This window comes from Cyprinus carpio, chromosome B7 (assembly GCF_018340385.1).
Source record: "Cyprinus carpio isolate SPL01 chromosome B7, ASM1834038v1, whole genome shotgun sequence".
Classification (NCBI taxonomy): domain Eukaryota; kingdom Metazoa; phylum Chordata; class Actinopteri; order Cypriniformes; family Cyprinidae; genus Cyprinus; species Cyprinus carpio.
The window spans coordinates 930,493-1,002,581 of NC_056603.1; the positions used below are offsets into that span (position 1 = coordinate 930,493).

A 72,089-nucleotide genomic window follows, 5' to 3' on the forward strand; every position below is an offset into this window, starting at 1 on the left:
CTGAGATCCGAACATCTGTTTACCTTTTCAGACCAATGCAGAAGATATCTCGCTGTCCAGAGTGTTATTCACCAGTGTAGCGCACCAAACATCCACGGGCAGAAAAAAGAAGTAGCTAAATGTTCTATGATGAGCGTTGACGTTTTGATGGCATTTTTCGGGGGCATCTACATGTCCTTACCTGGCTGAGTCTGACCTCAGATCAGTATTTAACATGGGAACAAGCGCTAGCAATAATGAGGTGAAACAGGAGAATCTTTACCTCTCTCTTACTTTTTATATAGATTATACAATCCAAGAGAATATTTGTTTTCAATTTGAATTGGTTTTTTAAAAATTAGACATTTTAGGCTTTCTACACATAGATGGCCTGGCCCATGCGTATGTGAGGCACATATTTACTGAGATTCAGGTTGTTTTTATTCAAGCAAGAAAAAGTTCCCAGAGGCTGAGACGGCAGAAGGCGCGCCCTGTGTGTTTCTTTATTTTACAAAGTACATTGTTTTGTTGACTACACACAACAAACCCTGACCCCTTGGTGCAGTTTCAACCGATGCCATTCTCGACATCTGTATTTTCATTTATTTTTGTGGTGCATCAACAAAACAGGACAAAACACACCAGCACGGTCTTCGACCCCAAAGATTAGTTTCTAATCATTACATTATTCTTCTGAAATACTGGTAAACCACTATTTATTAAAAATGCTGAATTTAGTATTATATCCAGCGTGAACTTTGTCTTTCTCTTTCCCAAATTCACACAGGACAAAAGAGGTGACACCAGAAGATAAATATTCATCATGTTGCTTATCTAAAAAATACATACACTATTTTAGACACAAATATGATTGCACAGTGTTAAAACATTTAAAAAAGTTTTAGATATTGTACTAAATAAGGTGATTTGCTTCAAAAATTTTATTAATAGTGTAATGACCTCTTTGGGTGATATAATCTGAGACGTAAATTAAATTGTCTAAGCTTTCATTTCGGGTACCCCAGATTTTTTGTTATACATTGAACAATTTTAATCAACATGTAATATATTCTATATCCCGTGATCCTACAGAGGATAAGGGGTATGGAGAATGGATCAGTTTTTATAGGGGAAAGACCGCCTAGTTAAATGTTTTCGCCATGTCACGACTGATTTTTAGAACTAGGGGGATCAAGTCATGTTACCAACTTTAGCAGCCCTTATTGTGAATTTCACTGACACTAGTAGGGTCGCTTTGTGAAAACATCTAAATGGTTAATTATATAGTAAGACAGAACCTCACCTGTTCCCCACTCATGTTGGTCTGCTGTTATTTCCTGAAAAGGTAAACAGGGTGTTTCAGGTCTCAGGGGGACTAGCATAAATTTGACGGACAAGTGCCATCATTCTGTTTTTGGAAAAGATAGTTGCTCAAATTGCATTTGTGAGAAAATCTGCTTTCCGCATGTGGGGAACTCTGCCTGCATGCATTGTGAGAAAATCGAGCCTCCAAGTTTCCCTTCACAAATGAGTCTCTACCGGTATTTACCGCACAGTACAATATAGTTGTCCATACCTCTACATTTTCTCTCAAACAGAGTTTTGCATTGCAAATCGCTGGCGTTTGTTTGAAAGTGAGGAGTTTTTACTTGCAAAGCAGATTTTGTTTATTTACAATACGCTGGATTTGTTTGATGAATATTGGCACAAAATTCGCTCCATACATCTGTGCATTGTTTGCCGGCACTCATGCATGTGTGTGTTTGTGTGTTCTTCAGAAAACCTCATCATCATAACTGCGTGTGCTGTTCTCATCGTTCTTGGCCTAGTAGTATTTTTTCTGTTCTGGAGAAAGTTTGCATCATCTGAACATCCGCTGCCCAGATCTTTGGTATTGAACTAACATGAGCACGATACCAAGTGTGGTTTTTTTTTATAAGTTCATATTGAGTAATTTACATTTGAATTAAACAACAAAAAAGGAGTATTTTTTATTTAAAAAGATGAAAATGGTTCCCAATAAAAGCTCTATAGCAGTGGTCCCAGCACTGGGGTACAGGGTGACACAGATGTATTTTAATTAATACATTATTATTAATATACTAAAGTATATAGAGATTTTACAATGTTATTTAACTCAGAATGTGTCATCACAGCCTGATTAGGGTCCATATAAGCACTCTTGGAACAACAGTCATTCAATCAAATTGTACTTTTACTTTTTGTATGATATACAGTTAAGGAAGCTTCACTGTATATTGCACAGCATTTTAACTCATCATAATACCAATAAAAAAACAGCACTCTAAAGAGTCTCTCCATCACCTCTAATGCAGAAGCATTTTATTGTTTGTTTAATCTGTCACAAACCATTTTATCTGCATTTCAGTAGCATCTATGAACTAAGTATAGTTTTTATTGACCATCTTAGGTGTTTTACATTAAAATAAACCATATTGTGTGCTTTCAGGCACACTTCGAGACCTGGAACTTCAGAATGAGATTCTCTATTGACTCCAGTAACGCGGCACCACATAACGCAGCACTCTGAGGGTGAGACCACGCTTTCTGTTGTATCCTTCTCTGACTTCACACTCATGGACAAGCAGTCATCTTACCACAACACCTCCAAAGCTCTGGGCAAAGGCTGTTACACAAGCCCCATCCTGCACAATCCAGACTGCACTGGAGGAATCTGTGGGGGTCTGGAAGAGTTGAGCGCAGAAGTCCAACACGACGACGAGTCTTCTCTGTTATCATCACATCCAATTCCTAGAGGCAGAGCTGCATGTCCAAAACAGTAACCAGTGCGAGAGAGACTCTAGACATCCCTCTGAGCTCAGTGAGTGAAACATACTCAACAGGGCGAGATGATCAGCTGAACACCCAGAGCAGTGTGAAGATGTCAGGTATGGGGAAAACTGAGACCAATAGAAGACATCCTAAGCCCATTGAAACTTTCTGATGCTTTATTTTTTTCAAAAAGGTTGAATACACTTCGGGCTAGGAATGCAATGTTTTTAGACTCGAGGTATGGATTTGCTGGTATAATTTTAACACCTGTTTTTGGTGCTGTTAATTTGCAGTGATAGGTGTGTGGATTCCTGCCTCTCTTTCCACTAACTATTGTCATTGCTAAAGTTGCAAATGAATAGAAGTAGCTTACAGATCTTTTCACTGTAATAGGATCCGAGTGTAAATGCTTTATTGAAAAGTAAAGACATGCACTCCTGATCTCTCTGTTTATCGGTTGTTGTTTGGAATGAACATGAGTTTTGCAGAAATCCAACATACATCACCAGAGAGTTGCTTTTGCTTTCACCTGAAGATCCTGTTAAGACATTTTAAATCAAAATAATTTTTATTTTCTTTAAGAAGGGAAAGCAATATATGGATGAATCATCCACAAGAAGACCTATACATGCCTTTAGAAAAATAGGGTGATTTTAAATTTTATATTAAATATTATATATCCTCCATCTTAGTTTTTTGGGTGGTTTAGGTCGGTTAGATTGAGTTCCAGCATGTATTCCCCTTTACTGTATAAGAATAAAGGACACGCCATGCACGCTCTCATGCATGTGTACATCATTTGTCAAATGTCACTGACCTGAATCTAGTTAGTCATTATTATTATTGTTCCCTTTGTGGTTTATATTTGGGATCCCCCTACAGTCTGGGGAATTTAGACTCAGGAGCACTATAAATCCTTATTGCTGTCCCAATGAGTGAGCAGTGTTATTTTTTGGGTAACTGTGAGTATAAGATATGTTTCTTTCTGTAGCGGTTTGGACCATTGTTTCTTTTAAAAAATTTTATTTTTTGGATCACTATTTTTTACTTCTGACCTAGAGTTGCCCCATTTTTGAGACTCATTTTCTGTGATCCCAGTTCGACAGTTAACCACACCAAGGTGCCCACTTCCCTCAGGGAACAGTTGGAAAAGTCTCCCAGGAAAAACAAGTGAGACTCTAGGTTCTTGAAAAATGCATTGTAGCATTTTGTATAGCTGCTTTTTGTATTTAATTATGCACACTTCTTCTCTTTCTTATTTACTCCCTTTGTGAGAAAAAGTGTATGTGGACTGGCTTAAATTCCTGTGGAGGCTCTAATTGGTTGTTGAATTTTTGCTACCGTAACAGTGTGTGAAGGGAAATTTTGTTATGGAAATACAGTAAATACAGTAAGTTGGGATTTTTTTTTTTTTTTTACTTCTTTTAGAAGCTATAACCATGTAAGGCAAATATGCCACCTCCAAATTAATTTCTAAAATGCAGATATTCACTGAAATTCCATTCTTTAACAGATGACTCAAGTTTTAAATGTCGTTTGTTGACCAAATGTAGCAGAATGAAAGAAGTCTGCATAAGTTAAGTTCAGTTTTTAATAAACCACAGCCCACAAGCATTGAAAAAACAATATGCATAAACATATACCTAGGCCTTCAAAAGAAAAGAAAAACGCAGTTTAAACCCTCTACTGGAAATGTCTTACCAAATATCATATATATTCTTTCATCACTATATATTTCTTTTGCTATCTTCATAACTACAATAGTGGTTAATTAATTGAATTACTTTCTAATTGGATTTTTGTTTTTTAAACACTTACTGATAGTAAATATATCTGTTCAGGCTTGTAATTAAAAAAAAAAAAAAGAGACAAACTTGCATTAGAGTTGCTCAGTGGATTTATGTTTAGACAGTGATGGTGGGTGCAAGATTTAATCCATAGAACCTGAAGAGTCCAAGAAAAGTATAATAAATGTTGAACTTCAAAGAACTATAGTTTCAATCTAAACCATTGGCAGATTTCTATACATAAGCTGTGCAATAGAGAATACTTTTCACTGGATGTTGTGACTCAATAACTGACTCACACTGCACAAAAGGAACCGTGCATTCTCACCCAGAGAAACCTTTAAAATTACCATATGTATCAGAATCACTCATTGTCATAGGACACAACCAAAACAAATAATTGAGCCTACTCAAGGGTTTCATTTACGTATTTAACGGATTATTAATTTTCTTTAACTATTATTGTAAAACACCAAACTGAATTCTACCAACACAGACAATAAATGTTTTATATGAGTGTTTGAACTTTAAAGTGAATATGATAAAAATTGAATATTAAACAGTAAACACAAATGCTAAAGTTGGAATCTTTATTTGGCTGTTTTTTTTTTTTTTTTTTTACATGTACAGTTAATTTTATTACAATTTTATATAAACAAAGATATTTAGCAGAGTCAAGACCTAGTGCATTAATGGTGAAAACATGATGTCGCTAGTGTGGCACGTGTCCATTTCTCTTCTGTGTCATTCATTTGTTGCTGCAGCCCATCTATCTGTTGCTCACTGATAATGTGAGAATCAGCCTCCATGACATTACCTCATCTGCGCCAATACTGTCGATTTCAAACATGGAACATTAGTAAAAGAAGACAATTAATGCTCTGCCATGTTGGGTTTTCTGTACTGGTAAATAATAATAGCCGATAAACAGAAGTGTGAACTTTAAGTCTGGAATACACTACACTACTTTGAAAATCTGAGCAGAAAAGTGTGCCTCATTGCTAGAAGATATGTGACAAATTAAATATGTATTCTTAAATCAGCTCAAAATATCCTGTGACTCAATGGAACCACAGAATGAAGCTTAAAAAAATAAAAAACAGTCTGTCCATCACATACAATACAATGTGTAAACTCTGACTGACCAAAATCTGAAGACTGACTCTCAATTACAGCAACTAGCATCAAAACTGCAAACTGGGGCAAAAAATCTGTGCAAAAGTTGTGTAATGTAATCCAGAATTTAGCAGCTTTGGCCAAAAACCCCTTCACTGCTGCCAACCATAAAAATGCAAACAGCAACAGAGCTTATTTTAATTAACATCCTGAAATTTATCATTAAAGACAACAGGCTTTGCCATTTTCCATGCTGATTTTTCAAAAAGGGCAAAAAGCGTTGTGTTAAAGAAAATACACACACCTGTGCAAATTTGTGTATCTGTTCAACCACTGCAGCAAACAAAGCACCTACGCTCTCATCAATCAGACTCTGCATATAATGCACCGCCTCTTCATCTGAGAGGTCCAATCGAAACTTGTCCTGGACCTGCAGTGGGCGGGCAAAGAATGAACAGGTTATTTTACTGCCCAGATGATTTTACCTCTGAAGTTTTGGAGACAAAATGTGAGGACCACACATACTTTTTTCACAGTTTTGTCAGGCTCCAGCGCAATGTCTGGAATATTTGCGTCCACCATCAGAGAGAACAGATTCAGAATGAGATTTGAGTATCTGCATATGAGGGGAGAGAACATTGTTTTTAATTTCTATGATTTAGTCTACTGATATACTACATGGAGTACACTATCTTTCAAAAGTTTGGGGTCAGTAGGACATTTTACTGTTTTTGAAAAAAAGTCTGTTATTCTCACCGAGGCTGTATTTATTTGAATAAAAATACAGTAAAGAGTAATATTGTGAAATATTATTACAACTTAATATATATATTAATAAATATATTAATTTCTTTCAAAAAGTTCATCTTTTGAATGTTAGTGCAGGTCTTCCATTTGTAACTCACCTGCGCAGGTGCAGGAAGGCAGTGTAGCACTGTTTCCTGAACTCCTGGTATTGTTCACTCTGCATGCCCCCCATCCCCTCCACCATCTCCTTGCTCAGCTTCATGGGGGGTGGCAGGGGTTTAGGGTCCCGACCCAAAATATATCCAAAATCAATATGAAACAGCTTCCCTACAAGCAAGAGAGACAAATCAGCATATCCAATCAGTTTTTTTTTTCCTTTTCTGGGCTTACAAGTCATTCAAAATTGTGGTGCGCTTATGAAGTGTACCAGTCTTTGTGAGAAGCAAGTTGTCTAGATGTCTGTCTCCAACCCCTAGGATGTATGTGATGACACAATAGCCCGCTAAAAAAGTATACATTCATTTAGTACAAGTAAACAAAGATTTTTAAAGTACTGAATAAATAATAAGCTAAATAAAGTATTAATGGATTCACAAACTGAAGCTCACCACAGCTTTTAACATATGTGTCCATGACTTCAGAGCTGATGCCGTATGGCCCCTTATCATTCGGAGCGTGCTTTCGGAAGAAACTCTACATGGAGACAGATTAACCAAGAGAAATACAAAGACATGAGACTTTTTTCTTATATTACAAACAAACATAGAAAAATGTGTTTAACAGATCCAAAACAATTTGTTATGTGCCATACCTAACAGTGCCATTAATTAGAATTTAATTATATGAAATTAATTTATTATAGAATAACATTTGCAGCACATGCACACTTTATATTTATTTATTTAAATAAATAAGGCTTATTGGGCAGTCATTATGACCATGCAATACAGGGTGTCCGATTCTGCTTAGTTCCAATCTGTGCTAACACACCTGCTAAGAAGTTTCTAGTGATCCTGAAAACCTTGAACAGTGTCTAATTAAAGTTGGAACTAAACTTTGCAGGATGGTGGCTTTCCAGAAGCAGGATTGGACAACTCTTGATGTATTGCATTACCTGAATGTTGCCTTCAGTTGCCAGAACCTCAGCCACAGGTACTGACTGCACAAACTGCATAAAACCTGCAGACAAATCATACGCATCCAGTGTGAAATGAAACTCCCCCATGTGACTTGACTGGCTCATGGGTTTGTTCTGCACACAAGAGGTGAAGCAGTACTGACCATGTTTGGTGCTGGTAGCCAGAACTTTGTATGGAGTCAACTTCAGGTCCAAATTCTCTTTCCTCAGCAACTGTTAAAGACAGTGAGAAAGTACTGATAACAACTGACTAAAAATCTAAATACTACAAATACTTATTTTATTTTATTTTCGTGGTAGCTTTATATAAAACCAACACACATCTATGAAGAAATTTGGACTTCTGTGTGGCATTAATGAATACTGATTTAAACTTTGTGACCTTTTGGTACTGTGTGATGAGATGTAATGACTTCAGACCTTGTCCATGAGTGAAATAATCTGCAGGATGAGCTGATCCTGTCTCAGGTCATCTCCATGTTTAAAAATGACAGGATATTGCTCCCCATCCTCTGTCTTAAAGATGAGCTTTGCTGGCATCAGGGCACTCTGGCGAGAACAAATAAACGCGGTCTAGGGGTGGACGAGCATGTGTTCACAATGCAAATGGATGTGAATGATGCACAAAAACCTTAAAGAGTGTTGCCGGTCGTCAGGTATGATGCCCTTTTATGCGATCTGCGTTCGAAGAGGAAGAGGGATGGGCCTCGATCTCTGACAGATTCCCTTCTCATTAGGCCCACAAGCCAGTATCGCTCCGTCCTGTTCAGAGACAAAATAAATCATACAACTACTTCATAACTTTACCAAGATAACTGATAAATGATTCCATCAATTACTGCAGCTATTAAAACTGACCCATGCTACTACCTTTTATCCTCTTGCGGTTTTCCGCTCTCGCTCTGAACGGGCTTTCATGAGCATGCACTAATCTGTCTACAAACTCTGCTGGGCGGCCAGAAGGGAGCGCATCACGCTCACACTCTTATCACCCCTGGACACAGACACATCATACACATCACAATTATTTACCATTTCTTTTATGCAAACTTAAAATTTATTTACATTTATACAACTGATATGCATAATAAGTGGCATTAAATAATTATACAATCAAATAGAAACAATAAAGCAGCAATAACCCCAGAAGTCGCGGGTTTACTGCGCATTTAATAACAGCTATACGGCTTGTACCATCTTTAACATGTTTTTTTTTTTTTTTTTTTTTTTACTTTTTTGTTTTTTTTTTTTCAAAGAAAAGATAACATTACTCCACTCTTCAGTTGTCACAGGAGCCTTCAGAAATCATTCTATGCAGCTATTTTCACACATTTATATATATGATAACAATGTTTTCTTGTAGCAACAGATCAGAATATTAGAATAATTTCTGAAGGAGCAATGTGACAGTGAAAAACTCTCAGAGTAAAAAGCTGCTCTGAAAATTAAGATTCTGAACCAATAGTGGAATAATCTAACAGTTTAAAATAGAAAACATGTATTACACTTTTATTTTAAGGTGTCCTTGTTACAGTGTATTATACATATAAGTACTGAAGTAATATTAATTACACTACATGTACCTATATATATAGTTAAGGTTAGATTTGGTTTTGGCTTAGGGTTACTTGCATGTAATTATGAATAATTAATTGTTATTATAATAGTAAGTAAATGTAGCGTGTAACCACGGACACTTTAAAAATAAAGTGTTACCTGAAAACATTTTATTATATTGTAGTAATATTTCAAAAATATTTTCTGATCAAATAGTACAATAATGGTAAAAAAATTTACTTTTCTTACCATTTTAAGAATCATTTACATTAGTTTGTTATAATCCCACGTGGGCTGTGAATGTGAATGTACCTTGAGCAGAGCCTGACTGAACTGGCCAAGATTACATTTGATGTACATGTCAATGGGTTTTAAATCTCTCTCTGCTGTGTGTCCTGATCCTCCTCACACGCCACAATTACATATCATGTAGAAAAAAAAAAATATCCAAATGTTTTCTTTCACTTACAAAATCTTTAATATGGATTAGTAAGCACTGGCACATTGTTAGCATTAATCGTAAGAACAGAACTTATACAACACCTCAATCCATTACTCACCAGTATAAATAATAGTTGGGCCATTGTAGAGTTTTGTGCAGGCACGCGGATATAAGGAAAGGTGCAAAAGATCTTTGCTGTGGAACACAGGTTTATATGCACTGCCACATAATCTTCTACCTCCACTATCCAGCTAAAAATAATTTCTCTTTGTTTTTTTTTTTTGGCGACCCTACTTCGAGATTCTCCATGTCTGCTCCTTCGTTGCCTTTCTGCCGTGCAGGGAATCCAGTGACGGTCGATGCTATCTTGGACTGCAAAATAATCACTTTAAACCCTCATATTTTTTCATTTTTTCATTTTTTATTTTTTTGAAGGTACAACTGTTCATATGACCCAACTATCTTTTAGGATCGTGCATTCAATTTTGAAATGCTAGTGGAATTCTGGGCAAAGTCATGTATAAATGCTTGGGGAAAAACAGTGCATGTTCTGTGCGGTTAAAGCTGACCTGTCAGATCTCCTATTGATGAGATCTCTGCCAGAAAACCCTGACTGACCACACGGAAGTGACCCTTGACTGTCCCTCTCTACGTCAGTCTCCAAAACCACCCTGAATATCATTGAAGTTCTCAGATTTCCAATGCCTGCGGCACCAGCTGGGAGCAGAGACATTAGCAGATACTACAAGGATAAACAGAATTACATGTATTTACACGGCATCAGGTTCCGGTAAAATGCAATCAATCTTTAATTTGTTTCTGAAAGATTACCATTGGTAATGGTAATGTGTGCTTAAGTATTGTTAATACGGCTTATGAAGGCAATAACATAATTTGACAAACACAGAATTTGTTACAAATGTAATGCATCTAAACCACTGACAATTCTGAACTAACACACACTGTACCTCATCAGCAGCCTGCTGTAGCCTCGCGACGGCCGTATCGTCTGAACTGTGGGGTTTGGTGAACATGAGAGGAACAAGCCAGCATCCAGGGAATCCTCCACATCCATCGGCCGCCACTTTTCTAGCAGTTCCAGGCCTGTTTTGGCCTCACTGGTGGAAAAAAACCAAGTCAGTTCACAACACTTGCAGGAACCTTAGTCAAAGCCTAAAAAAACACAGCACAATGAGATCTTGTCTTGGACACAGACTACACTGAGATCCCATCCTGGTACCAATGGTAACCCTGTAACGTATCTGCAATGCGAATAGTTTCAAAGTATGGGTGTTGGTTACATGAAACTTTTTTTTTTGTTTCTTCTTGTCTTTCTTCGTCTGCTTCACGCAGGCTTTACCATATTTAAAAATCAAAATATACAGTAAAGAGAATAATATTGTGAAATATTATTAAAAAAAAATATTTTCTCTATTTCCACATTTTAAAATGTTATTATTCTTGTGATAGCAAAGATGAATTTTCAGCCGCCATTACGCCATCTCTTCGTTGGCACAACGATCCTCCTATACTACTAAGGTAAAGTGGATTTGGTGCGCAAAATCATTTCTTATTAGTAGCAAAGTTTGAAAGTGGAAATCATAAATGTGATTTTTGACATGAACCAAATCAACCATAACAATCTTTTCTAATCATTCAAAATGTTGGTTACTGTCACTTCTGTTCAATGTTATGTGCCCCTTGCTGAATAAAAGTATAATTTACCTAAACCTTCTGAATGGTTTTCAGTGTGCTCATTCACTCACCTTTTTCCTGTGTGGTGAGGTAGTATCTAAACTTGCCACACAAGGTCCTGTTCCTCTGTTCCTCAGGAGCTCAGCTGTTTAGTGGGTTGGGTAGCTCACTATGATCTATAACAGATAAATATATATATATGATAAATATGTATGTATTATTCAAGGACATCAGAGGAGATTTCTTTCTTGTGTACATCTTTTTTCTCTTTATCACTAACATTGGAGTTGATCACCGCGTGGCTGCATTAGGTTTGAGATCATGGTCGGATGGTCCACGTGCGCAAACTACGAGCCAGTTTATGATGCTTACTCTCCACAACGGTTCTCCTGCAACAGATGCCAACACCATTTTACATGAAATTATCTCTTTACGAATTATCAAGTGCCAACAATATCCTCCACCATTTGAGCATAAGACAGACATAAACACTGAGTTTCAGCGCCCATAAACCCAAGATATACTACTTTTTTTAGCGTTTGTTTTCGAACTCACACCATGCACATCTGAGGGTCATGGACTTTCACACTCTATCTGAACTGGTTGGCAAAGGGGAGGATTCATCTGCATCCTGTAAAGAGAGAGAGAGAGGCATAAAACCTACTGAAATGTGACAAACCCATTTGAAAAGGATACCTCCACCCCAAAATTAAAATTTGGTCATTATATCACTTACCCCCATTGGTCGTTCCAAAACTGTAAAACGCCGTTTCGTCGTCGGAACACATATTAAGATATTTTTGGATGAAAACCTGGAGGCTTGAACTGGTACATAGACTAGCCAAATAAATAACAGTGGCAAGGTCTCATACAAGGTATGAACGTCGCCGTCAAGACTACTCCATCTGCCATAACAATGTGTCAATCGGGTTATATGAAGCGACATGAACACTTTTTGAGAAACAAAATTAACAACTTTATTCAACTGCATCAACTTTATTATTCAACCTTTAATTTTATTTCTATTTAGGCTCTCTCGTTGTCTCCTCCATTATCCCTTTAATGCTGCGTATGCTCTTCTGTAGTCATCATCCGCGCCAACAAAGGATGCACTGTTTTCTTTCCCAATCAAAGCGACTAAATACACATAGAAACAGCAACATGCTTGGGGTGTCGATGACCACAGAAGAGCAGACGCAGACGACAGTTGATATGGAGAGACACAGAGTAGACGTTGACAAACAAAATTATTGAATAACGTTGTTATTTTTGTTTTCTTACAAAAAGTGTTTCCCGGTCACTTCCATATAACCCAGATCTGCAACGTCTGATGTCAGATTGGAGTAATCGGACGACGACTTTCATACCTTTTATGAACCTTGACACTGGTATTTACTTGGCAGTCTATTGGGACAGTGACGTGCCTCCCGTTGTCCATCCAAAAGATCTTAAAATTCTAGTTTCCGAAGACGAACGGAGCTTTTAACAGGGTTTTGGAACGACATGGGGGTAAATTGATTAATGGACAAAATTTTTCATTTTGGGGTGAAGTATCCCTTTAAGTACTAGATACAGTAGGTGAACTATTACATTAAACAGTTTAACTAGTGCAACTACACTGCTTTGGCAAATTTTGTTTATCACAATTTAGAGTCAACAAATGGCAGCTACAACCTAGTTTGCTTCTGTACAAATAAGGATATATTCAATAAGAACACAAAAAACAGTTATGGTGTGGGCTTGTTTTTACCCATCTGAAACTGATTGGATTGTGAACGTCGGCCATTTCCCACTGTCCCATTTTCAGTTAATTGTGGGGCCCCTCTGCTTATTTTTTCTTAGGGCTAATTTGGTGATTAAATATTTTCATTACCCAGCATTCACATATGCTCTGTTAAAAATTGTGCAAGCATTTCTGAAAAGCTGCTTTGCTCTACAACAGTATCCATAATACAATCACCTTAATAGTTATTTAGCCGGTTAACATTAACCCCACAGCTTAGTCAACTAAAAAATATGTTATTTAGAAGCAAAGCGAAGGCTAACACATTTTGGATGAATCATGCAAATTAACAGGTGAAGTAAGCAAGATTCTTCTGATTCATTAGTGATTAACAGCAAAATATGTAGATACAAGTGGATTTACACCTTTTCCGTAATAAACAATGCTGTATTCTCGTTCACCACTTTGACGCGGGGGAACTCCACCATGAGGTACAATGAAATTAGAGCTACGTTTCTCACCTCTGTAGATAAAACAACACAAGCTTTACAAATAATTTGGACTTTACACACAGAGGTAGCAAAAATTACAGTGGCTTCATATTCGTGACACTTTTTCCCCAACCACTCACCTCATTGATCATTTCAATCTCTCTGAAGGTCAAGCGATCCAGCCAGTCTTACTTTAAACATGTGACCCTGACGATGAGCTTTTGTTAACTGAGAGGACACAGAGGCAAAAGAGAGAGAGAGGAAACTTAAAGAACAAAAAAAGACTGTCTGCAAGATCAGTAAACTCCCAGACACAACTAAGATGTTTGTGTGCACAATCCTTATCATATGACTGTGGCGTGTCAGCCAGCTTAAGCACACTAAAATGCTCCTTAGCCAAGGACATTCAGGGGGTGCCAGTCCGGATTTAAGTAGCACTCAAGTCCTTTCTAAACAACAGTTAGTAATAGTTAGTACAATAACCATCTCATCTAAAGGCCACCAAAAGTCTGAGAGGACTTTAATTAACAGCCATTACACCATTTTTAGTGGCTAAAAATCATGCACATGACATTAATGATTATTTTCACGGGATGTTCCCTTTTCAAAACAAGTTACGCTTTATCTATGGCATCCCAACCAATCATTCTGACTTCAATTATCCAGCACAAAAAAAAAACTTTTTTTATTTAGTCATTTTTCTAAATCCTCCTTTTGTGTAGGACTGTTTTTTTTTTTTTTTTAAATGGGATAAAAGTCTGGTTATTCATTAAAGACATGACCAATCTAGCAAACTTACCAACTTTTACATGGTTGTATATGGAGTTTGAAAAAATGTTAATACTTAAAATAAATAAATGTAAAAAAACAAGCTATGTTGACCTGCCATATTATTTTTACATTTGTTTATTGTGTCATAAAAATTGTTGTCTCGATTCCCTTGAACACTTGGTGTGCGTTTGTACAAAATCTACACTTTGAAAATAAATTCTCCCAAAACAAAAAAAACAATTGGTGAGGCGCAAACAACAAAAATGTCAATGCCTGAAGTCCCCGCCCCCCCCCCCCAAACAAACACAGAAAATACCATACTCATCCTATTTGTGAAACATGTTGGTCAAATTATAACAAGCTCTGTAAATATATACCCCATCGCTATATCTTGGCCCCGCAAGTATATATGGAGACAACAACATTCATCACAAACAACACATCCACCCGCATACAAGTACATTCAGCATTCCTGTGTCTGTTTTCCTCTCATACCTCACATCACTAAGTATCTCTCCAGATCTGGGCCTGGAACAGAGGGCAGTTAACAACATGTCCTTTGACAGAACACACACCACACAAGCACCTCCCGCTCTCCTCAAAACAACAGAAACATTCGCAATCTCCATTCGCTTCCACAAAATGGGTAACTCTATAAACACAATCAGGCATATCCATTCTAATCTCTCCCTGCCACCACCCACTTTTCATTTAAACTATTTCTAATGTTGCAGTAACTGTCCCAAAGGCATTATTTCTTTCTTTCTCCAATTTCTGTCTCAGTGGGCGTCTACACGACCTGGCCAGGCGGGCCCACTGTCCTCTGCCATAAGTGCTGCTGGTCCTTCCTGGTGTACTAGTGGCGCCTGCCCTCACCCCCACAACCGGGCCAACAACTCAATCATGCAAGTGCCCTGGTCGAACAACTAGTATAAGGAGGAGACAGTGAGAGACATAGAGATGCATAAAAGGAGTAGCATATAAAAGTAAGTTAAAAGTGTGGGTTTAACGCAAACTTTTGTGTTAAAATGCCACACTGAACAAGTTGTCTCTCTATCATGTAATAATAATAATATCTGTCCTTAAATATTAATAACACTCATCTTCTATTTAATATGCCACAGATTTTTAATCATAAGCAGAAATAACAATCTGCACACAAGTTATATGGGGTTTACACCTCCTTAAAAAATGTATTATTTAATGCTATATCAGAGGCCGTAAAAAAATAAATAATAAAAAAAAACTTTAATACACAGCATTAATTAATAAAAATGTTCATAAAATTCATAATTTTTAACAACCCATAGATCCAATTAATGGTTTCTTATAAACATACATTACAAAAAACAATTCAAAAACAATTCCTAATTCATACAACAAAGATCTCAAAAAAAGAGATCTCAAATCAAAAAATCCATTTGCATTCTCTTTGTAAATGTTGGCGTTCATGTCACCACCCTTTGAAGCTGAGGTATATACCCTATTACCGTTAAAATTCAAGTCCGATATGGTATGTGACACTTCCAATGAAATGACGAGCTACCGGAGATTTTATGCCCTTTCTGCTGATGGAGCTCACATGTTCGATATAGCGTGGTCTGATCGATCTACTCATGTTTTTCCACACATACTGTTCATTACACGCACAAGTCAACAGATAAATGATTCATTAGTGGATGCACAAGTGGTAAACTGTCTAATATGATACACTCTGGATCTTCACGCTAACTCTTGAAAGACACCTGTTTTCTCCGTAAATATTTACAAGTGACACATTTATGACTGGAAAAAAGCATACTTCATTTCCGCCAATCTCTTTTCTTATTACCATATCAAAAGTGTCTGATCTTTCAAGATAATCTCTTATGTTATTCGCTCTATAATGCGAGAATATAAATGGGGGGGTCAGAGAAAGGTCATGCAATATTAGGATCAGCTGGTTGAAGAATGTGTCAACCGTTTTTTAATCACATCCTTAATCTCACTGACTATGTTTCCGATATATGTTGTAGTACATATAACCGTGGAATGCATTAGATTTTACTTTTATTTCCAATCTGTTAAATCTTCATGTTGCACATTTATTTCCCCCATCATCCAACCACTTATTAGGATAACCCCTAAAGGCTAACTGTTTATAGATTCCTACAATCTGTTTCTCAAACTCAGAATTCTCGGAGCAAATTCGTTTTAAATGGAGAAATTGTGTATAAGGCAATGCCTTCTTCAAATAGGTTGGATGTAGCGTGCAAAATGTTTTTATCAGTAGGCTTGGTATATAGTGTGGTGATCAAGGACCCTGATTTCAAAGAAACTCTAGTATCAAGAAAAGATGCTGAAACAGTATCCAATTCTACATTAAATTTGATCGAATCCACAAATTGTTGAGGAGATGCAGTTAAAAAGTCATCTAGCTTGTTCCCAGCCTGGAACACCTTAAAAATACAGAATACCTCATCAACAACACGATGTAACTTAGAAACTGGATAATTATCCCAAGTGTATCTCTCTTCCAAAATAGCTCATAAATAGGCATGCATAATCAGGAGAAGATTTAGAGCCCATAGCAGCACCCTGTTTCTGTAAGAAATACTCATCCTCAAAAATGAAATGTTTTTTTTCTAAAAGCAATTAAATCATATCCAAAACAAACTCCGTCCGAAGGAGGAGATTCCTTCCTCCCCTTTGCTCCAAGAAAACTTTATAGCCTTCAATCCTTTCTTATGTGGAATATTTAGTGTATATAGCAAAACAACATAGATTGTTGTAAGATAGAGTTCGGACACATCCTGCTCAAAATGTATGTTATTCAACTGCTTTAGAAAGTCACCCTTGTCCCTTAAATACGATTACAGAAGATTCTCAACTAAAGGTCTCAAAAATCCGATCGACATATTGAGACATAGGTTCTAACAGGCAATCAATCTATGCCACAATAGGGCGCACCAGAGGGGGGCTTTTAAAGATTTATACACCTTAGGTAATGTATATATAGTGGAATTAAACAGGATAATCGTTAGTCAAAAAAATTTCAAATCCAACTGATTTTATATATGCCCTTTGATACATGATTCCTCCGAGGAACTTATCCACCTCCACCATAAAATGCCCATAGTGGGGTCGCGATCTAACTAAAGGTAACAGGACCCACTGGACAATTTTGGATTTAACTTCTGCTATATAATCTTCCTTCTTCAGCACAGCGCAAACAGACCTCCACCTTATCAGCCGGTTTCCAGGATCACATCGGTTTTCTTTCTTTGATAAAATGGTTTAAAGGAGATCTGTGATGGTTCTTTTTCAATCATACTGGTCTTGTTTTTCGGTATCATACATAGGATCCGCATCTACCCCCCCACAACCCCTTCAGAAGCACCCGCTTCGTGTAGTTCTCTGTCTGTCTCTCTGAACGTGCAAGAGGGTCAATGTTGTGGAGGGCGTGTTAGCAAGGGACCACGAGTTTTTCGTTTTTTATTTAGCGGTACTATTTGCGTCGCACTTGTCCGTAGGGAGTAGGAATGAGTAACAGAATCATACTCTTCGTTGAACAACATCCCTTCTGATACAGTATTTCAAACTTAATAGATCTAAAGAATGTAAACATCTCCATTTTTAAATTGAAATAGCATCGGTAGGAGCAGGGGAACTATGATAAAGACTTTATGAGCACATGTGCTCAGGGGCTGATGGGCCACTGATGATAGATTGAAGACTAGTTGTGTTCCTACGTCCCATCGCTTTTTCTTGAGCGCGAAATTCCGCCTTTCCTCCTCTTTACCACCTCAGCTGTTTTCTTTTCGTCCCGTGTGTGTAATGATCGGCACGAGTGGAGGTTGAACACCCAACCTGATATTGGTCCCTCCTAAAAAAAATCATTTCCGAATCCATTTTAAAAAAATACGAACTGATCCCGAGGTTAGAAGGAATGAATCTCTGAGCTGCCCTGCTTCGTTGTCCTATGCGTTCCGAAGGTTGCCCAGCGTCCAAAATACACCCTTATCAGCACAGAATCCAGGGTAACTCGACGCAACTTGCTCAATTTCTTCTTTTGAACTGACTCCTGGAACTTAATAGTAGATTCCTTCAAAGTTTGTTCAATCATCGTTACAAGAGAAGAGTCCAAAGACAAATGCATTCTTACTTTAAGGTCCGTGATGTCCTTCTGCACCACAGATAGCTGTTGTTGCATATACTAGATCAGTAGGCTACCATAAAATCCAAAGACGTTTTATTAAGAATCACACACTATTTGGTGCAGAAATCTCCATCATTCCGGCCCAAAGTAGGAATCTTCTGAAAACATAATCCCCGAGGAATCCTTCTCGATCTCACATACTGAGAGTTGTGCCATTTGCACGCAGACAATTTTTTCTGTGCACAAATACTTTAGTTTTTTTTTTCATAATCCACATCAGTTAAATCTGGTAATTCAACGAGACCTGTGTCTGGAAACAAAATCTGATTAATATCCTCCACAGTATACGCATGGGTCTGTGCCTGGATATCCGTAAGGCCTCTGATTTTAGCAAAAAATGACATCATGTCAACCGCAGAAAAATAGGTGGAGGTGGATAAGTTCCTTGAGGAATCATATCAAAAGGGATATATAAATCAGTTGGATTTAAAATTTTTGATGAAAGATTATCCTGTCTCAATATGTAGATCGGATTTTGAGAACTTTAGTTGAGAATCTTCTGTCGTATTTAAGGGAAAAGGGTGACTTTCTAAAGCAGTTGAATAACATACATTTCGAGCAGGATGTGTCCAAACTCTGTCTTTCAGCAATGAATGTCGTCTCGCTATATATGAATATTCCACATAAGAAAGGTTTGAAGGCTATAAAGTTTTTCTTGGCGCAAAGGAGTGAGTAATCTCCTCCTTCGGAGTTTGTTTTGGATATGATTTAATTGCTTTTAGAAAAAAAACATTTCATTTTTCAGGATGAATATTTCTTACAGAAACAGGGTGCTGCTATGGGCTCTAAATCTTCTCCTGATTATGCATGCCTATTTATGAGCTATTTGGAGGATGAGAGTTACACTTCTTCGTCTCTGGGGGTACCTGCGGGGGGTGGATTTGTCTTTCGCTACGTGTCGCTGTAGGTTGATGTGGGCGTTTTCTTCTTTAATGGGTTTAAGGGTTCCAGGGGAGACAATCTAGGGATGTGAGGTGGTGGGTTTTATGCTGTGTTGCAAAGTTGCTGAGGAAGTGTGGTGATTCAATCAATTTTAATGTAGAGTGGGAATAACGTTTCAGTATCGTTTCTTGATACTTGAGGCTTTGAAATCAGTCCCTTGATATCACCACCTATATACCAAGCCACTGCTAACAAACAGCATTTTTTTGCCAGCTACTACTGCTCTCCAACCTATTTGAAGAAGGGCATTGCTTATACACAATTTCTCCATTAAAACGATTGGCTCAGAATTCTGAGTTGAGAAACGATTGTGGGAATCTATAAACAGTTTAGCCTTAGGGGTTATCCTAATAAGTGGATGGATGATGCACTGGATCGTTCCTAAAAAAATCATATTCCTCAACCAATTTAAAATAACGAACTGGATCCATATGTGTAGAAGGAATGATCGCTGAAGCGCACCTGCTTCTTTTTCCCTATTCGGTGTCCGAAGTTGCAGCTCCAAAATACAACTTATCAGCACGAAATCCGGTAACAAATCGCCGCAAACTTGCTCATTTCTCTTTTGAACTGACTCCTTTAACTTAATATAATATTCCTTCAAAGTTTGTTCTCATCGTACAACAAGAGTCCTACCAAATGCATTCTTCTTTAGGTACGTGATGCCGTCGCACCACAGATAGCTTGTTTTTGCATATACTCTATCATAGGCTATACATAGAAATCCAAGACTTTTTATTAAGAATCACACACGATTTGGTGCGAAATCTCCATCATCCAGCCCAAAGTAGGAACTTCTGAAAACGAATCCCAGAGTAATCCTTTCTGATCCTCCATACTGAGAGTATGCCATTTTGCACACAGACAATTTTGTTTCTGTGCACACCAAATACTTTTTTTTTTGTTTTTTATAACCACATCAGTTAAATCTGGTACGTCAACGAGACCTGTTTCTGGAAACAAAAAGCTGATTACTATCCTCCACAGTATACGAATGGTCGTTGCCTGGAATCCAAGGCCTCTTGATTTTAGCAAAAATTACATTAGGTCACCGCAGAAAAATAGGTGGAGGTGGATAGTTCCTTAGGAATCATACCAAAAAAAGGGAATAAAATCAGTTTGGATTTAAAATTTTGAGGAAAGAGTATCTGTCTCATATTAGATCGGATTTTGAGAACTTTAAGTTTAGAATCTCTGTCGTATTTAAGGGAAAGGGGACGTTCTAAAGCAGATTGAATCACATACATTTCGAGCAGGATGTTTCCCAACAACTCCTGTCTTTCAGCCATGAATTTACGACTCCCTATAGTAAGTCGATTTCCACTAAGACAGGTTTGAAGCTATAAGTTTTTCCTTGGCGCAAAGGATTGAGTATCTCCTCCTTCGGAGGTTGTTTTGGCTATGATTTAATTGCTTTTTAGAAACAACATGTCATTTTTCGGATGATATTTCTTACAGAACATGGTGCTGCTATGGCTCTCAATCTCCTCCTGAATTATCATGCCTATTTATGAGCTATGTGATGAGACGAATACACTTTCTAAGTAACATCGGGTTGTGGAAAAGAGATGTTGATGGCGTATTCAGGTATTTTTAAGGGTTCAGGAACAAGCTAGATGATTTTATCTTGCATCTTAGGAATGTGGTGGATTCAATGCAAATTTAATTGTAGAGGTAGATAAACCGTTTCAGTATCTTTTCATTGAGTACTTGATTTCTTTTAAAATCAGGTCCTTGATCACCACCATATATAAGTACCTAAGCCTACGGATAAAACAGCAGAGTTCGATGCACGACTCTGACTGCCACACATACCAACCTATTTGAAGGAAGGCATTGCCTGAGAAACAATTTCTCCTTAAAAAACGAATTGCTCAGAAATTTCGGAGTTTTGAGAAACAGATTGTTGGAATCTATAAAGTTTAGGTCCTTAGGGTTATCATAATAGTGGTGATGGCACGTCGACGTGCACTGCGTAAAGGATTGTGAGGGTCCTTCGTGGAAGTAAGTGCAATACTAAACTTTAACTGATGCATGATGGAAAAGGTAAATCTAATGCATTCTTGGTTATTTGTACTCACATATTCGCAACTAGGTCTGAGATTAAGGATGGGATTAAAAACATTGACACATTCTAACCAGCGATCCTGTATGTGCATGCCTTTTCTCTGACCTCCCCTTTATTATCGCATTACAGAGTGAATAACATAAGAGATTATCTTGAAAGATCAGACACTTTTGTGGGTAATAAGAAAAGAGATTGTATTGGAAATGAAGTAAATGTGTCATAAATGTGTCACTTGTAAATATTTATGGAGAAAACAGGTGTCTTTCAAGAGTTGCGTTACAGATCGAGTGTATCATATTAGACAGTTTACCACTTGTGCATCCAGTAATGTCATTTATCTGTTGACTTGTGTGTGTAATAAACAGTATGTGGGAAAAACTAATAGATCGATCTGAACACGTATTATCGAACATATGAGCTCCATCAGGAGAAAGGACTTAAAATCTCTGGTAGCTCGTCATTTCAATGAAGCATCACATTCCATATCAGACTAGAATTTTATTGTAATAGAACATATACCTCAGCTTCGAGGGGTGTAAAAATGGAACCCGGAGAATCAGAATGGATTTTTGATTTGAGATCTTTATTGTTGAATCTTTGTACAATAGGATTGGTTTGAATGTTTTTTTGTAATGTTATGTATATAATCACCTTTATAACATCTATGGTCAAATATGGAATGAAACATGTTTTTTGCATTTTGCATTAATGATGTTTATTAAGATTTTTGCATTAAGGACTTTTTACCATTAATATTTGTATGGGAATGTCTTACGGTATTTTGACTATATATTTATGGTCTTTTTGTGCAACGTGCATATTATGATGTCAATGTGAATGTGATGTTTAATGGGTACATGAGTGCACTAATCATTTGGCACTGAGGACAGCTTTGTCTCCACATGTTTTGCACTTTTCATTGTTTTTTTTATGGGTTATGAATCGCAAAGTTTAGGGTTTGTACTTTTAAAAAAATTTTTTTTTAAAGAACTCTCTATGCTTCAAAAGGATGCATTCATTTGAATTTTAACATACAGAACAAGGTAAGTCCTGTGAAATATTAACTAAACACAAGGATTTTTTTTAACCTATATATATATTTATATATATCACATATATATTAGCGTTATTTATTCCTGTTCGTGGCAAATCACATTTTCTCAAGCAGCCTCACCTCCATCCCTTCAGTTCAACATTATCACTTAATGAGGACGTTTTTAAAAATCCCAAATCCCGATGGGAAAATTACTTATGGATCCAGCACGGCTGGGAATATTAATAAAATTAAAAAACTGCTGGGCACCTAAAACATTAAATTACATACGGGGGAAACATGCTTCCAGTTAGTTTGTTTACCATGAAGAATACCGAGGAACACAACACACAGCTCGATGAACAAACATTGTAAAACAGATCTGCCGGCTCCATATTTTCCCAAAACAGGGTGACTGTAGCCCTCCACCAGGTGTGTGCTTTTCGGCCGGGTCCATACACAAATGCCCAAACAGTGTAAAAAAAAAGAGTCCCAAGGCACTCTGAGGCAAGAGGTCAGGGTACTTCACTGGCGCAGCCTAGTTTACATCATTCCAGCTAACATGGTAATAATGTGACAAAACACATAGGAACCTGCATACATGCACAATGGTAAAATCTGAAGGTTGCTTTTGTTTTATTTTGTTTTTTTTCAATGAATTTTTTTTCACAGTCGACATTTATGTGCAAATATCTCACCAAAGCATTTCTGGCACATTTCCATTTGGTTTCCCTTCTTCTGACTCATTATTGGATCAACACTTGCATAAATGGAGCCACAGTGTGACACAGATATAAAGCAGTTAATAAATGTACGTACTTCCAGCGGGTACTGGGAAGGGGCTTTGTAAGACGTTCGTACTGGCATAGCCGCAGTGGCTGTCTCCCCAGCAAACAACGGAGCAGGTGACGCATATGTCAGAGTGCCTCTCCTGATGGTGTCCTGTCGATCGCGAGCATGGGTCCCTCCAGCAGAGCTTTTTAGCTCTTCTGCTCTCTCTTGCCCTCCTTAGACTGCCTCTGCAAAAACAAACAGAACTGAGATACTAGATTTCTGCTCATTCAGGAACCCAGCAACAAATCGTAGCGCGAAATGTCCCACACTTCATCAATTGTGAGCAAGTGTACTCAAATGTAAGCAGAAGCATGTGATCAACAGATTTCCTTCCCTGTTTTCAGCATGTAATATTAAACATATATTAAATAGTAAGCAGTAAAATATAACAAATAGTTGTTTCCTGCCTTTAATATATTTTCCAAAATCCAATTTATTTTATTTGATTCCTAAAACGTGGATTCAGGAAGTAATCAAATCAACACAGATAAAAGAAGCGCTGCGATAATATTTTTGTAGAAACTGGTGATTTTTCATGATCTTTGATGAATACATTGTTCAAAGAACTGTTTATTTAAAATCTAATGTTTTTTTGACTCAGTTTATCAATTTAAAAGTCCTTATTGCTGAATAAAAAGTATTATTTTCTTTTAATAAAACCTCTGAGCTGCATCCAAAATTATGCGCTGACTTGCTGCCGATTGTCGCTGCGGATGAGTCAATGACTTTGCAGGCAAGCGTTTTTGCACGAAGGCACCTCATTAAACTGAATTTCTGACAGACTTGCTGAGTCAGCGTAACGGTTTAATGATCTACAACAAAATAGCATGAGTTTTTGTGACAACTAACGCTATTTATTTACTATAATACTGATTTCTCACTATAACAACATCAAAATTGCAAAACTGTAAGTAGAATATGCATTACGTACACACTAACTGATCACCAAAGCAACCTCCATCTTTTTTTGTTTTTTGTTTAACTAACTTAGCTCCCAGTCACAGTAATGGACGTACAGGTCCTGTGGGATCTCAAAGGTATGAAGATACATCAATCTGCCTTCAGATTCTATAAGAAAAGGGACCAGCTCCGAGAATAAGTACAGCAGAATTTGGATTCCGAAACGTGCCTTGATGCCTTGATTGCCTTGACGCAAGGTCTTGCTGTGTATGAGTTGTGTATTAGTAGAGTTGTGTCCACATCAAACGTGGAGAGCAGACGGCATGCCTTGTCCTAATGCTCATTTTTCCGTTACTTCTGATCCAAATGACAATACACAGTGGTTCATTCATCAATTTCGACTTGGCTATGCATTTGAATCTCTCCCTGCCTCGATCCAGGTGTTCTGAACAGCCTCTCATTAGTTTCACAAGAGCGGGGCCCTGTGCCCCATTCGGGCCTGCAATGCTTATGTACAGAGCTGGTCAGTTCCAACTCTCAGCAGATATTCTTCTGCTTGTGGGTGGCTAAGAAGGGTGACCTCTGTCCGACGCAAGGCTTCAACAAACTGAATTGGAAACCTTTTCGCCTATCCATAGGGTCCATCCCGTTTTTGGTTGCATGCCCAATCGACCAATCTGGTTTCTTCATGGGCCTGGTTACGGCAAGTCCTATTCCTGACATCTTACTTGCCCCGAGCTGATCGTCCGAACCTTTCGCGAGGTTTACCCTTGGTATGTCCGTTTTTTTTTGCACGCACGTCCTTTCTGTGCATGAGGAGAAGGCTGAGCACCATTGTCCGATTAAGTTGCTTGAAGCCACGCCCCTCTCCGTCTGGCACGCATCTCACTAGGTCTTTTGTGGCATAGACGGTGCTCTACCTACTAAAAGTGAAGAAGAAAATGCAATCCTAAGTACTGTTTCTGTTATGTAATGCCTGATCCTACAGACACAGCAGTAATGGGAGCACCGACATGTTTGTTTCCCTTTTGTTTTTCCACGCTTCCCTATAATCACGCTAGTTCCAGTGCTTTGCATGACTGTGTACATGGAGTGCAGCTGGGCCAGACCGGCACGGCAGGGTCTCTCTGCCAAGCATATTCATTAGGTGTTTTTCAATAACCCATTACCCCCCCAACTAGGGAGGAGGGGTGAGGCAGGCCACTATGCCCTTTGCTCACTACTGCATGTGTCTATCTAATTCCCTAGTCCTATGGACTTTATCTATTGAATGTTTTTGGGGTATTTCAATCCCTTACATCCGTCCCCGACCAAAGAGACGACGACATCTTACATAATCATTGTGAAGAGACGTCATTACATTACATTAGTATGGTTTGCTGATGTGTCCCATACTGAACTTCACAAAAAGCCTCAGTGTTCGCGCACATCATTTTGGCGCAGGTAAACTATGCAAAACTTTTTTTTTTCAAAAATTTTGTGGTTACTTAAAATGTTGTTTAAAACTTTTCTGTATATGCAGTGCAGCAATTTTTTTAGTACAGTGGACATTTTTTTTAAGGAAACAAAGGGAACGGAAGTGACTTTGTTGCCAAGTATGGTACGTCCCAAAACTCATGACTTTGTGCTCTGCAGTTCCATAATTAACCCATCCAATTGCATGCATCACACATATGAACACACCCGGAGTAGTGGGCAAGAAGGAACACCCCGGAGCAAGCAGTGAGGCAGTCCACTTTTTGCTGCGGTGCTTGGGGAGCACAGTTGACGGGTCAGTGCTTTTGATCAAGGGTGTTCTCAACCTCAGTTCAAGGTATTGATGGTGGAAGAGAAGCGCAGTACATGTCACATCCCGCGCAATTCACTCTCCCCCCACCTACAATCCCTGGCGGTACCCAGACGCGAACCCACGACCTCTAGGTTAACAACTCGAATCAAAAAAGTAGTTATAATTCAAGGTTTATTTTATTGAGTATACTTAAGTAAAGTCAAGTATATTTGAAGTATACTTATGTAGCAAGTATACAAATTTATCAGTGTTTAGTAGTAACTTGTAAGTGTACGTTCAATTACTATGGGACTAAATTGGCCCACCATTCTAGTTATATAAAAAGTATATTTTAAGTATACTTTAGTTAACAGTAGCAAACTGAGTACACAAATAGTTTACCGTCTATGTTCGTCGTGTTACGCCATTTATACTAAAAGCGAACTATAGGTAGACTGAGAGTGTCCTAATTAAATACTTGACACTTGAAGTTATAGGCTCAGTAAACTAGTAAAACTACTACTAGTATTTTATACTTGCAAGGTATACTCATAAGTTTTCTTAAGTGAAACGTACCATATACATTTAAGTATACTGACTACAGTATGTCGTATTTAGGTTTAATTTTGTCTATTTTTGTTCTATGATATCTGAACATACAAAAACATCCAAAGAAAAGAACAGGGTATTCTGTGTAAACAAAAAATTTTTATTCTAGCTTCATGCATTCTCTTTTTTTAAACACTTTAATGTGGGGTAAGTTTTCATAAAAAAATGAAGAAAATACATTACGTTTTGAAGAAAAAAGCTGAAAGAACGCTATCATATTGGATTCAGAAATGATTAATCAAAATCGTAGACGTAAGCTCAATCAACCCACTTCAGAGCGGTGCACTGTAATTATTACTCTTCATCAGTCGACATTTTATTCCAGACCATTACAGTTTTAATGCCTGGGGTTGGTTCCTGTGAGATGGATTGTGTTAGATTACATGTGTTAGGATCTGGTGCTTCTTTTTCTTCTTCACTGTGTGTTTTTGGAACAAAATTTGATAGAAGATGTGTACTCGCGCCTCTAAAGTATAACAATGAAACAATCACGGATATAGGAGCACAAGTATAGCTCAAAATATTTAGACTTGTTGTAGTATAAGTCAAGGATTACTTAAAGGTCAAAACTGCATAAAGCCATTTCTGAGAAGTTAGAAAAGAAACTAAAAGCATACTTCTATTTTGTAATTTAAAAGAAGTATACTAAATAGCATCACTTGAATAAAACTTCTCTTTTCGTAAGGCGAGTATAATAATAGGCCAACTGACCGCCCTAGAGAAGGTCAGAACCGCCTAATCATACCGTCATTCCAGGTGCTTCACAAGGTGATCAGATCTTCATCGTGCGTTTGGCTCTTTACAGTCGCCTTGTTCCTATGATGAGGACTCGAGCAAGTTTGCTGCTTGGCACCCAGCGATTCCTTCCCTTCTGTTTCTAGAACGTAATGCAACACGCACAGTGAAACTAAAACTGATTCCCCATCGTGCTGCGTGTGTGCAGGCCGCGACAGACACTCGCAGGGTCAGAAGGAATCATTTATCACTCTTTATATATGAGCTCCACATGCTCGCTTTGGTCACCCATCGCACCGATTTGATATCAGGAAGGTATTCTTTACAATTTAAAATAAACGGTGCACTACATTTTATTACTCTGGGATCAAATATGGCCCAGTAGACACTTTATGTTAGTATGATATTAAGTTACCTACAGCGATACAGATGGATAATGCATACACGGTATATTCCATTTAATACGCGCGATGAGCCATGTGAGGGTTTATCGGTCTCTGTGACATTTGCTGGTTTGACACGTTCTGCAATCAAACACGATGACTAAGGTGCAGAAACATAACTCACATTTTCAGTGGGGGGCGTTTATGTCCCATCGCACTTACACCTAGTTAAACTTGTCTGTGTCCATTTCAGTAATAGACCGAGTGTTATGCAAACGTAGTGAATAAAACACAAACTGATATAAAATAAAAAATGCAGTTTGTCAGGCGATTTTTGGTTGTAATAACTGCCGGGCCTAGAGCAAAACCCTGCATGGATCTGCTTCAAGCGTGTAAGTTTAGAGGACAGTTTATAATGTATAGGCTTGATATACTCTGCTATGAGATTACTGAACCAGCAAGCATTGGGCGGTCTAACATATTGCAGTCTTAATTAAGACAATTAATAAAGTGGGTAAAATAAACATTTGCCGGGGCTCGATCGCGTCTGCTTTTCGAAACAAAAACATTATACCAGGAGTAAATAATCGATGTCAATCGTTCCATAGCCGCAGCGGAACTGTGTTATGGGACCTGCCGGATCAGAAATGACTTCTTTGGGTCTGGGAATCTCGTTTGTTACGAAGGATACGTTAAAACAGGACAAACTTCTTAACGCGTTTAAAAGTCCCTCTTAGAATTGCATAATTAGTTGTACATTGGTGGTGATTTGCATTGATATTTCTGCGTCTGTGAGGTTTAAACTGAATTAAGGGCATGTCACTGTCAAGTTTTTTTGTGTTTAAAAACGCTTTTGTATAAGTTTCAAATATTTAAATATGTTTAATTAATTTGATTGTGGCAGCCTACTGCACTTAATTAATTAAATGAAAAAAGTATGCATTTATTCTTTCGTATGATTTTGTATAGGACCTGTTTGGAATCTTTTTAAATTACGGCAAGCTCATTGTGGTCTCTATCTATTAAGAATTTGCCAAAACAACAACGAAAAAGAATAACGAGTTCTTTATATATTGCACTCAACTCACTTTGTGATTGTTTCATACGCTTAGACCTGCTGTGGAAACTAGCAGGTTAAGTGCCTTTGTCAGCATTTCTGCCAACAGCAGGCGGAAAAAATCATTTGCAATTGCTATCTGTAGTTTTGGGTACATTAACATAATTTTTCTAAGTATGTTCCCCCAATGCAATGAACATTTTATTGGTGTGTTTGTGTATATAGGCACCAAAATATGTTGGCAACTCCCGTAAAAACTGTCATTCTCTCTTCACACTCATTTGTGAGGGCAGAAAAAAGTACCAAGTCAATAAAAATGATTGAGAAAATAAACTGTTCTTGCTTTTTAATTTACATTCGCTGACAGCTTGCAATTCGAACACTCGTATCTAAATTTTAGTGCAAACTTGGGTCCCCCCCCTGCATTAGTGTGTAGTTATATGGCCCAAATGGTTGGTGAGTCAGACTCTGCTGTAGCCGAGAAGGACCACAGGTCCATTACATTCCTCCACTCGGGACTCAAGAGCTGTTAACAGAGAGAGGATAAGGCTCATTGCCACCCATCATGTCGTCTGAACACTTCACAGAGGGAGCTCTGCTGCTTGCTCTCAAGTTTAAAGCCACAATTCCTGGGGAGTTGGAAATGAAGGGCAGCTGCCACTCTTGGTGATGATGAGAGTTTCCAACTGCCTTGACCTCCAGCAGGCCCTGAACTTTTATATTCAGGAATTGTTTATAGACCTATCAATAATTGTTTCATATGATAGATTAGGTATTTGCAGATATGATCAATCTGAATTTATTTCTGTTTTTTGATAAAATGGGCAGTTTACTAATTACATCGTAAACTCAAACTGTACTCTGTTGTGTTGTAACTGCTGATTAGGTGTAATATGTACTTGATTTTGTCTGTTTTGGGGAACGACACGTAAACATCTTGTTCGTACTTCTGTCGTTCGATATTTCTGTTCCAGGAGGATTCTGTTCTGGGCAGATAATTATTTTCCTAGGAGCATAGATTAAAGAGGGTACATACAAACATAAGTTGAAACAGTGGCATAGCTTCCCTAAGGTATCCATGAAATCAGGAAATGGTGCTGCCCAAAAAAGCAAGTGACCGGGAACAGAATTATTCATAACAGCAGTTAGTAATTCAGCCATTTAACGACAATAACCAAGGATTAATTGATACCACGAAATGAGAACTACTGCCCAATGGCATTTGGCAATTTTCATTCCTATTGGACACAAATCATGTCCTATGAGGTGGAAATTTTTAAATATGACACCAGTTCTTACGTTCAACCAGAGGGGAACATGGTCAGAATGCACGACCAGAGCAGAAAAGAGACTGTGAGTCACTTTGTCCAAACTGAGGCGCTAGTCAGAGCCATACAGCAGTAGTACAACATGCAGTACACAGGGAGGAGCTTTCAACACCTTTCAGACTACTGTGGGGTGACACAGGTGTGAATGCTACAGAGAGACTTTGTGGTACACCAGGGCCTCGTTGGAAAATGCCTGTTTCTTCTATCGCAATTATTTCCATCTTGATAGCAAAGATGACGAGAGATGAACTAATGCGTGAACGAGTATGTAATGTTTGGTTCTGGCTCAAAGAACGTTACCTCGTGGCATACGCCTCAAAGCCTAATCCCTCTACTGACCACCTACGAGGATCCTCCAATAACAAAAACGTCGAAAATTACACTTCATCTTCTATGTCAGCAACACCACACACACACACACACCTGCAGCGTGGTTTGTGCAATTAAAAGTCCATTCGTCTTTAGAGTTTCCTCCTGCTCATGACATCTTAGGGACGACCCGTGGCGGTCACCACGGCCCTGACATCATCAAGCATTGAAGCTCAAGTCCAAAGAAGCAGACAGGCGGTAATGGCAACCTAGGGACCACGGTTGTGATGCACATGACTGTTTTTGTTGTTTGAAGGAATCACCTAGAAACAATTTGGTGATGTTTGAGAACCAACCCCGTTTGACCATGCATTAGAATCCATCTGCGGTGAGAGTTACACCAATCAGGTGAAATTGAATAAAAGCCAAACACTGGTTTGTAACTAATTCGGAGGTTGGGGCTGATCCAAAGAATTCGTGCCGGTTTTTCTCTCAGTGGCATCTTGTTGTTTTAGCATTTTAACATTTTCGATTCGGACAAACAATTTGTAAGAAGTGTTGTATTATACCGTTAATCACCAAAAACCTGCCACAAAGACATGATTTTCTATCTTTATGAGCCCGGTTACAACGATTTGTTCAGGTCCTTAAGCCGATTTTGAACAATATGAATGATTCTGAGGGATAAATGAACAGTTCGACATTAATTTGTGCCTAATCAGATTGCAAAATATGAAAATTAAGGCAAAATATTAGAATTAGTTAGGGTCAATGCAACATTGCAGATGTTTTCTGTTAGCACCTGTGGGTGTGACTACATCCAAAAAAGTGACAAAATACAGATTGTGGGGGAAAAAAAATATTATTCTAAACTTGTGTTTAGGGTAATCTTGATATCCATGGAGTATTTGAACCATATTTTTCCAACCCTTTGGCAATATTGTAAGTTAAATTATACATTTTCAGTACAATAAAAACTGACAGCTTTTGTTATTAATAATAACTGAAATAAAGCCTACGGTGTGTGTCGTGTGTGTGTTTATGTATATATAAATATATAAATTCATTCTTATTTTGTGAAAAAAAAAAATTGGACAATTATAGAAAGCAAGCATTTATCAAATTAGAATAAATTGGGTCACCTTTGTGTATATATAAATATTAGCATATATTTAAATGTAGGGGTGTTATCATTCTTAATTGGCAAACTCGTTTTATCCATATATTTGTTCTGCATGCTGGTTCGACGTAACAAATTTTCCATCATGTCCAAAAAATTGGACATGATGGAAAGTTTATATTTTTGAAGCTCGACAGCATGTAATCAAATTAGAAAATATTGGCCCTTTTTTGTATATATATATATGTTTTTTTGTTTTAAATGTGGGCTGGTGGTCTTTAATCGGCAATTTCGTGATGTTATCCATATTTGTTCTGGGTATGCTGCCTCACGGCAACTTTTTGCTCTCTCTTGCTCTCTTAGCTCTCTTCTGCCAATTCTCTTGAGTCATCTCAAAGGATGTGTCAGGAATTTCTATAGTTTTTCAAAGTCCCATGCCCAGTGGAGCGGAGAATGGTAATCACCGGAGAGGAAAAAGCAAGTGGTGCCAAGCCACAGCTTTTTCCTCCTCTGCACACCCCCCCCTCAAACAGCCTTAACTAGCCTGCCCCCACCCCAGAAACACACCCCTCAGGTAGGGTGTAAACCACTCCTCACACCACATCCCATGAAACGCAAGGGTGTATAAATGGAGGTGCTTAAGAGGAGAGAAAAACGATTCAGGAGGGCTTGTAATCAAACTACTCGAGATGGATCCCAAAGGTGAGATTATGGCGCTAGTGAGTGATGATCTTCATTGGCCTTCATTTGTTGTTGATGACTATGTTGTCAGCGAGCACCAATTGCTTGCAGTTGCCATTTCTAACTCCCCAAGGTGAGACCCAGGTGTCCCTAATAATTTGTTCATGATATTCACACAATAAAAAGGTGAGTTTTATTCAGAGTGGCACTTGTGGATCAGGCACTCTCAAGACGTGAGGAGGTTGGATCTTCAGTGTGTTCGGGATGTCTCTCTCACAGCTCTGTATGAGTAGGATGGGAAGCAGTACTCTATGGGAGGGAGAGCTGGATGGAGCAGGCTGTGTGTGCAGTGCACCTGCCTGCACCCCTATGTGGGAGTGGGATGCTGCGAAACGTAAGCAACTATAACATCTCGCATTCATTTCTCTATTGGATAATAAATAAAAGAACCTATGAGAAACTTGAGATTTTTATGTCTGATCAAAGTACACTCTAAAAAATAAAGGTTTTTGATTGTCAGTGATGGTTCCATGAAGAAGCTTTAAAAAAAAAAAAAAAACACAGAACTATTCCATTGCACAAAAAGGTTCTTTATAGTGTAAAAAACTTCTTTTAGATTATTAAAATGTTCTTCTCACAAAATAGTTCCCTTTAAGAACTGTTCACTGAAAAGTTTTTATGGGGAACAAAAAATGGTTCTTCTATGGCATTGCAGGTGAAAAAATCCCCTTTAGGCCCTGACATTTTGAGAAGGAGTGTACTATTCAGCTGTTTTACTTGGTGCTGGTGGAAAGTAGTTCATTTTGGATTTTTAATTTCAATGAATCACGCAATTTACAGGGTGCGCATCGGCCTGGTGGGACTTTCCCTCCCTGGTGTGAAGTTCCAAGTTGAATCTCTGACCTGCCAGGTCAGACTGGTTGATGACCTCTGATCCTCGCCTGCCCTGCATCTCCTGGAGAACGAGAACAATGTTATCAAGACATGGAGGCATTAACATGAAACTATAAGTTATAGCATGGAGGAAGCCTTCAAAACCACAAATCACCTGCCTGTCAGCTAACATCTGTCCACTTATTATAGCGAGATGGGATGGCTACTCGTATAGCAACTGTGATTCTCAAACATATAACCATTACCTATTTGAAGTGTTCAGTTTAAAGTAAGATTGGAAGTTGGGTGTTGACATCTATAGAATGTAGGGGAGCAAAGCATTCTTTTTAAGTTCCGTAAAGTTTTGAACAATGTATGGGATGTGATGAGCTTCTGTTTATTGGTATGGAATGTTGTGTATTGGGCGTATATTATTGTCCAAAAATTTGTGCTTATTCTACCATTTATTATCACATCACTATAACACTAAATATTAGTACTGTATGGCCTGTTATTGCTCATTCCCCTCAATAGCCAAGAATATATTTTAAACTCTGGATAGCAAAAAAATTAAAAGTGTATTCCCCATTAAATAGTTGCAAACAAACAAAAAAAACTCTTCAAAAACCAATATTTTGATTTGATAAATGTTGTGCATGGTGCTAATTTAAAGAGTGCCACAGGATGACTTAAAAGTATTCAAATTAACAAATGATTATTAGAAATGAAATTATTAAAAATGCTAAAAAACACAAAATCAAGATGAAACCGAAACAACATTTATTTTTCCCCAAATATTGTTTTTATTGAAGAACACACAGTTCTTAATACTCCAAGAAACGATCGTGGTTTATGTTTATAAGCATATTATAAACCTATATATTTATTAATCTATCAATACTCAGTTTCTGTTTAATTACAGCAGAAATACAGGACATATTGTAACTTCAGTTTGAGAAACACTGAATAAAAAAATGTAAAAAATAATTCAACAAACCACCAGCTGACAATAACTCAGTAACAGTTTTATTCAGTTATGGTTTGCATATAGAGAAATGGTACAAAATAGCTTGTAATAGAAAACTGAAATACAATAGAAACCATTTGTCATTATAGTCTGGAGCATACAAATGAAAGAAGCAATAACATACAGAATCTTGCATTACAGTAGGTAAAAGCAGTCTGTGGTCAAGGCTGACATGTAAAGTATGATTAAATAAAGATTGATCATTCATTTTTGCAGGGCAAAAAGATAAAATAAAACAATCACAAACAAACTCCAAAATAAGCTACCTTTGAATTCAAAATCCCGACTGAGAACAAGACGATCTCACAACAACAATAACTGTTAGGTCTGTACGACTACTCCCAGCACAACTAAAAATGTTGATGCGTTTGTCCTGTGAACTTGGGAAAAAAAAAACAAAATTTTTTATGAAGCCAGCGTTTGGGAATTTGTGGGAAGCACTCCTGGATTGGAAGGTCCCAACTGAAGGTTGATCCACATTCCACATGCTCTGGCCCCAGTCCATACTGTGACTTATGACTGATTTGCAGAAACCACTGGTGCCTCCACGGGCTCCCGCGCTGTTACGAAACTCAAAATGCAGACGCCATCTTAACATAAATGGGGAAGAGGAATAAAAAAAAACTGAAATGAGAATGTTGCCTTATAGTGCTTATTTATTCTTCTTTACTCACATATGTATGATATAACAGATTTACATAACTCCAGGTTCAAGGCTGACGCCAGAAACAGCCAATAAATCAACCAAAGCTGAATTATGTAACTATGCTTTTTTTTTTACGTTTTTTTTTTGATGTGAAGATATTCTTAACTATATCCGTGTCGCATCCTGGCGTGGAACATTAAGGGTACAGGGAGGAGAGAAAATGGTTGGAGGCTGTGTGCAAGCAGGACTCTAGATGTCGGCCATGACCAGTGACACTGACCAGCCCTGGCCCGGGACATCTTGGTACTGCTCTTGGGAATCCTCTCATCTTTTGTAGAGGTCTACTGAATACTGAGCAGATATAAATACACATGAACATTCCTGGAGCGCTTCTTCACACATCTACAAAAAAGTTTTTTTTTTTATATTAATACTTTATTCCGCAAGGATATCAGAAGTGACGTGAAAGGACTATGGCATTGCATTCAACATTAGTTGAATTTTATTCTAAAATCAAAATGCTTGTTCTGTTTGAGCTTTATATTGCATTAAAGACTTCTGAAAAATTTGCTTTCAGCAAAATAAATAAGCAGTGTTGTTATTTTCTGCTTTCAACTATTTTCAAAATTAATTAATAATAAGAAAATTTTCTTGAGCATTAAATCAGCATATTCGAATGATTTCTGAAGGATCATTCTGACACTGAAGACTGGAGTGAAAAGGTCATACCGACCCCAAACTTTTGAGCTGTAATGTACACTATACCTGTAAACATGGAATGTCCCCTTCTGAGAATGTGAAGGTGCCAATAATATCTTCCCGAGCCTGTACACAGTCTTAAAGATGCAGAACTTTGCCACCTTTCCCCGCATGTTTGTGATGTTGAACATATCTGTGAAGGAAAAGCATCTTCACAGTTGACACAGAATTCAAATCTGAGCTGAGGACCACAACATGATAAGAGATGGATGAATGACAAATACACGTTCTTTCAAAGACACAAGCCTTCCCACAATCACTCACCCACCCACATTCACTCACTCACGCATTATGGGCATCGTCCGTGAGGTGGTGATCATTAGCATGTCCAGAGCTCTTTCTAGCGATCTTGTATCTCTCCTGCTTCCTTCCTCTTCCTCCAGGAAAGGGTTTGAGGAGCCACTTCCTCGTCCCGTGGGAACGGAGGCTCTGGCATGCCTGCAAAAGAGTATTTTCTTACACTGTGGAGGCACATTCTATTCACAGGCATATTTGTCACACAAGGTTAATTTATTCAACAACCACAAAGTATTCACTCTATTTCTAAAAAGATTGCACTTTTCTTTAGGTGTAGAAATAAAAAGTGTGTGGAAAATGATTTATGCATCTCTAATGCAACTTGCTGAAAATTTACTTCTGCTTTGCATGGACAAGGCTAAAAGGGACACCATATACAAACCATCTGTGCAACCTACCATGAAGCACTAGAACTCTAAAAGGGACTCGCAGTAACTTGATTGGTGAGTTGACTCGCTGGCAGCCAATCGTGAGCTTGTACACGTATTTCACTGCCTGACCTCGGAAACTGGGCGGACCATCAGCTGGCACAACCTCACTATATAAGAATCTGAATAAAGGGAAAACATTATTTAGGTGTAGTCCTCAGTTGAAAAAACCTAGCAGAGATCTGTTTTACGTGTGTGGCTGTCTTCGGTTGCTCAGAATGACATTAGCCCAGCATAATGTGCAATTACATGACTGAACAGCTGAGCTTTGGCCAGCTGACTGTTAGATTTGTGCCATGAACCAGTTTTCAGTGGCATATCAACATTATCTGGGACATTAGCTTTTTTCTGAACTGATTAAGGGGTTCACTTCTTATTAATAATGTTGTGAGAGATTAATAATTTATATAAAATAAGCACTTATCCAAAGAAAATGTAATGGGTAATTTAGCCCAAAAGGCTATATGTGACTGAATCTGTGTCTGGTTTATATTCAGCTTCTTACAGGTCTTGCTCTCTTCCAGGATCCAAACGAAGGTCACCGGAACAAGATCTTAGGTGGCGTGTCCAGCACACACTGCCCTCGTTTCACTGGATTCAATGAAGGAAGAAGAGAAAATCATGAAATCTCTCCTCTAACTCCCTGGTCAAACTCAAGCCGGTTTCCATGATGATAAACTGAGACTACTAGAGCGAAATGACACCGTCACCTGCCATCTCGAATCCTCATCACAGCAACACTTTCAGATAGATCACAGTAATTTAGCCCTTAACTCTTCATAGGGTTGGTCAGCATATCAGATGTTTTTTGAATTTATAGGGTTTCTAATAATGCATGACTCTGATTGGAAACTCGTTAAACTTGCATTTTTCCCCAAATACTACGCTTTTAATATTTAATGTCGAGTTATTGAATATTGCATTATTGTGTATTTTGCAAGCAACAGCACAGCTCATCCAGTAGAAATAATTCCCAGATTCTACAAACCTGAACAGGTTTAGTGCCTAGCATTTTCGCGCCACAAACTGCCGCTTTGCAAATCATTCGATGTTCAGCTGTTTCCCCACTGTTGTTGTGTATCTGCAGCAGCCACTGAACTGACTGGAGTGCTGTATAATCAATTTACTGCCTGTGTAGAGGTTCTGTTACGAGAAGAATTTAGATTTGAGTCTCAATTTGAGAAAGTTCTGCATCATGATTCTGTTTTTTCCTGGCTTAATTACTGTGAAGCTGCCTTTCGAAACAACTTCTCTGTTGGATAAAATGCTATATATAAAACAAAGTGACTGACTGATGACCAACACAAACCACTGTCTTAATTCCAAACATTTTAGATATGGGATGTATATAAAAAAAACTGCCCTTTGATTACAAGTATACAGCAAAAACGCAGTAAAATAGAGAAAAAACTGCGCATGCTTCACCTCTGCTTGGGATCGAGTACAGTGTCGCTATCAGCTGGACGTCCTGCTGGGCCCTGAGCGGTAGAGACACAGACGATTCCACTGGCAGGGACCTGGCAGGGATCTGAGCACTGACCAGGCAACAGTTATCCACCCCTGTGGAAGATGAAACAAACTCAATCTATCAGGACTGACAGCACACACACACACACATATATACATGCATACATATATGTGACCCTGGACCACAAAACCAGTCTTAAGTGTCAATTTATCAAAACTGAGATTTATACATAATCAGAAAGCTTAATAAATACGCTTTTCATTGATGTAGGGTTTGTGAGGATAGGACAATAATTGGCTGAGATACAACTATTTGAAAATCTGGAATCTGAGGGTGCCAAAAAAACTAAATACTGAGAAAATCGCCTTTAAAGTTATTGTGCAAATGAAGTTCTTAGCAATACATATTACTAATCAAAAATTAGTATTTTATATATTTACAGTAGGAAATTAACTAAATATCTTCATGGAACATGATCTTTACTTAATATCCTAATGATTTTTGGCATAAAAGAAAAAATCTGTAATTTTGATCCATGCAATGTATTTTTGGCTATTGCTACAAATATACCCCAGCGACTTAAGACTGGTTTTGTGGTCCAGGGTTATTGCTACAAATATACCCCAGCGACTTAAGACTGGTTTTGTGGTCCAGTGTTATAAATGCGTTTTAACTAGAAGCAAATCAAAGTCACTGATTACAGTGTTCTTTACCTGCTGGCAGATGTAGACAGATGTGACATAGGGTTTGTGAAGGTTATAAGACACTCTAAAAGCTTCCCCAGCCAAAAACACAGGCCCTCGTGCCATTGATGCTCACCCACCTCAATCATCTCTGAAAAACACAGAGGTTACATGCACAGCATTTACTTAATGTTGAGATAGATATATATATATATATACCAGCCTAAGATGGTATTTCTGGGCTCCCAGCCTGGACAGGTAGGTTTGTTGGTTTTAGAGGGGATTTTTTTTTCAAACTAGGACACTAGCTAAGACCAGCAAACCAGCTCAAACTGATTTAAGATGTATTAGCAGGGTAAAGAGTAGGTCATGCACTGTCGAGATTATCTTAGTTTTCTTATTTTCAAATTTATATTTGAACATATTCTTTATTCTCTTAAGCATTGGCACAGATATTGAAACTATCCTCTCTAATTAATCTGCCTCTGACAGGAAGATATGTGCGAAGTTGAACAGTAGCTACAGAGCAGCTAATATCTACGTTGAGCTGGCATCATACAGCTTGACAACGACGAATGTTTACTATATATGCAGCAGGAAGTCTTGACGTTCTTTTATTTGTTCTCTTTACGATACCTCGAAGTTGTTTCTTTTATTTCTTTTCGTCGATTTTTTTCTACTACGTATTACTGACCACAGAAGTTAAAGGAAAAGTGTAGACCGGCGACGCTCCAGCTACTTAAAAACAAAACAACCGGAGACTTTTCTTGGCCATAATAAGGGTTTCCCTAGAGTTTTCCAAACGCTGTTCCAAGTTACATTCATAAATACAAAAACAAACGCGTCCATGACATGGAACTAGACTTGAGAAAAAACTTCGTTGTGCCTATTATTTTGATTTACTCAGTAAAAATACATCATGGGAAAGTACAAGATGTGCATCTCTTTTTTTCCTAACTCCGGTATAGCGATGTCCAATTTCCAGAACGAATCATTCTTATGAATCAATTCGTTTCAATGAATCGGTTCAAGATGTTCAGTTTTTAAACGATTTGTTCGCTCAATCAGTCCAAATGACCGAGAGCTCAAAAGCTGGTAGTAAAAACTTCTTAAACTAATTATAATTCCAAAAGCAAGTTTAGATAACCTAATTTCCATTTACATTAAGTGATATTTAAATTTATGTATAGTTCTCGGCAGAAAATAATATTTTTCACATTTTAACAAAAATGCCATCGTTAAAAAAACAACGACTAACAAAGATTTAAAAATGTCAATCGAAAAACGTAATAAACAGCAGTATGTGTTTTTACTTTACTTAGTGAAGTTTAGACTAAAGCACATTCACGACACGAATGACTGAATCGCTGATGAAATGATTCTTTAAAATTAGCTGTTCAAAAGAACCGACTTTGAAAATTGATAAAGCACGATCATTGGCTCCGTGGCAAAGTGACGTAAAGTCCCGATCCAAAACCACAACGGGGGTGGTGTATGGTTTCCTGAGAAAGAAAATAGTTAGGGAAATGTGTAACGTATAACATTTAAATAGTCAAGAGGTGGTTTATAGTAAGATATACCATAGATAGAGAAAAGGGGTTGTGTTTCTTTGGAAAAATACTGAAACGAGGACCCCTCTTTTGTACGGTGCTCTCTCACAGTGAGATCATATTGGTATACGCCAACACAAAGGTCCTCGACTGAACTGTCTCCTTGTCAGTGCGAAATAGTTCATCAAGCGATCGCGATCTGCTCTTTCTGCATAAGACAATGTGTTCTTTACTTAAGGATTTGTGTATAAATGCCGTATGCATGCTTTTCGTTTTTAAGATTTAGCTTCTACGTTCACTTTGAAAAAACCCCAAGATCCAACTGCAACAAGGTGTATCCGCGGGGCACAGACAGGGACACCGATGGCCGCTGACAGTCATGCCGTAGAGCTTCAAACAAGCGCATCTCTCGCCACACACAGGACCCCAGAGTAAAAGGAGGCAAGAGAGATAAACACTCCTCTGATGAATTGCAATGAACAAGAATCCAGACGTTTAGAGGTGATGAGGAAAGGCGCACGCATATTGGATATTATTACATCATGTCTATAATTAGATGTGTCTTTACCGATTCTTTTTTATTGGTGCTGTATTTTTCAAAATAGTGTGGAATTTTAGCATTACTTATTTAAGGCAAAATACAGCAAAAGTTTTTAGACTTTTAACAATGATGATCGTCTGTCTGAGAGGTTAGGGTTACTAATTTCCCTTGTTAGAATTATTGTGTGTTATTATACGCTGCATGTGAGTTTGCATTTTTTTTTTTTTTTTTGCAGAACGGATCAATGTTTGGGGCATGTCTAAATAAAAGTGTGATTTATAAATTATATATATATATATATATATATATATATATATATATAATTTATATTTACATATTAAATATAATATGAAAACAAATAGTTGGAAACAGAAAAGCGACACTAGAATGGAAACAGGGTTAAAAATAGAAGGAAATCATGGATGTAGTATTAGAGCCAGAAGCGAGAAATATATTTTGTTGTTGTTGTTTATTTAAATTATTTTTTATTTATTTATTATTCTGTTGTTTTTATTTCAGGTGCAAATATATTGAATTTCAGGACATTAGATTAAGTGCAGTCAAAAATATCAAGATCTGTTGATGAGATACCGCACAAAAATAAAGGTGCTTCAAAAGGTTCTTCAAGCGATGCCATAGAGGAACCATCTTTCTTTCTTCCTGCAAAGAATCATTCAGTCAGTTGGGTTTTAAAGAACCATCTCTTTCTTACACCTTTTTATAATCTCAGCTAAACTTCTTTCGCTATAAAGAACCTTTTATCTAACAGGAAGGTTCTTCTCAGATGGCAGCGGATCCTTGCGGAACTGTTTAGACAAAAAGGTTCTTTCTAACCTGCATCGGAAGCTGCTTTATTTTAAAGAGTGGAAGCTGGGGGATGCTTACAGATATCTCATTTGTTTGGCTTAAATGAATTCTACCTATACAGAAAAAAAATGATAGGTTAGGATTTGCCTGCTGGACCAGGGGTGAAGTGAAGAAGAGGGCAAGCTTATTGTTATTTAGCGACCAGGCCACCGCCTGTGGTTGTTGCTGACAACTGAACCTGTCACCTCTGGTGGCAGGTGAACTTTGTGTTCAGATAGACACCTGCCCATGCACGCAGATAAGATACAGTATGTGATCTCAACTCTTACTTGCACAACACAGTAAGCAAGATGTCATTTTTCAAACCATGTGTCATTAAGGTGATCTGTTGATTTAGCCTTAAAACAAAGAAAATATCCTATATGCATTAACACTTTTTTTTTCTATTTTGCTTTTTTTTTTTCAGAGGATTTAAGGAGCAGATTTTTTATAGTTTGGCTTTCTGGACTGCGGATCCAGCAGCTCTACTATGGATTTAAATGACAGCACGTCTCTGGCTGAGCTGAAGAGCCGGTATGTGTCTACAGAAACAGGATTTGGTGTGCTAAAGGCGGCTGGCCGGATATATGTCTGTACCACGAAGTTCAAAGAGAGAGGCGAGGAAACCATTTCAAACCAGAGATGTCTCATTGCCCAACATGATCGAGCATATTTCTTTAGGGGGTCAGGTATGTTTACACTTGATTCACTTGGTCATTCATTGCTCGGTCCTACCGCGTCATCTACAGCAAACGCGGTTACTAAAAGAATAAAATTTGTTTGCATCAAAGCTGCGGGAAATGGACCATTCTACACATCTCAGTGGTGTTTTGTTGTTTTTACCAATGTCCTGCGGTTGAAGCGAAACAGGAAATATTGTTCAGTGGTTATATTTTGACCACAGATGGAACATGTCTTCATTCCCTTCTTCTGCTAAAAGCGGCTTTTCCTGCTTTGGTTCTTAGCAGCTTCCATTTAGTCAACCAGTGTTTCATGGTTACTTCTGGCTCATCAAAAAGGACAGCTCATTGTGTGTTTACTGCATCTTTGCCACACTAGTTGAAACCAGAAATCTGAGCACATGGATCATTTGTGAGTTACCTGCAGGCATGCTGCAGGCTTTGGCAAAGTGTTTTTTACTTGGATTGGACTTGGACAAAAACAACTGTCAGTCGCCGTTTTATAAATCTTTATTGTATGGTTCACATTTACACAATCAGTCCTCTGGTGTGTATGTGAAAAAAGGTATTCATTGTTGCTCAACCTTCACCACAATTGACTGATTTACTCAACTAGCATACAGCATAGAACCCATTGACATAGCATCTTATACGCAGTTTCATGAATCGAAACCTCCATAGTTGGTTGTTGAAAGTTGCACTTTTTTTAATGTGAGAAATATTTTGTAATATACTGTTTTATTGAATTTTCCTTTAATACAAAGTAAACAACTTGCCAAAAAACTTATGTGACGATCCATAAACGAATTGTCAAGGAAAAAAAAGGGATTTTTATCTAGTTCCCAGCTTATACATAATGCCATCATGCCCTTTTGTGTTTGTGGTGAAATCAGTCTCTGTTTTCTTAGGCGCTCTTGTGCTGAGAAGCAGCAAGACTGAAACACATGCGCTGCGTGTGCATTATAGCGAGGAGGTGATGGTTGGACGACAGGAATGGAGTCGGATGGAGTGCTTTGAGCTGTGGACTAAACGGGAAATTGTAGTATTTAGTTATATGTGAAATTAGAGGTTGCATTATTATAAACTATTTTTTTTTGTTTTTTCGTTAGTTCGTGCACTATAAACACCAATGTTAGGAAGTCAAAAAAAGTAGTGAGTTGTTGCACAATAGATACATGACGAGTATATTTGATCACAAACTCTCAGTGAAACCCAATCCTCACTTTCATCAGTACCTTTCAAGTCTATTTCTGTGTATGGCCTGAGAGGGGAAAAAGTCAGTTTAGTGAATTCCTCCTTGCTTTGTCTGAAGCAGGTAATCTGAGAATGGTGGTACGGAAAAGACCCAGGTTGAGAAGAAGGCTCCTTTTATTGATATGTTTGGGGCTTTACCACTAGGACAGATTTATGGTAGAGTGCAAAGACAAACAGGAAACATCAAAGCAGAACTCTTGTAAATGGACCAGTGTGACAGAGGACACATTTTGTGCAGGGTGCTCCTCTTGGTGGCATTGGCGGAGGCAGTATGCACGCGTGGAATGGAGGGGCGCGATTCTGCCGGTGGGGCAACTGAATCCTGGAATGTACCAATACAAATCTGTTATTGCTAACCAGGTAAAGAACTGCTGTGATCCAATAAAAATTCTAAAAAGAAATCAATATTACTGTTCCAGACCATTTTGGGTCAGTAAAGATTTTTTTTTTGTTTTTCTTGATTGTTTATTTGTTTTGTTTTATTTTTTTTTTTTTGTTTTTTTGTTTTTTTTTTGTTTTTTTGTTTTTTTTTTCTTGTTTTTTTGGGTTTTTTTTTTTTTTTCTTTTTTTTCTGTTTTTTTTTTTTTTTTTTTTTTTTTTTTTTTTTTTTTTTTTTTTTTTTTTTTTTTTTTTTTGTTTTCTTTGTTTGTTTTTTTTTTTTTTTTTTTTTTTTTTTTTTTTTTGGTTGATTTTTTTTTTTTTTGTTTTTTGTTTGTTTTTTTTTTTTAATTTCCTTCTTTTTTTCTTTTATTTTTTTTTTTTTTTTGTTGTTTTTTACTTTTTTTTTGTTTTTTCATTGTTTTTTTTCTTTCTTTTTTGTGTTTTTTTTTTTGTTTTCCTACATTAATTATTACTTTTATTCCGCAGGTCCATTCATGCTTTGACAAAAATTTCATTCGAAAATAATCTAAATTAAATAAATTAAATATGTGTCACAGTTTTCCACCAAAATATTAAAGCAAGTCACACTTGTTTTCAACAATGATAATAATGCTTTTGAGGCAGCAAATCAAGCATATTAGAATGATTTCTGAAGGATCATGTGACACTGGAGACTGGAGTAATGATGCTGAAAATTCAGCTTTGCCATTACTGGAATAAATCAGATTTTCTAATATATTAAAAATATAAAACAGTTCTTTAAATGGTTACAGTTTTACAGTATTTGTCTTTAATCAAATAAATGCAGCCTTTGTAAGTTTCTTTCAAAACAACAATTTAAAAATATATTTACAACCCCAAACATTTGAACGGTAGTGTGTAGTATCTTTTGTGACTCACTTTGACCAAAATTAGTAACTCAATTAGACTGTATGTATTGATATTAACACAGTAAGGGCACAGTGTTTGGTGTTGTTATATATGCAAAGTGTTCAGATCTCACACGGGACCTAGTTTTACAGTCTGTTTTAAACCCCTCTATCCTCCTAGGTGACTGTGTTGCGTATGAGTAGGGGGGGTTCAGGGGCAATATATCAGCAGGTTGCTGTTCTATGGAGCGACCCCCACTCTCCAGGGTGGTTGACTGGGGTTTATGGGTGTGAAAATCCCGCCTTTTACCATGCTCTGTACCCACGAAGCCTGGGACCGTCTACTCACCTGCCTGGCCCAGGAAAAAAAGAATGGTCACGCTCACTGTAGACAGGGCTGTCACCTGTCATTCCTCAGGACTACAAGGTGGACAAATTTGACTTTGCCATCACATGAATAAATTGCATTTAAACGTATATTAAAACAGTGAAAAGTTATTTTAAAAATTGTACCAATATTTCAAAATTACTACTGTTTTTACCTGTATGCAATTTTCATTGGTGAGCTTAAAGGACATATTAAAAAACATTAGGATAATCTTCTCCACTTTTGAACAGTAGTGTACGTGCCTGTATATACTTGCAGTTTTAAATTCATCCTTTCTCTTTTTCAGGACTCCAGTCTTTCCAGTGGCTGTGTTTTGTGTGGGACATTGAGAATAAGGAAAATGATAGCACTTGATGTTCCATCATGTTCAAGATGGTTAATGGGAACGGGCCATAAAGGACGATAAGAGGGGGGCCATGGAATGAAACCATTTCACCTTGAAAAAGACGGAGGAATCTGTGTCTGGGGTGTTACTACATCACCAGACAACTGTCAAAACCCTTACAGCTCTGTGCATAGGCTGCAAGAGAAAAAGGTAACGGAAAATATTGACAGCAGCCAGTTTTGTGGCCTCGTAGTAAATTCATGAAAAAAACTCCTTGTTAGGAGGAGGCGGCACACTGCCACTGACAAAAAAACCCCACTCAGTTCAAACTGGTTCTACCATAACAACGGCTGTACTGTGAGAGTCCTGTTTCTCTGTGCAACTAAGAGCCTATTAGGCGTGGACGATTGCTGTGGTTCACAACATCATGAAATATGCAAAGAAACAGCTAATATCACTAAGGCATAAGCAGGGCATCTGCATATATTTTCTTGAGAAACAAGGACTTTAAAGACACGTCTTATAGCTGTTGATTAAGATCCAAAATGGTTTTTTTTTTTTTTGTCTGAGGAAAAAGATGTTAGAGAAAAAACCAAAATGTATAAAGAGATTTTTTTCTTAAATCTGTCTAGGTCGGGGACAGCTCACTAGGATTGGATGATAGAGCGGTTTGTTCTTCCTCTCTTTATTTAAAGTTTTCACTTCATTTTAGTTCTGGCCAAAGAGAACAGTCACCAGAACGGGCGTTCAGCCCGAATGGAACCTGTAGTGCTCTGTGGAGTTGACCTAACCGCATGAAACCAAAAAACACTGATGGACGACTCGACTCGCCTAAGGACTCCAGCCCACCCACAGAGAAAGGGGAGGAAGTGGCGGCAGCTCTGGCTGTGAGCTGCATTGGTGCCTGCTAACCCAGTCACAACACGTGTGGAGTTTCAGTTTGGGCCGGGATATGCCTAAAATCACATTTGGTTCCAGAGAGAGAAATATATGTCAGGTATGGTGAATATGCCAGCAGGATAGACAATGAAACAAGCCCTTTCTTTCATAGAGATTTAATAATACATCATGATTTGATACTTGCTGGTTGGTTGTTAGTGGGAGGGACATTCTCAATCTAGAGGGCATTGATTGGACAAAAATCTGTGTGAGAGCAACATGGAACCATCAATATTTTGGCTTGTTTCCACAGAAGTGAACAGTTGTACATTTTTAATGCGAACAGCATGAAAAGTTGTGCAGGGGAGATTTGTCTCGGTTCAGTGAATCCAGATGAATTATACCATGATGTATAGATATTTCAAAAAAATCACAAAAAAAATAATATATTAAAATCTTTATTTGTTCTTTTGTCTAATCTTTTTTTTCATTCTCTTTATACACATTATGGATCAGGTTACTCTCGTCTTTGTTTTCTTTAGTATGTGTGTAAAAACATGTCTTTAATCTATTTACACTACTGTTCAGAATGCTTTGATCTTATTAAGGGACATTAATACATTTATTCAGCAAGATGCATTAATTCTATTTCTGAGAAATGCTGTTTTATGAACTTTCTGTTCATTACAGAATCATGGAAAAAAATTTAGTTTCTACAAAAACCTAAGCAGCACAATGTTTTCAACACTGATAGTAATATGAGCAATCACATCAGCATATTAGAATGATTCTGAAGGATCATGTGACACTGAGCCTGGAGTAATGATGCTAAAAATTCAGCTTTGCCATCACAGGAGGTTAATTATAGTGTACAATATAGTAAAACATAAAATTGTACAAAATGTTAAACTGGAAGAAAATTTCACTATATTACCGTTTCAAATGCAGCTTAGCGACTTCATTCAAAAATATGAACAAAATTTATTGACTGCCAAGCTTTTGAAAAACAATAGTGTATGTCCCTCATAGGTCCCCCAAATGCTGACCAAAAAAAAAGATTGTTAACAGATACATTTCATTATTGAGTGTACAGTTGTTTTCATAACTGAGAAATTTTGAAATAATTATTAATAACTAATAACTAAGTGCTTAAAAGGAACTAAGGGCTTAAAAAAGAGACAAACAACTTTGGTAAGTCTTGCCATACTTTCCTGTTTCAATAGGAAATGCTGCATGCAATTTCATAAGATTTTTAAAAGGAAGTGGTGTGGCGGTAATGTATAAAAAAATGACTATTTACAAGCTTCATGATAGGAAGGGACTCATCAACAGTCATAAAGTTGCGCCTCTTACATATTCATATTAGAGCAGCCAATGCTAAGGTTGTTTAATCTCAGCGAGAATCCAGGAGACAGTGATGCATTAAATACAACAAATTAAAAAAAAATGTCATTATTTTAGTTGCATTACGTTAATGAGAACTAGACTTTACTGCATTACATTAATGGGAAACTGGGGGAAATGTGCTTAACTGTTATATGAAGATATTAATGCTTTGTTTTGTTTATAGGACTATTATAATGGCATTTGAAATGATTGAGATAATATCCTTTGATGCTATGAAATAATAACATGTGTTGTGGTGGTGTTTGTTTCAGGAGATACACTCGTTATTATGGCACAAAAGGAGATGCTGCCCCGTCTCTGTCTTCACTACGCGCTCAAAACACTACAGTAAATGGGAGGAGAGCATTGATGAGTGGCAGACGGGCCGATTCTACAGGACGGGTAAAAAAAGAAATGTCATTTTTCCCATGAAAAATATCAAACTTGAGGGCACGACAGACTGTCCTATCGGTTAATCAAGTTGTCTGTGGCTGATTTTTGTGACTTTTATTTATGGAGATTGATTAGTTATAGCGAGAACGTGCTACGATTGGTCAGTGAAGTGTGGCTGTTATCTGATTGGCTTGAGTAGACGGTGGGTGGAGTCCACGCATTTGTGAATTGTGTACAAATGTGGGCAGTGATCCACAAATATACAGGGAGCAATCTACAACTGCACAAGACCCAATTCACAAATGAATGCCAGGCAAAGTTGTGTTTGTGACATAAAAATATATTTGTGTAAAAATCTCATTCTAATTATTTGTGAATTTAATTCGTGTTTGTGAATCTCTAATTTATTTGTGGATCTCATTCTATTTATATTTGTCAATATGTTTCATTTTTGTTAATCTCTTTAACATTTATTTGTGGATCATAATCTATTAATTTGGAATTATGCAACAATTATATCTCCATAGTTATTCATCCAAAAGACTATGTGTAAGCAAGCAGTCCGTCCTTCCTGTAAATTGATTCGACTACATTTATTTAAATGAACAGGAATCATGGATTTATCCATTTATGTGCATAAGACAAGAGTAGCCCTTATATAACTCATTTTGTTTCAACAATCCCCTTCCTGTTGTTGAGGTGCACTAAATACAGAATGAATTGTGTGTGTTTTGAGTGGTATTAGCCCAGTCACATGCAATGCACTAATATTAGGTGTCCACCTATTGTTTCAGCATAAGCAGCTATTCTTTTCAGTTGCTCCATTGTCAGCTTGGCAAAATTGTCAATTTTTTTTTCTTACTGACAGCTTCATCATTGGACAAACCACGTTTTCTGTAGTTGTTGTTGTTAATTTTAATATTATGAAATAGTGTGTGAAATAAATGTTCACTTGATGTATTTCAGCATCTATTCTGTGTATGTTTCATTACCGGTAGACTTGAACCACTGTGTTGTTCTAGGTCTCTTCCGGCTTGGTATAAGTCCGCTCTTTTTAATGAGCTGTACTTTTTCGGTGTTGGATGGTGGAACTGTGTGGGAGGTGGAGCTTCCAGAGGACGCTGACATCAGCGGTGGGGCTTCGTTCTGAGGATGGAGGGCTTTCCAGCCCAGCCTGAAGTTCTCAAGGAGTATGGCCGATTCGCTTACCTAGAGGGTAACATTCAACATTAACTTAACATGTAAACTAAGTTTAGGATTTATTTAGAAAAGGTTTATAACATTTGATTTGGGTATATAATTAATTATAAATGCCAATGTCTAAAAAAACATGCCGAAAAATTATATTTATATAATGTTTGAATGAGCTTTTATTTGTGCATTTTCAGTTTTAATTTTAGTTTATGTTTTAGTAATTTTATTTTAATTTTATTAATTTAGTTTTTTAGTTCTATAAAGTTTTAATTTTATATTACTTTGTAATTTTAATATTTAATACTAATTCAATATTTAAACTAAAAGTAGTTTATTTAATTTTGCATTTGTCTTCTAATATTTATATTTTATTTTATTTCAGTTTATTAACTGAACATTACTGAGAGTAAATCTGTTCGCTGCAAAGTTCTAATCAGTGTTATTTTAGTACTATTATATACTGTTGTAGTGTTCATTAATTTTTGGGAATTTGCTTTTTATTTTTGTATTTCAGTTTTAATTTTAGTTTATGTTTTAATAATTTAGTTATGTGATTTTTTATTAGTTTTTTTATTTCTATAAAGTTTTATTTATTTTATATCACTTTGAGTCATTTTTAGTACTTAAACTGAAATTTGTTTATTTTCTGTTAGCTGCCAAGGCAACATTTAAAATTTAAAAAAATAACTTTAAATTTTTCTTCTAATATTTGTATTTTATTTAATTTCACTTTTATTTCAAGTATGAAAAATGAATTTGAATAGTTTTAGTTTAAGGTTAAAATCACACTTTAGACTCATTTCATTATAATCTAAATGTTCGTTTAAGTTTAAACCTGAGTGATAATTAAATTCTGTGTCTCTCACTCCAGGTCAGGAGTACAGGATGTATAACACATATGATGTGCACTTCTATGCTTCATTCGCTCTCATCATGCTCTGGCCCAAGCTGGCTCTGAGTGTGCAGTATGATATTGGTGAGCTAAGCGTCTAGTTGAACATTGAAGACAGTATTTAAATTCATTACTAATTATTTATTTTTGATTTTTTTATTTTTGTTTTTTAAATTCATTTGCTGATACTTTCTCATACTGTTTTGCATTCTCTGTTTGTTTAATTATACTCTTTATCTCTCTCTCTCTCTTATATTCAGCTGGTAGTGTGGTTCAGCATGACCCTACAGAGAGGTTAAATCTAATGAATGGCCAGTGCTCACCAGTCAGAGACCCGGGGAGTTGTACCTCATGACCTCGGAGACCCTGGTGAGTTGTGCATAATAGGATACCATGAATTCACGCCTGCAACATGTTCAAATAGAATAGTTATAGAAAGAGAGTTCACCTAAAATGGAATTTGTCATCATCTTGAACCCCATATTTTTTCTTGTGGAAGAAAATGAGATTTTAGCATAATGTTAAATTTTGAGAAGCACATTTCAAACTGATTTCACCTCATTCTGTTTATAATGTCAATAAAACCTACTCTTTGATCTCAAACAGATGATGAGCCATGGGTTCGTGCCAATGCATACATGATCCATGATACAGCTGACTGGAACGGATCTGAACTTGAAGTTTGTGCTGCAGGTGTACCGAGGACTATACCTGACCAGGATGAGCAGTATCTGAAGGACATGTGGCCCATATGACAGGTGACTTTTTTTGTATTATAATTTTAGTATTTTGTGTAAAATTATATCCCTTGTATATGCAAATGTGAAGGGACTGAAGACACATTACTCAATTATCTGATGTTCTGGCGTATTTAGGGGACCGTTATGGAAGCGGAGTTGAAAAATTTGATAAGGATGGTGATGGGCTGATAGAAAAATTCTGGATATGCAGACCAGACTTATGATGGATGGAAGGTGACAGGACCCAGGTTGGCACTCAGAATTGTATTATCTGAAAATAATTATATATATATACAAATTTTTTAGAATATACCAATTTTTTTATTTTACATCTTTTATGATTTTATGTTAAATTTGTATATTAAAGTCCTGTATACTGACTTCTTGAGTAGGCAACACTCTCTGTGTTTCTGGTCTTCCAGTGCTTACTGTGGTGGCCTGTGGCTGGCGTCAGTGTGCCATGATGTGTAAAATGGCACGTGTGCTGAACTGCGAGTCTGCTTTATCAACGCTACACAGATATTTTGGAGAGAGGAAGAAGCAGCCTTTGACCAAACTCACTGTGGAATGGTGAGTGTAAGCATACACACAGTGCCCAAAAACAACCACACTGATTTTCAAACAACCCACCATTCAACAAGCACATTCGATTTACATGCATTAATTTTTCAAACTGTGAAGTCACTTTCTTTCTTCTCATAGGCAAATACTACAACTACGACAGCAGTGGCCGGAGCCTGTCTAACAGTGTAATGTCGGACCAGTGTGCAGGCCAGTGGTTTCTCAGGCATCTGGACTGGAGAAGATGACTACCAGGTCTAGTCTGAAAAATGTTTTAAATGATCAACAGTTTGGCAGTGAATATTTATGACTTAATGTTCATTTATAAGAAATTTTGTATGGCTTCATGAACATAAGAAATAATGATAACACTTTAACAAAAATATAGATCAGTGCCTTAACATGAATGCATTAGGTGACATTTAAATAACAATTCACACTACTGTTCAACAGTTCGGGGTAAGTAACGATTTTATCCTTAAGAGACCCTTATCTAATTATGTTCACTAGGGGGGGAGACTGTATTTAAAACAAAAAATTTGACCAAAAATGCTGTAAGATAGTAATACTGGTGAATATATTACATTTCAGATATATATTTAAATAAATGATATTTATAAAATGTTATTATTCATGTGATGGCAAAGCTCAATCTTCAACAACCATTAATTCAGTCTTCAGTGTTACATGGCCTTTCAGAAATTATTCTAATATGACTGATTTGGTGTCAAGAAACATTTATTACTATTTATCACAGTTGGAAATGGTTGTGCTGCTTTAATGACAGTGTTGATGAAGAGATACAGTTCTTTTTCAGGGATTTCTTTGATGAGCAGATAATTTGGAAAAACAACAGTCTTTTGTAGCATAATTTTATTTTTTACTGTCATTTTAACCTATTTAATGCATCCTTGCTGTATAAAAGTATCAATTTCTTTCAAAAAAAGCAAAGCCAAATGTTTTTAAATTATATTGAAATGAAGGTAGAATTGCTATGGGAAGTATTTGTTCTTTGTTAGTTTGTGATAACTAATTGTAATGAATAAAAACCTTACTGTAAAAGTGTTACAAATAAAAATAAATAAAACAATGCTGTTTACATTGCTTTCACACGGGTGACTCACACTCCAGAGGGAAGTCCAGTGTGTCTATGCTGGATGGAAACTAACATGGGATTCTGTGTTCTTCATTAAATTTCTCTATACAGGCTTTTCCCAAGGAGAAAAATCTGTAGTGCACTGAAGTCTGTGTTTGACCTCAACGGTTATGCAGCTTTGTCAGGTGGGCAGATGGGTGCGGTGAATGGGATGAGCCGGAGGGGGTGCCTGACCGTTCCAGTGTCCAGTCAGATGAGGTGTGGGTGGCTGGTAGTGTACGGATTAGCAGTCACAATGATACATGAGGTAATTCAAACCTCAGATCATATCACCAGGTTCCAGGTGAAATGACTCTTTAATTAACTCCTAATAGATCCCACTGTCTTTTTTTTCCCAGGGCATGATAGAAGAGGGAATGCACACTGCGGAAGGCTGTTACCGTGTTGTATGGGCAACGAATGGGAATGGCCTTTCAGACTCCTGGAAGGCATACTGTGAGAAAGGCATTTACCGCTCTCTCGCTTATATGAGGCCTCTGAGCATCTGGGCAATGCAGCTTGCACTAAACAATCGACCACACCGCACAACAAAACACTGATAAAGATGTGGGGCGGACAGGGCTGAGCCGGAGCCCCATAGTTAATATGCTGAAGGAAACTGTCGAGCCTCCATTATGAAGTGACCTCTTAATCCTTGTTTTAAAAGACTGCCCTGCAAAGGATTTTTTGGATACAATGTCATCGTGGGCTGTTGGTTTCACACAGAACCTTAATTTCCAATATTTTTGTAAAAATTGGCATTTCCTCTTAAAATATGCGTAAGCTTTTCCACCGTCCTTCTACGAAGCAGCTGTAAAATCATAGTTTACAAATGGGAGTGTAAAGGCTTGGTTTCAGTGAGCTGACAGATGTTCATTATGGATATTGGGAGTAGGGTCATGATCTTTGGGAATCAAAGTAGTTAGAGCATTGATTCTATAATCCCATTTTCACTGTATATTTATATTATGGGAAGGCCTAGTGAGTTACTGAAGAAAGAAAACTTACTGGTTCTCTCTCTCCTCTCCTCTTTTTTTTTTTTTTTAAGAAATATTTGTCCTTTGTATGTGTCATAAAGCTATCTATCTGAGGCTCTTGACAAGTCAGTACTGTACACTATTATACAGGATTGTAATAGATAAACGTTTAATTAAGTAAAAACTGGAATGAATGTTGTATACTGCCATTCAGCATTCTTTTTTTCTTTTGTAGGTTTGTAGAAACATCCTAGGCTCATAAGTCTTAGGACTGTGTCCCAAGGTGGTGCTATTCATTATTCGGCCAACTAACTGTGTGAAATCTTGTAGGATTGGTTCAAATTTTTCATTTTAATAAATTATTTGATTGGGATCAAAAATGTGATGCCTAGACTGCGGAACCAAAGCCTATTAATTCTTAGAGTACACCCATTCTTTATGTTCCTAGGGTTTGAGATCTAGCAGCAATATCTGAAGTATAAACACCTATAATAAGTTCAGCTACAATCCAAAAGTAAACTTGTGGATCATTTCAGCAGAAAAAAAAACACCACATCGGGAATGCGCAAACATCACTATCCATGAGTAATCTGCTTTCATGGACACCAGTGTAGATAGAAAAGCATAGTTGTTTGACTGGTGTTTGCGGGATCAGTCACTAGAGGTCTATCTTGAGCTTTCCAGTCTGTTTCCATCAGCTTTCCAACAGATCTCTGTAGTGTGTTCAATCGTTTGAGTGCCGTTCATCTCTCTGGAGTGGTAGACAGCATCTAACAGTGCACCGTTTTTTTTTTGCGCTGGGCCCCTACAGAGCAAGTCTATTTTAACACTTCCGGTAAAATATTTGAGAGGGCCTGATATTTAAGTGAAGGCCTTCCCAGACTGGACAAGGTCTTGTATGCACAGCTAGTCAGAAAGTGGCAGAGCAGAGACACTTATCACAACTGTCGCACAAACAAAATCATGAAAAGATACATCGGCACTATTAAAAGAAAAATCTTTTAGTTGCTGCATCTTACTATTAGGGGGAGGTACAAACTAACACAAATTGGTCTAACGAATGTGTTTTGCTAATGTTCCCATTAAGTGTATGAAATTGTTTGTTAAATGTTAGTAATTCTGCAAATTTTATGTTGCCTTTTAATAGTTTCTCTGAACATTCTGAAAGAATTAATAGTATTTAAATGAATTTATAGATGAATATCTAAAAAATATTTCCGTGTACAATGTATCACAATACGTGTTTTTGTTTGAGTAATGCGGTTGAAAAATTTACTAAAGATCAAGATCATTTTGAAAACAAAGTGTATTAATGTTTACTGGAAGAACCTGGCAACAAAACATTAGCCCAAAAAGTTCCCTGTTAGGCTGGATGTTGATAAACTACAGGAAGGCTTCCCAGGGTTTGCGTAAAAAATCTTATCGACAATGCAATGGTGGTCCAGCAGGACAAGCATAATGTCACCATTTAAATTTGCGTGGGAAAATATATCAAGGGGGTGAATTCTGCAGACACTTAAAGAGCACAATGAAAGACCCATGTCCGCATGACATCAACCGACAATCCTCTTTCCTGTTCTATCCTGTATCAGAGATGAATGAAGTCACAAAGAAACTTCGTCACACGCTGAACAATGATAAAACGGATAAGCTCTAAACACTTCACTGTGCTACTGCTCGCACTTTGGGCTTGAAGATGCGTTCCCTTCACATTATTGCGTGCCCGCAGAAGATTAGTTAACAACCCAACGCGCTTTTAGATTGATCTAAATGGAAACTGGAGATCACAGTGCAACACTGAGAAAGATGGTACATCGCGAACTATATATAATAGGTGCCCATTATTACCGTTATCTTGCTTCCAAAACACAGTACAGCTCATAACAAATTAGGGGGCACTATGTAAAACCCTTGCAAAATATAACAAAAAAAATATGCGGAAATTTCTCCTATATGTGAAAGAAAAAATTAAGATAGATTACATTTAAAGCAGAAGAAACAGAATGGTTTAGAAGGTTAGAATGTCTTATCTTATTTTATTTCAGTATAATTCTTTAGCCAGTGTTGGCAAAAAACAAGCAGTATCACAAATCCTTGCTCGGATCAAAAAAAGGAGATATATGGGGAGAGGGACTGGAAAGAGAGAAAGAGAGAGGATGGAGGGGGGGGGGGGGAGAGAGCAGGCTGCATACTAAAGACAACGCACAAATTTGAAGATTTGTACAAGCAGGAGAATAAGACACATATATATCACATCATAACTACCCATAATGTCACATTTGGTAAAAAAAAAAAAGCCAAGTAAGAGATGCACACTATCGAGAACCTATCTTTGGAAAAATGGCATGCCCACGGAGCCGAGGGGTACGCTGTGGATGCCTGATTAACTTTGACAGGGATAAGAGCTGGAACAGAGCCACCGCATGCACACTGCTTTGGGCTAGATCGGGGTGGGTGAAAGGAAGAGAGTTAAGATTCGACATCTGGACGGATGCCTTGCATAAACCACTAATCTCCATCTCTGGTGCGGGAACAGCCTTTCCTCCGTCTGACAACGCTCATTGATGCTCTTCTTATGAGTAGCCCGTTTTTTAGGGTCCAATGACTCAAAAGAAGGACATATACATACAAGTCCTGAAAGATTCAGTCTAAGACCATTGCTGAAATGCGAGGAATTCAATATGTGCCGGATTATGTGTAAATAAGTACATATTTTAAATGTACCATTTAAATATTTATAGTACCCTTTTAAAAGTTTTGAGAGCGGTAATATTTGTAAAAATTTATGCTGCAAGGACTCAGGTCTAACTGTGTCACAGAAAGCGTTCCAAGGTCAATTTACCAGATTTTGCTTTGCCTTTAGGAAACATTTAGAAATTAGTTATAATATGTTGGAAAGCCGTGTGTGCTGCTTGCGTTTTTTTTTTTTCTTTTCTGAAAAACTGTGATGACTTTAGTTCAGGATTATTTAGTGTCATAGAACAGTTATGAAAAGAACAGCATTTATAGGTTCAAATAAACATCTTCATACAATTATAACAAATTTTAATAATTAATAGGCAATTAATAATTTATTTTGTGGGAAAAATCGTAAGCCAACTGCCCCAAATATCATTGTAAAGTATCTCTATTCTATATATTTATATGTTAAAACAATTTCAATTACACTTTTTGTCTACCTGCAGTATGTAGCTTCTGTGGGACCGTTTGGTGGGTGCACAACTGTACACTGTGCTTACTTGTGTGTAAATGCACTTTTCCATCATATTTTGTATGCCAGATTTCAAGAATGCAGCTTTTCTGCCATAATAATTTCAGTAGTTGAGAAAGAGCTTAATAGAATGCTAAATTCCCACCCTAAACTCAAGTTACCATTTTTTTTGTTTTTTGGTAAGAGGATCCTCTCAGCAGTGCGATCCCAGTTCATGTTCATACAATGAAAACCTTTCCATCCTGTTGAGGGATTAAAAGGGGGAGGGACAAACTGTTGTTAATAGACATTGCTTAGGAACATCATAAGCAATTAATTAAAGAAGGCATCTAATATAACATCTGCACATGAAAACCTTAGAACAAAATGAATCTTGGCATATGAAAACTGACAAGAAAAAAGACGTCTCCACACGGCATACGATGGTCTATGAGAGGATGTATCAGTTTATGAATTTGTGGTTCTGTATCATATGAGTAGTGCTACAAGTGTCTTTGTTTTTTGTGTATATATGGTCCATGTGTGTGTAGATTAAACTAACAACTCCACAATAACAAGACCAATGAACCAAAAACACAAACTATAAGGAAATGATACACATTATCTGAACCTTATCATAATAGGTGAAAGATTGCTTCAAACTCTCCCAATATAGTTTAGACATTCCTGGTTGAGAGACGAAAAGAGACATTCATTCATGCTCAGCTGAATGTTGTGCTTATGGTAGTGCAAAATAATGTATGGGAGATGGTAGCGAGTGTTGTAAGTCTTGTTTGTGTTTTCAGATGGGTGTGGCGAAGTTTGAGGTTTGAATGTGTTCCCATAACTTGTTGGAAATCAGCCGTACGAAGTCGTGCAATGAGTGGCCTTTGGATACAAGTGACAGAAAACCAGTGGGGGTAGTGACATATACCAAGCAAAACCAGTAGCACACACAGCAACACATGTGTGGGGTCACACGGTGCGGATTCTAATGCTGTACACAAAAATAAAATAATTAAATTTAAAAATGAAATGCATACCATTCGTCACCATGCCAGAAAAGTGTGTTGTTAATCTGTCCCATGTTGACATACAAGTCAATTAGACATGGCTTTGTAAAATTTAAACAATGGCATCCAGTCATGACAGTACTAATATTCAATTGTACATCTCAAGTGCATGTTTTTGCTTTGTATTATATTGGGTGCTTTACACTTTATAGTGGGAGCATTTAGTGCCCTCCCCCAGTGTCGGGTTTTAAGTGCCTTTCTGATTCCCTAGTGAACAAACAAATGTTTTTCCCAGTATATTATAAATAAATATAATAAGATTATAAATAATTTAATATTTAGATATTTTTTATAATTGCATGCATAATTTATACATACATATATTATATATTTTATACTAACTTCCATTAATAACATTAAAAAGAATTTTTACACTACACTTTTTACATTTATTAATAAAATTCTAATAAAAATTAAAGCAAAACATATTTTTATTAAAATGTTTGGGTATAGAATGATACCCTTTTATGAATATTTGAAATCTTTTTCATGACTGAAATGGTAAAGGAAATCTTGGTGACCATATTTTGACCCTGATAATGCTTTGAGACTAAACAGAACGTAGACCAGTTCTTCCAGTCTTAACCTATTTTTTGTTGTTTTGTTGAGGAAAAAAAAGAGAGACAAAGAAAAATAAAGAGAGAGAGCACCCCGTGAATGTGGGGAGACTGGGTCGGATCAGTACATCTCCGGGGTTCAAGAATAATCTATGCAGATTATCGCAACTACAGTAGGATGAAGTAATCCCCTCTCAAGCACGGCTCTCTGTGGAAGAAGCGAAATCAGTACCAATCTGCACCCTGTCACGGTCTCAAACCCAAACAAACCTATGTACCCAACTAACTCGATCCTCAGATCATGTGTATGTTTCTCATGGCTTGTTGCAGCAACCGCATCTGCCGCCTGCGATTCCGCAAAGAAGCAGTCCCCTTGCCATCTTGCAATCTTCTCTATTTCTCATAAGTCAGCTGATTCTCACTGTGTACGGTTACGTGATTCTATGTCAACTGCAAAGGCGCACACTGCCAGCTGCCGTATATCACAGTGATTCAAACCACTACCCTGTATTTATTAGCGCATCAATTGTCCTAGTTTAGTGAAATTTTGCAACATTCGACAATGTTATGCCCGTGAAACTGACAATCACACTTAAACTGACTTGGTGACCGAATACCACACTAAAATGCTTTAGTGGCGCTGCTTACAGCGAAATATGAACTGTGGTTCAGATAATGACTGAACTTTGTACAGTTATTGAAACTTGACACTGAACTAACTCATTACTATTCTAGACCCATTCTGTATATATATAACCACCTACAACCTTGTCGTTTGTGCTAACAATAATACTACCAATGATAATTGTGATTACCGTAAGATTGCAACTGTGACAGCATTTGTAACCTCGCAAGTATTAAGTATTTACACTTAATGGATACACTGAATGTATTTCAGTGGTATCTATACTAACGTACTTATATAAGAGTATTAATCATGTGGCGGGACACTTGTTATCACAAAAAAAACACGAAAAACCATGATCTTGTTCTTCTTGCTCTTCTTCTGTTATGAAATGCAGGGAACACTTTACTTTTAATGTGCAAAAATGACAAATCCAGCTGAACTGAATCTTAACAAGTATGACCACGTCTTGATCTTACCTGACACTTGAGCCGAAAATTCTCCTGCACAGGAAAGCAGTCTAACGACCACAAAGCTACACTTTTCGACACTATTGCATTAATATGCATTCACTTCAACTCACTCAGCAGGCCTTCTAACCTTGAGCCATTTCGGGACAATCCCAGTTTGCCTCACCGTTCCGGTCAAACACTTTAACTTCAGGGGAAAAAAAAGCACAAAATAAAGAGTGGCTGTGTAAATGTGTGTGGTGTGTGTTATTGCGAATGATGTGTCGCCACTCACTATGGTCCCTGTGTATATATCATTCAGTGTGCATTGTAATCGTAGTGGTCCTGGTTTTGCACTTTCTTCCGCAAGAATCTGAGAGAACGAAGACGCCCACTGGGACACGAAATGGATTTTATTAGTACTGGCTTCTATCTTGTCGAAGTTCCCTGGGACCGTCTGGGTTATACCCTTCGGTATGCCTTGAGAGGTCTTCCAAGGTATCCGCTAACGGTCAGTATCATATTTTTCATCCTGCCTGAAACCTGAAACCATAGGCCTTAAGGCGCCCTCCACACCTCATATGTCCGCTCCTTTGCCCCTATAATAGGTGAAACTGGCCCAGATTCCATCAACCGATGTTCTGATTTGTATGTGATTCTGTCAGCTTGATTAACCCAGGAGCATTTGGTCTTTGGGAATACACACTGGGGAGTACTGGGGCGCGATGAATCTAACTGTGGAGTAAAAAAGACCCACCTACCCTGATGTACTAGGATGTGTGTTACTGTGATGCAATTCATGTATTGTAGTGTGTGTGATTTCCTCTGTAATGCTAGCAAAAACGAACTTGCATTGGGTCCACACTTCTGAACCCGTGTGTCACGCTTTTAGCCGCATCAGGCTGGTCACACGACCATGTTTTGTAGTTATTACAAAATCACCATGTTGTACAAAATGAAGCTCCATTAACCCAGTTTACTCACACATACTCACGCTGTGTTCCGTTATGTATTGGATGCCATTCATAATAGATAACCTACGCAAGCAGAAGATTTTTTTTGCTCTCTCTGTCTTTCTTTCACACAGATCGCACACAAAGGCACCTCAGCTATACTGGAAAGCTATTTCATTTTACATGTGAGACATTAATACTTGTTGGCAAAACTATCGAGTCCCAAACTAATGGAAGGTTTTTATTAATCATGTCAGTCAGATTACTGATATGCACAGAGAGCAGACAGATTATAATCAATTCAAAATCTCTTACAACAGATCTGGATATCCATAAGATCCAGCAACAACAATAATCAACTGTTACTTACTGCCATAAACTCTGCACTGGCTCCCACAAACTGTCTGAAGCACAATAGAAAATCTCCTCAGTTGGCAGGATTTGGGCCAGCTGAAAAACATCAATAGAGAAAGAATATTGTTATGTTGTAAAATACTGTAAAATAAATAAATAAATAAAGTGTTACTTCTCATTTAATTAAAATATTTATATCTATCTTATAATAAAATATTAAATTTTTTGTAGAGATATTATATAATATAAGTTAATAAAATATACTAATAATATAAACATTAAATATACTTGAAAACTTAAAATATGTTTTGTTCTTTTCGTGACACTTTTTTAACTTTTTTTAGACTCCATTCTGTAAATCCATTGAATGGGATTTCAGCACCATGGACAGCCGCACAGTGGCGCACAAAGTTCTTATACATAGCATCCCTTTTGCTACACAATCGACCAAGTGCTGACTGTCTGAGTTGATGCCTGTTGTAAAAGCCCTATCTGCCTGGCTCAGGAAGAGAGTGTCTGCAAAGGGCTGGACAGGGATGAGAGACAATTGTTCATGCTCTTGGTTATCTTTTCTGGCCCCAACAGAGGAGCTCTTCATTGCTGAACTGCTGGAAGAACACTAAACCGTACCCGCCCGAAAAGTCAGAAAAGCTCTGAGAACCATCTGTCTATGACAAATTCCACCTCTGAGTGCTCTGACACACAAACCTGGGCCTGGAGGATCACCTTCTGTCCTATGTAAGCAAAAAGTACTTTTTAAGCTTTACAATCGATTTGAAGTTTTGTTCGATTTAAGGATGTGTTATAGTATTACAACATATAGGACAAATATAGTTTTATGATCATGAAATGCTTATTCTATATCTGAAACATATATAGATCATAAAGAGAGAGATTCAAGTTCAACAAAATGCAATAAATGCATCCTTAGTCGACATGAACCCTTAACACTGGATTGACTATAGATTCTGGATGAAAAAAAAGGCTGCATAAAAAAAATACAGTAAAAACTGTAATAATGTGAAATATTATTACAATTTAAAATCTGTTCTCTAACTTTCAGCATCATTACTCCAATCTTCAGTGTCACATGATCCTTCAGAAATCTAATATGCTGATTTAATGCTCAAGAAACATTTTTTCTTATATAAATGCTGAAAACAGTTGTGCCGCTTAAGCTGTGCTGCTTTATTTTTATGGAAATACATGCTACTTTTTTCAGAATGAATAGAAAGTTAAAAAGAACAATAGAACTCTTTTGAACCATTATAAATGGTCTTAAACCTACCTACTCCTAACCCTTTAATTAATTTTGTTATTTTTTGTATTTACTGCTATTCAGTACAATAAATGCGCTTCCTTAAAAAGTGAACATCTCTGTTGATTTTTTGTTCTTCTGCTAAAAGTTACTAAAATCAATCATTGTTCATACCAGTAAGAATGAAAAACCTACTTTTAAAGATAACTTCTACCTTTCTGAAAGAAGTTGAAGCAGAAAACCCCAAAAGGCTGAAAAGCAGATGACAGATATGACAATCCCAACATAATCTGCAGTTCCATCTTAGATTCACACGCTTCACACAGAAGAACAGATCACTGATCATACAAGCCTTGAAAAGCAGTCTGAATGAGCTGCTGAAATCCTGTCAGCTTTTAAAATAAAGTAGCATGTTTGAGATTTTGTACCAGATTGAAACGGAAAACTGCCTAAAAACATTTTACATCTAAACTTTGTAGTGAGTTAGTCTATCACTTATGGACCACAACTAGGAGTATTTTCTTCATTACAATTTCTAATAGAGTGAGATTTGTATCTTGCCAGATCATTTGTATATAACCACTTCCCTTCTGCATTAACTGCATGGTCTCCAAACAAGTAAAGCTTTAATCTGCTGCATGGAGAGGCTCCTTTCATCCTTTCAAAACCATTTTTACCTCTACTAAGCTATATAGGACTACAAACAGGTCAAGAGAAAGAAAACCACCACCACTTAACTAAAAACATTCAAAAACAACCTAATCAGCCAAAAACAAAAAAACAATTAAAAAAAAAAATGAATAGCATCATAGCTAAAGCAGGTTGACATTAATTGGAGGAAGGAAGGAGCTCATATGTTCATGTGGTCTCTATGACTGGATTAGTGAGTTTTTTTCTTCCAACATAAATCATTTTATCCATTCATTCTTGTCGGCATCATGATGGACGTCACCTCCATCCTCTCCCTCCCCCTTCATCTATCTCTCCCTCCATCATCCCCTCGATAGACGCAACCTTCTGCCCTCTCCTTCAAGCCCCTAATCTGCCCTCATTGTCCTCTTTATAAGTCTTCCTGGTGTTCCATGAATATCAGACAGTAGTTCTGCAATACATTCTCTCTTCATAGCTTTTAACTATTGCTGTGTCTTACTTTAGCAGTGAAAATCGGTGAAATTTACCTCTGACATCTCAATCTTCCCATCACCGTTCTCATCGAATTTTTGCATAAACTCTTTCATCCTGTCTTTGAACGAAGCATTTGAAGGATCTGAAAAACCAACCAAACATGACTGACGTGTAAAACAGCACAATTAAGAACAATTTGTTTTCATATAGTTCCAGAGAAGTGTCACTTTATATTAAGAAAAATATTTAAAACCAGAAATTGCATTGACATTAGAAAATATCAGCCAGATGGTGTCTGGTTCAGATGGCACTTTCAATAAACTAGATTAATTTAGATTCTGTAATCTGGATTAATCTCATTCTGTAGTTCTTAATAACTATATGTGACAGATCACCACTTGACAAGTACAGCTGCAGCTGATGTTTTTAACATAAGTAATGAACATACACAAAACTGTATGTGACTCACCACACTTGCACTTTTCCTCGCTAGCTCGAGCTCACGAATGAAATGTTCCAGTTCCTTCCCTTCAATGCAGCCATTTCCTAGAGAAAAAAGTTAACTTAAATTCATTTATTACATTATCAACTAACTTAATCTAACTTGACAATCAGTCTCTCTTTATAAATGAAATGAGGATCTAATACCTTAGTTCTTGTCTTGTTGATTTAAACCGACAAAATGCAGATTATAGATAAATTCAATGAGCTATAAAGGGATTCTATCCATATGTTCCTTAGAAACAATGTTTATACAGGGGGAAATCTTGGCATCTTTCTACACAACTTGCAGTGTAGTTTTTTCTTCTTTTCTTTATTTTTTTTTAACCGATCTAGTTCATTTTAACCTGTATTCAAATAATAATGGTTGTTAAAGAATAATTATTTCCATTCTGCCAGTATTTCCAATCTTTGGCTAAAAACTAGCCTAAGATTGTTTGTTTGTCTTAGTGGGTTTCCCATCCTGTCCATGCTGATCTATTTGCTGGTTTTAGAGTTCTGGACACATTTTTTTAGCCGATCAGGCAGATCAGACCATCGTACTTAAACCAGCTAAGGCTGGAAAAACTATAGCTTTTTGGTTGTCTGTAACAATTTTTGCCATATGTTTGTACATATGACATTCACATATCTATCACTCCCAAACTAGCCTAAACAAGCCTTAAATGGTTTGCTGGTTTTAGCTGGCCTCTTAACCTAGTCATGCATTTGGGAGGCAAACTCACTGACCAGCTCCAGCTGAATAACCGCAGAGATGGGAGACCTGATCAGATGAAGACCAGACCTGGAGGCCAGCTTTAAACCAATAACAGCAAATTATTTTAAGCTGGTTTAAGACGTATTTTTTCGTCTAGCAGGACCGGCTTTCTCTCAAACCCCGCCCATAACTTTTCATTTTCATAGTCTCTCAAACGCTGACACATAAATCAACTGGCAGGAAAGATTCCATTCCAGAGCGGAATCAATAATGCCAACAATGCCTGTGAGGCAAAATTTACTGAGCTGCGAAAAACGCGTGCCTAACGCTGAAAGCAGTTAACGCGATAGCAGGCAATCATCCCACTGGCGCTTTTTCAATATTTGCATTTACTTTATTTTATTATTTTTAAACGTGTAACTCAATGAACTTATAGGAAACCGGCATTAAAATAAAAACATATGCTTGCATATGCGCCTATACCACAAAGAAATATCATGTCGTAAATGCTTGAGTTTACCACTCAATCCAGACCAGAAATTAAACTAGTGATATATTATTAATAATAGTCATAATAATAATAAAACATCCCTTTCTTTTAAAAAGTGACAAAAATACAGTATTTCTCTATCACTACAAAAAGTGTTGGAACACTGACTGACCCTTTCCATAAGCAGCTTGTATTTCATTGATCAATTAGCTTATTGCTTACATTTTTTAAAAGTTATCCTTATTATTTGCTTTTGTAACCCATTTTAAAATATACAGAATATATTTTATGTAATTTAAATTTAATTAATATAGTAGACATAAATCAAATGCAATACAAAAAAATCAGTTTGGATAAGTAATAGCCTCCGATGTAGGCTACGACTAAACTAAGAACGCTTTTCGTCCCGGGACTCACTCCGTTGCACTCACCGTCAGCATCGAATTTATTCCAGATGTCGAGGAACTGGGTAGCAGTGAGTTCCGCCAGGTGCAATGGAAGGGGCTCTGCTGCCTTATTCGCCATATCTTATCGTTTTCTCTCCCTTTGGTGTTTTTCAAAGAAACAAGTGTCCTGTCTTTGAAGCTCTCCTCTACCCCCTGTGCGAGTCACTGGAAGTAGCCCGCAAAGACGGCAGCTTTTAACAGCTGAAGCCTGCAGTTCATACACTAACCATAGGCGGCCTCATATAGCGCGTTTTAAAACCAGGCTTCAGCAGTCGAGTTCACTCAGATCTGCATTCTAGGAGCATCACAGCAGGATAATGGAAATTACATTCAAATGTTCACAAATCCTATGCGTTCGTACGCTTCTACGAGCAGAAAAATGGCATCAAAGTTTCCTAAAGCATATTATCAGTGACCAACAATGACTGGATTCCTTTAGAAAAAGATATGGAAGGCTTTATTAAATTTTCAGTCAGTCAGTTTGTAAAGGCTAATATTCACATTTGTGCCCGGACATGAAAGAGAATACATGAATGTAGACTACTCTTCAGAAGTACTTAAAAATACATTGTTCATTATTATGCTTGCCCAAACCACATGATGGATGGATGGATGGATAGATAGATAGATAGATAGATAGTTAGATTTATAGGTATATAGATAGATGGATAGTTTTATTGTTATTTAGATAGATAGATAGATAGATAGATAGATAGATAGATAGATAGATAGAGATAAACTCCTTCATTTCCATAACTTAAACTCCTACTATATGCTGAATATGTCAGATAAAACTGGTTTAGCAGCATTTCAATAATGTTAGTGTGTTGTGTATGAATCTATAGGGGCTGTAGGATTTTCTGCTCACCATCCCCCCTTTTCCAACATCTCAACCAATGAACACATCAGTCTATTTATAGTGAAAAAAAGAAAATGAGACAGAAACAGAATTAGTTTGGGGAAGCACTGGGAGTACAAGTGATGATATTAGAAACTGCAAGGGCTAAATGGACAGGAATACACCATAACAAGCAATAAACAGCAATCTTTGTAGGAGACTACATAAACTAAATAGGCCTAAATCAGTATAATTTCCGCCAATTACTAATCAATCTCACACATGTACTTGTCTCAGCAGTTTGGAATCAAGGACTGCAGACACTGGCTGAGTTGGTGAATGGATTCCATGCAGCACTAATTCATGATTACCCTTTGAGAAGCCTGTTGTAATCCTATTGATTGCGATCGACTGGTAGACAATAACAGAAAAATAAGTACAAAAAATACTTTTTTCCAGTGTTTTTTTTTTTTTGTACCCTATTTTTCTGTACCTATTTGATCCTCACTGATGGACGTCAAAAACTAAATGTAGGGGGGGTTGGATAGAAAGTAGCTGACGCAATATGGAGATTTTACTTGTAAATATAAAGATTCATAGCTCTGACTAATGTTTAAATTAAACTGTAATAATAATAATTTAAACTAGATGCGCGTTAAAGCATGTGTTAGGCTACTATAACAAACACCGCCTGTTTTCTTTCAGAATCATCATTGGCTGGTCGAAACTTATTTTTGTGTATTTTGCCTATATTTGTGTTTTTGGTATGTTGAATCAAAATATTTCTTTCTTAAGCTACTTTTTTTGCAATGTCTATTCAGTGCTTTTCTAATTTAACACAAGACTTTAAATAATCTTTAATAATGACATTATGTGCTAATAATTAATCTAATTCTTTGTGATTAATTCGATTAATTAATCAGCAAATTGTGCTAATTAATTAGATTAAATCATTTAACATTAGAAATACACAAAATCATGATAATTAGTTCACTGTGTAATTCGCACCCTGATTAAAATGCAGTGGTTGCCTCTCATTTCAAATGGCTATAGATATTTTGAAGGCCAGTTTACTTGTTATAGAGCATATTAACAATAAATAAATTTGCTTAAAAATAAATAAATAAAAATAATAAAAAATCCACAAACAGAATCGGAATCATCCAATTTGCTTGTGAAATCTGAAAAAAAAAAAAAAAATGGTAAGTATAATCTGGGTGGTCTTTTTCAGTCAATTTCTTCAACAGGGAGATATTGTCATTTATAATTTGCTGAAGTCAGGGATCTTGGGGCTTTAAAAAAGGTTGGTGACCACTGATAACATAAATTAGTAAAGAGACAACCAAATATCTGCGGAAGGATATGCTGGGCAAGCCCCTTGGAACTGCACTTATGCACTTAATGCAAGAGAGGGCGAATGAGAGAAGAAGCATTTAAGAGATTAAAAAAGGTAAGAAGCAAGGAGGGCTGGCAGAGATTATGCAAAAAGAAAAACATGTTAATGTGTTCAGAAGTTTGGTGTCGGTAAGATTAAAAAAAATGTTTTTGAAATAAGTCTCTTATGCGCACCAATGCTGTATTTATTTGATGAAAAATACAGTAAAAAACAGTTTACAATTTAAAATGTTTTCTATTTTAATACATTAAAATATAACTTATTCCTTTGATGGCAAAGCTGAAATTTCACCAGCCATAACTCTGGTTTTCAGTGTCACATGATCCTTCAGAAATCATTTTTATTATGCTGATTTGGTGCTCACAATTTTTTTTTTTACTATCCATGTTGAAAACAGTTGCAGTGCTTGATATTTATATGAAAACCATTATGCATATTTTCAGGATTCTTTGAGAAAATTGCAAAATTGTAATTGCATCTATTTGAATTAGAAATCTTTTGTAACAATGTAAGTCTTTACTGCCACTGTTTCATCAATTTAATGCATGATTGCTGTACAATAAGTATACATTTATTTAAAAAAAAAATGAAACCTTACTGACCCCATATTTAGCTGCAGTGACTGATATTCCACAGTTCAATATTCTCAAAATAAATATATTACACAATGTTAGATGGATTCAGTAAATCGAGCCAAAAATAAATATCTAAAATAAATATCTGCATGCAAATGATGACAAGATGCAGTTTGCAACAAACAAACAAAAAACAGAACTTTACACAAAGCAGATTTCAATATCAAAGGGTACTATTTCCCATAATCCATCTAAGTGTCACTGGCTGTCCTTCTGCCACCACAAACATGATCTGATGCAATAGATAGGCGTGTGTCCAGTGTCTAGAATCAGACGTATGATTCCATCTGTCAAATGGACCCACATATGTAGAATGTTGTTCATCTGATGTAAGGGATAATAAAGTTTTTAGGCAATACAGTATTTTGACTGGAACACATGCAGAACACATGTATGCACTTGATCCTCTCCAAAGTCAAGATTCAACTATACACTATTAAAAATAAAGGTTCCAAAAAGGCTTCTACAGCCTGATGCTTTTTAAAAAACTATCTATATACTGGTGCTTCAAACTCAGGATGGCCTACTTTTGTTAATGGAAGATATTTACAACCAACATCCTGACCAGCATCCATCATTAAGACGCTTTTATCTTCAAGCCATTGCTTCCAGATAAAATACAAATCTTCTATCCATAACATTGTTTTTTCTCCAGTGAAAAAGTTTTCTCCTGTTAATAAGGGGTGATATATGCATAGATATAGTACTTTTTTTTAGACATCTAAAATATGAGTCCTCTATCCTATTCCTTTAATGTCCAAACAGCTGATAAAAGGACAACAAAGTATGGACTTCCAATGGAGGAAGCGTTTATTATGGATTATGGACTCATATTTTGGGCAGAGAAGTGTTTTAAAGTTAGATGTGTGTTGGTGGATTTGTTTTTTATTGTGGATTTGCTTTTTGGTTTGAAGGAAATTAATTGAAAATGCCTTGATGGATTTTTTTTTTGATATTTTATCAGCTGTCATTCTCACGGCACCCATTCACTGCAGAGGATCCACTGATGAGTAAGTGATGTAATGCTAAACTTCTCCAAATCTGTTCTGTTGAAGAAACCAAATTCATCTACTGCTGAAAAGAAGATATTTCAAAGAATCTTTTTAACTAAACAGTTGCTGGTAGCCATTGACTTCCACAGTTTTTATTTTTCCATACTATGGAAGTCAGTGGATACCCAGCAAACTGTTTGTTTACCAACATTCTTCAAAATATCTTCTTTTGTGTTTTGTTTAAGAAAGTTATTCATAATTTTTTGTTTTGTGTTGAGGGTGAATAAATGATGAAAGAATTTTCATTTTTTTGGGGTGAACTATCCCTTTAAAGGATTCTCAAGTCACAGATTTATTCCAAGTCACAGAGTTTAAACAACAAAGCTTAAAAAGGTCCAATTCAGTCAATCTTCAGAAAGAGTTATGTGTGCTGACTAACCAAAAACTACCACTCAGAGTGCTCAGCCTGAAGTCCTAATAGTAATGAATGCGTCCTCACACACACACAAAACAGTGGAACTTTCCAAATTACAGCTCGCCAGGTTTTCTCAGGAACCGGAACATGCGCACACACATTTTTACGGACATAGTGGTAGAAATGGTGCATACTGTATGAAAAGAAATGTACTGCATATGTATAATAAAAAAGATAAACATGACTGACTGTGACTTTACCTCTCAACAAAAGCAGCTCTGCAAACCTAACCTGCGTCTTGTAAGAAATGTTGCATGAATTATTGAATCACTCTACAGAATAAAACACTTTCTTTAATGAATCAGTGTCTTGGCATACATTCTAGCTAACTCAGTGCTGAGACCACAGAGTTATGGAGGTTTTGCTGGACAGATTAGAAGAGAGTAGTAACCATGGGAAAGAGGCTTTAAGAGCAGTGGATGAAATACAGAATGTGTGGCATATATCATTATTTCAGTGAGAGATATTATTGTGAATCATTTCATATGCTGTGCAGCTAGCGATGTAATGTTTGTACATGTTCAAATGTGTGTCACTTCACTTTATAGCAGTATAGTCTTAAATTACTTAATTCTTATAGGAAAATATGTGTTCATAGTTAAGCTGACAGTCCCTCAACAGACATACTGTAATGAGGCAGAGCAGAACTTCCATGGAAATCCCCACTCCAACTGTGAATCAGTTATAAACACTAAAGGCCTGCACAGCAGGTGGCTGTTGCAGTTCTGTGTAGTGTGTAAAATTTACTCCAGTATGTGTTGTATTTATCAACTCTACATCAAAATGCTCATGCGGGCCATCCTATATGTTAATAAGTGTGCTCAGAGCTTTAACAGTAGTCAAAAACAGCTTAAACAGCTTTAGTCGATCTCCCATCCTAGTCTGTTTGTCTGTTTTAGAAAGTTTTGGGCATTTTTTTATTTGGCCAGGCTGAGAGAAACCAGCACAAACCATCTACGATCTGTGAAGACCAGCAAACCAGCTAAAACTAGTAGTTTTTTTGTTTGTTTACAATATTTTGTGGATTAAAAAAAAAAACAAAAAAACAATTGGGTTGCCTGTGAAAATGGTAAATTATACAGTTTGAAATCAATGACCAAGCAGAATCATTCCATTGACAGAAAAGTGTAAAGGAGTCCTTAGTTGTGACGTAATTTTTATCGAATTGTTGTGACCCACAAAAAAAGTATGTTTTGAATCTTTATGAACTGTTAAAAAGAGAATAAAAGGAAAAGAAAAAGAAAAAAAACTTTTAAAGATTGTTCATTTTGACCTGCTGTCTTCCACTGTTTTGTTTTGTGTGTATTGGTTTAGATGTTAATTGGATGAAACGGTTGAATGTGGATAGTTTTGGATGTGAATATCATTGGGAGATTAGTGGAAAGCTGCAGATGAGATGCATATGCAAGTACAGAACTCTCCCTCTTGCTGTGCAGAAATCCATCCACGCAAAAAATAATCACAGTTGATAAGAACGGAGTCCCTAACATCCAACAAATGAGACCACAACATAATCCCAGCGTGGGAGTAACTTAAACTGTAGCATTTGTCAGATATGCAGAAACATTTACCTTTCTGAGACGTAAAGACAGTGCCTTCTTCACATATGTGCTGACATTTCCATCAACACTTCTGGTCAGAAAAATGGCGATAGGTTGTTCTCTGTCTTTTGTTGAATCACTCAGTTGGAATCATATCTGCCAACATAAAAAATGTATAACTCTGATAACTCATAGCCCTTGGCTCAGACTTGACTATTATTTGTCAAAACCATTCTTCAATGGTCCCAAATTCTTAAATAAAACTGACATTTTGGTCTTTTTTGTAATAAAGGCTATTTGGGCCAGCATAGATTTTTTACCTGGCCACTAACATTTTTACTAGCCCCACTGCAAAAGAATGATCAGTTTTATATTGCCTATAATATATTTTCATAATATTTTTCATCAAATGTTTTCTTTACCAAAAACATCTTGTTCATTAAAATAATTGTTTCGTTATAAATGGAAAATATGCAACAAATTATAAATGAAAAACGAAAACGAAAAGAAGAAAATACAGTTGCATTGTAGATTTCAGCTATAACGTAACTCCATTAATTCCTAAACACACTATTGTTGGAAAACAATGCTATACAATGCAAAAGATTAATAACTGGTTTGCAATTTTCAACACAGTTGTAATGAATACAATCAAACACAACTGTCAAATGTCTATGATGTATAGTACTCCACCATATACTGTCCCAGCCATTATACCTCAATATCTCATAACAGTTTCTGTAAGTTGCTATTTATGGTAACGACAAGTGAAAATACTCAATATACTGTATGCATTTTTAAAGAATATTTTTAATAAATAAGTCAGGGACAGACAAATCAATCATGGCAACACATATAATTTCAAGCATTAATAAAAGAAAAAATGTAATGAAACAAATATTAAAATAAGCATTCTGAACTGCACATACTAATATATATTTTAGAAATCCTTAGTCATATGCAGCACATTCAAGGTTAAATAAAGATATTCTCCCCAAATATATAAAACAAAGGAATTCTGTGTTCCAGTGTATGCTACATATTCACTGTAGCACTGGCGCAACTATGGCTTAAATTCAAGTAAACCAATACATGATTATACTGAAATGTAGTCTAAC

General features: G+C 36.9%; 4 pseudogenes; 1 reads left to right on the forward strand and 3 right to left on the reverse strand.

Annotated features, from left to right (window-relative positions):
• Positions 1 to 4,608: 4,608 nt before the first annotated feature.
• On the reverse strand, positions 4,609 to 23,347 carry LOC109104131 (annotated as a pseudogene).
• An 11,162-nt stretch (positions 23,348 to 34,509) lies between these two features.
• Positions 34,510 to 37,964, reverse strand: LOC122138070 (annotated as a pseudogene).
• A 3,945-nt stretch (positions 37,965 to 41,909) lies between these two features.
• On the forward strand, positions 41,910 to 52,959 carry LOC122138071 (annotated as a pseudogene).
• Positions 52,960 to 72,011: 19,052 nt separating this feature from the next.
• Positions 72,012 to 72,089, reverse strand: part of LOC122137896 — a 3,835-nt pseudogene continuing 3,757 nt past the window's right edge.